Source organism: Mchenga conophoros, linkage group LG23, assembly GCF_057382185.1.
Source record: "Mchenga conophoros isolate Kocher_MC1m ecotype Shallow Benthic linkage group LG23, M_conophoros_male_GT1.1, whole genome shotgun sequence".
Taxonomy (NCBI): Eukaryota; Metazoa; Chordata; class Actinopteri; order Cichliformes; family Cichlidae; genus Mchenga; species Mchenga conophoros.
Window position 1 is genome coordinate 49,323,523 of NC_140547.1, and position 60,948 is coordinate 49,384,470.

Genomic DNA, 60,948 nt, shown 5'->3' on the forward strand with positions numbered 1-60,948 from the left:
GAAGGCGACCGGAGGAGATAGTTTGGTAGACATCGATGTTTTGCCGATGAAGGCTCATGTAGCGGTCCTCTTTGTCCTAAACAACAATTTACACTGTCATTTACATTTAATTAAAGTGCAGCTTAAAACACAGACATAATGCACTGCAGCCTCGGCACAATTAAGTGTAAAACAGAACTATGGAAAACTGACAAACATCTGGCGAGTTTCAGATCCTGTTAAGTTAGTTAGACCTGATCTGTTTTCTCTGTTAGGATAAAAACATCAGAGGTCATGGGGTGAAAAATACCTCAAAAACAAGACTAGCTATGTCTACAACTAATGTGTGGTGTTTTAAAAGAACCTATGAGATACTTTGAACACCACAGTGGCTGCTGTATGCAGTAATGTGCTCAAGTGATTTCAAAGGGTCATTTCATGAGTTTAAGTGCGTCAGTAAAAGTTTTCACCTGCGAGGATTTCTCCTCAGGCTGTAACCACAGGTTATCACAGCCACACTGATGAGTGAAGCAGCAGCAGAAATGATGGGAACTGTAGCCATGAACTTCATGCCAGAAGAATCTCCATCGTCTGTTGAATGTTGCCACACACACAAAAAACTTCATTTTGAAAACATGAAAAGTCACGAAATTTGCATTAACCTGTTATATTAAAGTGGAAAACATGTTTATCTTTTCATTACATTAGAGTTACAATTGCATCATTCAAACATTTCACTGATGAAATAACACCAAAGTTGTGATTGGAGCAGTTTTATAATGAAATTTTAAACAAATTAGCCAGAAGAAGAGCTTAAAAACATTCCAGATGTTCATCTCCTGACTGAAACCTTTCATTAATCCGCTGCAGGCGGGAATGACGACCTCAAACCATGTATGACAGAAAAGAAAGTGTTAACGCAGTTCCAAACATCCACCTTGAATCTGCGGTGTGGGTATAAATAGAAAATGTTTTTACCTCTCACAGTCACACTGAGATGGAGAACATACAATCCACCACGAAATCCACACTCACAGGTGTAGTTCCCACTGTCTTCAGATGTTAAGTTGAGCAGGTGGAGAAACACAGTCTCATTTTCTTTGATCAGTGTGAACCTGGAGTCACAGCCATGAATAAAGCCTCGGTCGTAACGATAGAGCAGACGACGCTGTTCTCCTCGGCTCCTCTCTGTGCTGATCTCACACAGTATCATCACAGTAATATTCAGAGTTGTTTTGCTGCATATTTGAGTGGAATCGGGTTTCTTTCCAATTGTCTTCACAAGAGTCTCTATAAATTGTTCCAGTTAAAATGAAACAAAATCGGGATTATAGTTTCTATATATTTGTTGTTGTGGGAAAATCAATCACATATATTATTTCACTAACCTAACTAAAGCTTTCTTCTTAAACACCTGGCTTTACAGCTTTTCTTTTTTAATTATATATATTTACCTTCACTGCTAAAAACCACAAGCAGAAGCAGGAGAAAGCAGAGTTTCTGTGCAGTCATGCTGGTGAGGAAGTAACTGTGGCTGACAGTGTGAGGTAGACTATAGTGAAAGCAGGAAGACTTGCACCCTCCTTATTTCACCTCTTGTGTCTACACTGAAACTTTTACTATGTCTAAAATAGAAGTGCATAAAAGTGGAAGGACAGTAGAAGGTAAACCACCAACATTGTTTAAGCCAGACTGATCTCTCTGTTTATCTGGATGGACATTGTGTTCAAATTATGATGAGATGTTTGTTCAAAAACAAAACTAGTCTGATACAAAGAGTCATGTTTGCCACAGTTTATTGTGTTTGTATTGTATTAAATCTGAGAGCCTGAGTTGGAGTATTATGACTGAATGGTCTCCATTACTGGGAAACAACTATCCAGTGTGAAAAGATGGACGTTTATTATAATATATGAATATTATTATATTAGTATGTCACCTAAAGTTTTATATACTTTAAAATGTTTCATAGAGCTTTATTATCCACTCCCACAGTTCCTGTGCTTCTTGCTGAGCGTGTCTTGTTGTCGTGTTGATGGTTCACTGAGATGATAGTCTGGTAGGAATCACTCGATGGCTGCTGAAGGTTTGTATAGGGCTGATCTGGCTCATCGTCATCCTTTAGAAAAGTGAAATATTTTAGGTATTAATCAAGTTCAACCCGGTCTACCCACACACTCTATTGATCTTTAAATCTCTCCATCTGTTGCCTGGATTATTTAATGTTTCTGCTCATTTCTGTAAGAGCTTCTTCACAAAATAAAGGACACTGAAGTTGGCACTAATAGTATTATAACACTAATCTGTAATTATCTATATAAGTAACATCCTAAAACATAAATGTACATGTTTTACCAAGTCTGCCAGAGCTCATATTATATTTTTACATGCTGTAGTGCCATTTTTGGGAGCATTTCAAGTTGATATACATCAATACAACCATTATAGCCCAAATTCTAATAATATGTCTGCATTAAGTGCACAGTAATTACATAAATTGCAAAAAAATGCAATAAACTACCAAAAAATTGAAAATCGTTTTTGTTTTTGAACATATATTTCTAGTTAGAGAAATTTAAGAGGCTTATCTCTCAAAACTGTAAATACAAAATAGTTGCACAAAATAGTTTCCCACCACAGGAAATTTATTTTGAGTGTCTTCATAGTTTTATTTCTGAAATACACCAATTTTTATATAATGCAGGAAAAACAAAAATAAATATTATAATGCAAAATTAATCATCAAAATAAACTATTTCCAGCAGTGCAATATGAGTTCTAAGCATCCCAGAAATGACACAGAAAGTCATAAAGTCAAACATAACTTTTAAAAACACCAGTATAGGCTCATAAGGCCCTGATGGTAAAAAACTACATTTCTGCAAACTTTTAACTAGCTGCTGCAGATCGTAGCAATAAATTGCTCACCAAACCGTTGGGATTTTCAGGTACAGACACTCCAGATGTTCCTGACCTTAAGCAGCCACGTTGATAAGAAAGGATGTCAGCATTAGTGTAAGACTATTCACATTCAAACAGAGAAAAATCAAGTAAGAACATCTACATTTATATTATCTTCTCTCTTAATAATGATAATTATTTTTGGAAGGATAAAAAGTGTTCATTCTAGACATGATGTTTAACATACACCGAATTCTCATTTATTGAAATGTGATGTTTCCTTTTACTTTCTCTACATCTATATCATCTTTGAATTACTGCAGCAAAAATAGTCTCACCCATTACTTTTCCTCCAGTAGATAAATCCCACGATAACTCCAGTTATAAAGATGATCACAACACCGGGCAGATAAACGGAAAAAGATTTGTCTGCTGAAGTGTGGGCCTCGTTTGTGTCTAAATCATTGAAAAGATGCATTTGTCAGTAAAATCATTTACTTTCATTTCCTGGAAATCAAAACACAAATCAAACACAGTTTACGTCTACTGAAACTCTGAGTGAAGTAATGAAACCCCAGTTTTATAACCACAGAGCTTTAAATAATGTCACTGTGCTCTTTTCTTTTGTCTTCTTCTTCTTCTTTTGCATCTTTTCTGAATATTACTATGAACTGAAATTGGTCCAACTGCTTATATACATTCACTGGCCACTTTATGAGGTATACTTGTTCAGGGTGTAACACAAATATTTCAGTGTTCATTTCATTTGTCAATCACATGTCAGCTTCATCTTCCTGGTTAAATAAAGGTTAATAAAACAATAAAATGTCAGCAAATCAATGCTCAAACAGAGCAACATGGCACATGTTACTGGTCCCAGTGCTTCACAAACTGCTGATCTGCTGGGATTTTCCCACACAATCATCTCTGTTCACAGACAATGGTCTGAAAAATAGAAAATATCCAGTGAGCTGTGATTCTCTGGGTAAAAATGCTGTTTACACATCAAACCTTGAGGCAGAGCGGACCACACTGGATATCACTGCTGTCCTCTAACAACAGCAAGCTGAGGCTACAGTTTGCAAGTCTGGACAACAGAAGACTAAAAAAACGATGCCTTGCCCGATGAGTTGATTTCTAACAGTTCAGACTGCTGGTGGTGTAATGCTCTGTGAAGGATTTTCTTTGCAAACTTTGGACCCTGTAGTAACCACTGAGCATCATTTAAACACCACAGCCTGCCTGAAGGTTGTTGCTGACCACATTCATGTCTTTATGCCCAAAAAATACCCATCGTCTGATGGCTGCTTCCAGCAGGATACCACACCATGTCACGGCGCTCAAATCATGTACGGCCTGCGCAGTCACCAGATCTCAATCCAGCAGAGCACCTTTGGGATGTGGTGGAACGGAAAGTTTGCTTCAAGTAAGAGCAGCTGACGAATCTGCAGCAACTGTGTGATGATGTAATTTCAATATGTCTTGAGAATCTTTGAGGAATGTTTTTAGCGCCTTGTTGTGCCACAAAAAATGAAGACATGTTTGATGGCTGAAGGTGGTCCAACTCGGTTCAAAGATGTACCTGATAAATGAGTCAGTGAGAGTATTTAAACTGCTGTAAGTGAAAATAAGAAGAAAAGAAATGAACAAATTACAAGAATAAAAAACACATAAGCAGGTCAATACAATGCTAACACAGTGCTGAATAACTGTGTCAGATAAAGAAACCAAAATGCATTTACCTTCCACAGTGACACTGATATGGACAATATATGTCCCTTCAGTGTTTGTACACTCACAGGTGAAGTTCCCACTATCAGCTGGTGTTAAACTGGTCAGCTCCAGAAAGGCAGTCTGATTTTCTTTTGTTATTGAGAACCTGGGGTCACATTCCTGAGTAACGTTCTCTCCGTGTCGATACAGCAGATGACACTCTCCTCCTGTGTCCCTCTGTCTTTTGATCTTACAGATAATCAAAACAATAGTAGTCTGACTTTCCTTGTTGCAAATCCGAGTGACATCGTGTTCTCTCCTGACTGTCTTCACAACAGTCTCTGTAAACAGGGACAGCAAAATACGGTAAATACAAGATTCAGCCTGTGTCAGAGAGGACTTTAGTTTCTATATTTTGTGAATGTTAAACCATCTTTTTAATCCCATAATAATGTGTTTAGTTTAAACTAAAAGCAAGGAGGTTATAAATTTAAAAATATTAATAATGCATAATGAAAATAGTTTCCTTGTATTACCTTCAGCATCATGGGACACAGCTAGTGGTAACAGCAAAATCAAGCAAAGTTTTGATACGTCCATGCTTGTTAACATGTCTATGAGCCACCGACAGTGAAGAGGAAGATGTGCGGAAAGAAACAAGCTGAAGCTTTCCTGGCTAAGCAGACGTCAGACTGTTGCCCTTCACGGGGCAAGTGTGAAATGATGTAAAAAGGAAGTGTACTGACAGGACTTTCATATTAAAAGGCTGTAAAGTTGAAACACTGTGCGAGCTCCCACACAAAAAGAAAACAGGCTAATTTTTCTTTATCACAGAGGAATTATTACACTGCTAACTGTCATGTTCGCTGAAGCTGAAGGATGGATAATATTGTAAAAGTAACAACAAAACTACCATTTATCATAACATTATAAGCATTTTAAACTAAAATAGCGTGTGTTATGGTTCAAAATATTGGGGATGGAGACAAGAGGAAAAACCACAATAATAACACTGGTCCGGTCGGGTTGAGTCAAACGATGATTTTAATGAACACACGCGTGGGAGATGGGCACTGATGCAGACAGCCTCAGATCTCAAAATGGTGGAGCATTGCTCAAACTCTTATAGCCTCTGGTGCCTCCACCTTATCATAAAAAGCCTAAACATTCACATGCTTTCTCTCACACAGCGCCTAAGCTACGACCTTGGCTCCCCGTCTATCTGCTCCTGCTGAGATGGGGCAGAAAACTCCAGTATATTCTGTTCTCTTCTAATCAGACAAATAAGACAATTACTTTCTGCGAACAGTATTTCTTATAACTCAGCAGTATAATGCATCATAAAACAATATCATTCATTCACAACAAGTCAGCAGTTTAATGTAATGCAAATCAGTTTAACTAATGCAATAGTTATCAGCTTCTTCTAATTCAGGAGAATAATGCCAACTAAAACTACATAATAATTCACCATCTTTAATTAGGGGTCTAACATGGCACAAAATAATATTATAATCTAATACGTGTTACGTCATCAAACCGCTTCATCCAATCACTCAGATACTTACAAAGTTTTGACTGCATTACCTTTAAAATTTGTACGAAGATGAGCATAAAATGAATAAAACTGACATGCTTGCATTTGTTGTGTAGTGCAACAGGTGTATGTGGCTGAGGGATTCCCATGATGCAATGCGTATTTCTTCTTCAGTCACCTTTCCTACTCACTGTGTGTTAATGCAGCTCTCTGCATTGAATCATACCTGTTATTAACCTCTGTCTCTCTTCCACAGCGTGTCTTTATCCTGTCTTCCTTCTCTCATCCCAACCAGTCGCAGCAGATGGCCCCGCCCCTCCCTGAGCCTGGTTCTGCTGGAGGTTTCTTCCTGTTAAAAGGGAGTTTTTCCTTCCCACTGTCTCCAGACTGCTCACTCATAGGGAGTCATATGATTGTTGGGCTTTTTCTCTGTATGTATTATTGTAGGGTCTGCCTTATAATATTGTTGTGATTTGTCGCTGAGAAAATAAAATTGAATTGAAAATTGAATTGTGAAGGCCACCCCAGAAGCCACACAATTGGGAAGTCAGTAACGTCAGACACCAGCATCTTTATTTTAATTTTAATGCACATTTCCACAAACATAAATAACGACACATGTCCCATAAACAATTTCTGGTTAAAGTTTTACTGGTGCTGGAGGTCTGTTGGACTGCTGAGGGTAACTGGAGAGAAAATGATGTGTTGTTTTCACTGGACGTTAAGGCGTCTGGGAAGGGATCTCAGACCATTTACATCCTGGGCCATCTGACCTCAGGAAATCACATGATAAGGTGGGGCCAGGTTTCACAATGAGCTCACCCGAAACCCTGGCTGATTAGGACCCACATCCGCTTTCACACCTTGGCTCATGTGATTAGGTAGAGGATCATCAGGGGTCCTTTGTCCCTCTTTGGGGGGAAACTCCCACTGGTTTTAAATCTGGGACTCCCCACCATTGACCCTTAGAACTGAAGAAGCTTCTCGAATGAGAGGTGAAACGTCTTCAAGCAACTCAAGAAGTCCAGACGCTTTTCCTTCCAAGCTCCTTAGACTACGATGACCTGGATGACTGAGAACCTTCACAGACTTAAGTATTAAATTAATAGTTGGTTTTCATTCTTTGTTTTTAGATATTTTATTTTCTATTCTTATCCCCTCGTGTATTTAACTGGCCAGTTCAGTCCAATTTACCGGTATCTGGTATCGGCCTCGATACCGCATTTTCTAAAGTACTCATTAAAAGTTCCCCGATATCGAGGACCGATACCACGGTCTGAGACCTGTCTATGTTTGAGCGGCATGTAAGGGGTTAATCACAGGCGCCGAGTGCCTGCCCCCAGGCCCCGGCTGCATCTCAGAGCGGGGAGAAGGCGAGGCGAGACAAGTCAGCCGTGTGGAACTATTTCAAAGTGAACGAAGACACGAAAACAAAGGCGGACTGCAAATTGTGCTCATCGAAATTGTCCAGAGGAGGCTCTAAAGGTAGCGCATTTAACACAAGTAATTTAATCAAGCACCTAAAATCCCAACACGACAACGAGTACAAAGAGTTTGCCCACGCTTATTTACCCACACTTATTAGCACAGAGGAGCATAGCTGATGCTAAAGCAGTGGGACGGAAAATAGTTGGGCATTTTAAACATTCCGCCTTAGCCTACTCCCGCCTCGAGGACATTCAGGGACAGCTCAACCAGCCAATAAAGAGACTGCAGCAGGACGTACAGACACGCTGGAAGAGCACGTATTACATGACATCAGTCCTATTTTTCCACATATTAATACATTTATGAATTTTGTGCAGGTATAAAGATCACTTCTTCTCCAACACTGCTCCAGAGGCCAAGCTGCACCTGAAGCAGGAGCTTCTAGAGGTGAGGCAGAGGGGAGTCGGGCAGAAGCTGCAGAACCTCCTACTAAACTGTTCCTCAAGGCCCAGGCTGCCGCTGGCAGCAGGTGCTGCCATTGAGCTCGACACATACCTCGGAGAGGCCCCAAGCCCTCGTGAAGACAGTCCTCTGAAGTACTGGGGTGTCAACAAAATCAGGTTCCCCACTTTGGCTAAAATAGCCTGTAAATAGCTCTCAGCCCCATGTAGCAGTGTGGACAGTGAAAGGCTTTTTAGCTCAGTGTCACACATTATAGATGAAAACAGAAACAGTCTGACTGCTGATGATGCAGAAAAGCTACTTTTCTTAAAAAACCCTGCCACTCACTGTTTCTCTCCATTTAGTGAGTCATCTTAGACTTGATGTTAATACCTACCTCAGTTGCACTGACTGCCACAGTTCTATGTCAGTGGATGTTGTTAGTTTATTCACATATTGTGCACTAAATGGCAAAGATGTTTATTAATGCCCCTTGTGTTGTCCAAAGCGGCAGAGTTTACAATAAACTGAAAAATACTTGAGTTGCACTTCACTGTTTAAATTTTTTTATAATTATTTATTCTGTAATATGTTGCATACAACATGCTTTTATTTTAAATAAATGTTCTTAATTCCAAACCAGTCCCTTGTTTTTTTGTTGTTAAATTATAGGACTAAAGCTGTTACCTGTAAATTTAAATCGTGTTTTTATTAAGTACTCGGTATCGGCGAGTACTGAAATGCAAGTACTCGTACTCGTACTCGTTTCCAAAAAAGTGGTATCGGTGCATCCCTTATCTGAGGTAAACATTTTGCTTTTCATTTGACCCCTGACCTGTCTGCTGTAATGCAGGAGGCAGGTTTATGACCTATACTGCAGCCAGACACCACAGGAAGCCTTCCTCCATGTTTTCTTTACAGTAATTGATTCAGCCAGTTTAAGTCTCCTTTGTTTTTGTGCATTAGATCACTGTGTGGGTTGTGTTGAGTGCTTATGTATTTGTAAGTAGCCATTATGACTTGACTAGTGGTGTTTATCTCTTATAAGGGTCTAGTATCATCAGTTAATTAGTTTTTACACTTTGCAGGCACTTTGCTGTAAATACAACAACACTGCTGAAAACTCTAATTTAAATAATTACTACTGATGCACCTATCAAATAAACTAACATTTGCACAGGTGTTGAAATGCTGGACTCTTCCTCTCCTAAATCTGTGGCAGAGAAAAAATGCTGCAGGAGTGGTTTTTTTACATGATATGTAAGAAAAATAAGAAAAAGAAAGAAACCCTGTGATTTTAATGTGAATGCATTACTGACATCTTATCCAAACACACATTGTGCACACCACTTTATCCCCTATTACAACTGCAGCTTTTATTAGTGCATGTTCACGGGACTTCTGATTCTATAGGGTCTTGACAAAAGTCTCTGCAATCAATTGATTACAATCAAGTGATTCAATTGAAACATGGAAATCAGCATTTCACCATTTTATACTATACATACATGTTTTGCTTTCAAGACTGGACAGGAGTGGCATGTGGGCGGCATTGTAGAGTGTGTTGACAGGAGGAAAACTTACACGCTCAGTAAATCACCCCCGTCACTACCTAAACCTCAAAGTCTGTAAACAGGAAGTGCATCTGCATGAAAGCTTCTGTTTTATATGCAGACAGATGACCTTTTGATGTAAAACCTTTCTCTGTATCTAGAGAAACACTTTAACTATATATTCAACTATATAGTTTAACATTTGGTCCGTAACTATCATTTAAAAACAATAAAAAGGTTTAAAAGAATATACATAGGCGGCTATAAAGACTGCAGGTTAAACATCGTGCAGATACAGAAGGACCTCCTGGGGTCCAAAATGTCGCACTATTACAGAGCAATGCTTACAATAGTCTTGCATGGTTAGCCAGTTAGACAGATGCAAATGTTAAAGAGCTAAAACAGACATGTAAATAAAATACAACATCATGTTAGCAGCTTATTGGTATTAATGTCTCTTAAAGCTCTCCATGACCTAGCTGCATCTTAACTCTCTGAGCTGCCACAGTCTTATAAACCCACCCGCTGTCTCAGGTCAGCTGATCAGCTGTTCCTGAATGTTCCCAGGACTGAGCGTAAACTTAGAGGACATCGTGCTTTTGCTGCAGCATCTCTGAAACTGTGACACGATCTGCCTTTAGAGATTAGACAGGCTTCTTCTCTGCCTGTTCTTAAATCACTCCTGAAAACTCATCTCTTCACCCTGACCTTTGACACCTTGTAAGATGTTGGTTTTTAGTTTGAGTTTTTTAGTTTATTTTTGCTGTTTTATCTTGTTTTGAAATATAGGGCTGTTTAAATTTTTTATGTATTATGTGTTTTATTTTTTTACTGTTATGTTTTATTCTATTGTTCTTAACTCATTTACTGTACAGCACTTTGGTTTTGTCCTGGGTTTTTTAAAGTGCTTTCTCAATAAAGATGGATTGGATTGGACTGGAAGATAAACACTTTCGTTTGCAGTACTGTGGTGAGTTCACAGTAAAGCACTGTGTTGGACTGGCGCACAGTGATTGTGGCGTTCATGGTCAGTGTTAGGTTACCTCAAGTACAGTGGATTCATTTGCATTTAAGCTGATGATGCTTCGATTAAGTCATCAAATTTCACCTTTATATCAGCTCTATAAGCCAATTCTCAGGATACTGTTAGTGTAGGAAATGGAAAGACAACCAAGATATCTGTGAAACGTCTGCTTACATCTTGAATTCAGCTCCGGCGTATGTGGTAAGTTGTTAATGAGTGACTTTAATTTATTATTTGTTCACATGTGGCTATACACTCTACTGAGAATAAGCATACTGTCATGATATGAGTGGATCTTCAAAATAGACATCAAAATAGGTCATGGAGAAAATAAGTATAAAAAGTAAAGATCTTATTAGGAATAATACTGTTTGGATAATTATAACCATCATAATCAACCAAATCATCTCAACACGTATTTGCTCAAAAATGTATTTATTACCACAAACATGTATTTAATTATCAACACAAGGAAAATCAACAGTTTCTAGAACTCCAACAGGGGCAGGACTTGGAGGTACTGGGATTTCAGGAGGCAGCAGAATGGTACACTGGTCAGTGTCATTATTATTGACCTGTGATGGTGGATGGCCTTGGAGGGAGCTGAGAGGTAACTCAGACCTCTTGTCTTCAGGACACATAAAGCAAACATACTCCTTCTCAGCAGCTGGAGACTTAGAGACATCCCAACTCATCAGCCTCATGCGTTTGGGCATCAAATGTTCCTCTTCATCATTAACAGAAAAAGCAGTAGAATATCTGCGCTTTCTGCAGAGACCTACCTCTGCAGTGGGTGGAGGTCTCGGAGGCAGAGGAACATCGCTAGGACACATGAAAAATGTCACTTCATCATCCAGGGATGCATGATCATTTTTCAAATCTGGATTAATGATGTTGTCAGTGTACTTTGCATGGAAGCTGGCATCAGCAGGTGGAGGATTTGAAGAAACTGGAACATCAGAACTCATCAGCCTCATGCGTTTGGGCATCAAATGTTCCTCTTCATCCTCCACAGAAAAAGCAGTACAATATCTGCGCTTTCTGCAGAGACCTACCTCTGCAGTGGGTGGAGGCACTGGGATTTCAGGAGGCAGCAGAATGGTACACTGGTCAGTGTCATTATTATTGACCTGTGATGGTGGATGGCCTTGGAGGGAGCAGAGAGGTAACTCAGACCTCTTGTCTTCAGGACACGTAAAGCAAACATACTCCTTCTCAGCAGCTGGAGACTTAGAGACATCCCAACTCATCAGCCTCATGCGTTTGGGCATCAAATGTTCCTCTTCATCATTGACAGAAAAAGCAGTAGAATATCTGCGCTTTCTGCAGAGACCTACCTCTGCAGTGGGTGGAGGTCTCGGAGGCAGAGGAACATCAGTAGGACACATGAAAAACATCACGTCATCATCCAGGGATGAACGATCGTTTTTCAAATCTGGATGCATGATCTTGTCTGTGTCCTGAAAGCTGGCATCAGCAGGTGGTGGACTTAGGAGCTCACATGTAGGTGCGCTGATAGGTCGGAACATGAAAGCGGGAACTTCATTGTCCAGAGCACAACGGTCTGCACTGGATGAGCGTGGGAGCTTCTCCTTTGCCTGTGGAGGAGGCAGACTTTGACTTTGTGTTGCAGAGGAACATTTAAGTCATCTGACGTTTTGCTCTGTTACATATTATTATTGTTGTTGTTGGATTTTTCTTTAAAAATTCACACGATTTAATGTTTAGAAACAGACACAGTGAAGGGTAACTTACCACAGCTCGAGCCATTTTAGGCGTCTGTCAAGGCAAAGACGCAGGATTTGGTTTCTCTGTGTAAGATTACAGGACAGTTGTCAGTTTCATTTTCAAGTCAGTTGGATAAATTCATATCAAACTTCTCAAACTGTATCATTAAAGCATTGTTTAGGTGGACAAATATGAAAGATATGAAGATAAAAACAGTAACAGCTGGCAATCAAGGGAAAACAACCTTACGAAAAAGGTCTTAATCATTATTGTTTAAAAGTAAATCTTTCAGTCCTTACTTCAGTGATTGTTTGAAGTCTCTGTGCTTGTTGTCAGTCGCAGATTTGTGTAAAATATTTGCAGTTTGTGAATAAAGTTTGCAGGAGCTCCAAAGTTTGTCTGTTCAATACCAAAGTAATGAGGAGACTGAGTGCAGGTTTGGAATCCTCAGTGACAGAAGAATGCAGCAATGTTTGAATTTGAATTTGTTATTGTTTTATTAACAACAACTACCAGGATCATACCATAGCAACACAGTGATGCCCAATCAAATGTCAGGTACAAGGGATAGCCCACATACACATCCAACAGCACAGTAAAGCAATGGGCACCAATGCCACCAGTCAGGCCTTAAAAATACTGAGTTATATAACAGCACACTGACAGTGTCTCATCCAAAAATATAAAATGTATAAATACAGTTAATATCATCTTCATTTACATTTTATTTAATTCTCTTCATATAGTGCCAAACAGATGTCTCAAGTCGTCACTGTTACAACATAGATAAACATGAACATGAAATCCATTATTTAATTCTCTTCCATTCACTCCAGTTCAATTCAATAGCTATATAGATGGATAGACAGATACTGTATTATATACTATATTGATTCCAAATGGATAATTAATGTGTTATATCACCAGGATAATGAATTCAAGTAGTACAATCTCCAATAAACAGACAACACAGTTCAAGTTCAAAGTGCAATATGTGCAGGATCCAGGCTTTATATTGTAAGATGCAAAATGTTTATATATACATAATATTGTTGAAAAAATAAAGAAAGTTAAAAATCAAAATAAGTTTATTGTCACTGTGGCTGATGTGATTGCAATATGAACCCGGAAGCAGACAAGGGAGAGATGGAACTGAATCTTAACAAAAAAACAAACCATTTATTAGGTTGAAAAACACGAACACAAAACAAGGCCCAGCAAACAGGGGCGGAAACTAAAACTAAAACCTATACTGGGAATAACTCAGTATGACTATGACAACTATGACAAGAAAAACATGAACATGAATCCGAGGAGGTGCATGCGAGAAACTCTGATGAAAAAACATGAACATGAACATGGACCTAAACAGAATCAGGAGATAACCTGAAACCCGGAATAACGTGAACGGAGGAAAACGCACCAACACTGCCCAGAGGAAGACAGCGGACTTAAATACACAGAAGAGAAAGGAGGGAAGTGGAAACACAGCTGACACAAATGAACCTGACACCACAGGGGAAGCAAAATGAAACACACTGAACATGGAAACACAACCCTTTCATAATAAAAGACGAAACAAGGAGAGACGTGGACGTGTGATGGGCTGAGTTGCCAAATGGCTGGTAGGCTTTTAGCTAGGCTTTAGCTTCAGCCAAGTGGAAGCTAAATTGGCTAGTCATTCATATGTAAATTAGGTTGTTACCTGAGAATTCTGGAGGGGAGTGGGGGTGTGTGAATGATTGCTGATTTCTAACTGCCAACTGCCTCTTTGTTTGTCTGGGGGGGAGCTGCTAAAAGCGGTGAACTTCCTTTTGTGTTCGTCTTGATGCATTCTCAATCATCCAGGAAAATAAATCTCCAAAAGTCACCAACTTGGAGTGGTTAGTTTCCTGAGCCACAAGGAAACTTGTGTTTCAGTTTGCCATCTTAGGGAGAAGGAGGATCATCACAGTTTTGGTGGTTGTATGAACTTAGAATGCATAAACTAATAATTTGTTTTAATTAAAAAACTTTCCCTCTGTCATTTCCTGAGTGTTTCAAAATAAAAGTCCTCTCTTTCATGTTTTGAATGTGAGGCTGTTCCTGTGATGCCTTCAAATCTGTTTCAGTCTGCAGATTTTTACATTTCAGACCCAAAGTGACTCAAACATTTACTTAAAAGAGGTTTTTGTTCGTCTGGGTTTTCCTGCTCAGCAGCTCTAAACAGGCAAAAGCAGAAACACACAAACAGAAAGAAACAGGAAAATATGTGTTTCTGTGAACAATGCAGCAGCAAAATGAAAGACCAGGATTTATTTTTAATGATTGACCAGTGTTGGGTAAGTTACTTTAAATTAGTAACTTAGTTACATTACTAGTTACTTCTATCAAAAGTAACTCAGTTACTTCAAGTTACTCGTTACTTTCAAAGTAACTAGTTACTAGGGAAAGTAACTTTGGTTTTACTCAGAATTCTCTTGTTAATGTGTTGCTTCCATAACTTTGCCAGTCTTCTAGCTTGCTTACCTGCCACAGTGCACTGTGCCACCTACCAATAGAAAGGAAAAGATAATGTGCATATTTCCACGAGAGAAATCCCACGCCTGGACCGCCGTTGACCGCCACCATGATTCTAGCCTACGTCACAGCATCATGTGCGCCTTTTACATCCAACACAAGAACTGCAGTCGTGGTGCTGTCGATTATACTCAGAACTCGGAAATTCTGCCTTCTGAATAGGAAGATGTAGGTAACACCAGACTGCAGATGAGCTGCATACAGGGCTGGACTGGGACAAAAAAATCAGCCTGGGCATTGTGACTAGAGACCGGCCCACCATTATAGCAAAAATCCTAAAGCCTTTGAATGAAAACAAACGCTGTTGTGACAGTGATGCTCACTGTCTTGATGGTGTATATGCATCAATCTATCAATCGTTTGTTGTAAGATTCAGATAATTATTTTTTAAAAGCGAGACATTTTAAATGAGAATAAGAAAGAAAAGTATTTCCTTGTGCCCCCCTCTCCCTGTTAATGCCCTACCTGGCCCCCCTGGCAAAACTTTGCTAGAGCTGCCCCTGCACAGTTACCAGCTGTCAGCTACCTAAAAAAGGATCCTGGTGTTATTTGTCTCTCAGAAACAGTTCATAACTTCCCTTCAACTCATCCATGTCACCTAAAAGGTAAACCTGTTTCTCCATCACAGCTCTGATGATTCAGTAAGGACATCTCCTGGTTTCATCTTCATGTTTCCCTCTCACCACATAACCAAACCGACATCATGACCAGCAGCTTTTTTGCAGCTGTGGCTCCAGCAAACATCAGCTGATACTAGAAATTAATATGAAATAAATTCTAACAACAGCTGATCAAGCTTAAACGTGCTGCTGTTGTTTAACGTGAACTCCGCTGGTTTGCTCTTTCTGATGCAAAGTGGGAGATAAACAAACAAGAGAGACGATCAGCTGATCATTGATCAGTTTTCATGATTGAAGTAGAAACGGGAGAGGGAGGGGGAGAGAATGAGAGAAGAAGAGGCAGCTGTGCAGCAAAGACACAGAATAAATCCAGCTTTGTGCCTTTTTCATTGTAGCTGAATTACGGGACAAACTGTTCCTTTTCACCTCAATAAGAAATGCGTAATATTTTTTCTGAATACCAGATGAGACGGTTGGCAATTCTAATAACTTATGAACAAAATAAAGTTCAACATCATTAACTTCATAGCACCCACCCAGCTGTATAGAAACTCTGTCATGCTAGCTAGTATGCAGTACGGAAAAAGTCAGCATAACGAAAATAAACTCCACCTAAACTTGGTTTATATCTGACCCAGAGAGACTGCAGGTCATAACTTCTTACCTGAAGTTCAGTTCACACTTGGACCGGCGGCCGCCTCGGGTCTCTTTTCCTTCTGAGTCCCCCTTTCCCTCCTCCACCTGCTGGCTTCCACCACTTGCTAATGTTACTGAATCTGTGGAAGCTCCGCGATAGCCACCACACGAAGTAACGAGTAACGACCCTATCTAAATCCCAGTAACGACTAACGCGTTCCTGATTTTAGCATAATAACTAGTTACCGTGCTCGTTACCACAATAATAACGTAGTTACTGTAACACGTTACTTAATAATGCGTTAGTCCCAACACTGTGATTGACAAAAACATTAAATGATCATGTTTATTTTCACATAAATGTTCCATCGGTCCTTCTTTTAGAATAAGTTTAGAAATGAAAAATACTAATAACACACCAGGAAAAAGGCAACAGCACGAGTCCTGAAAGGCTTAAAGAGAAAATAAACGCACAAAGAATGAAACAAAAAGGCACAAAACCTCAAAACAAGAGTGAATTAAATCTGAGCGACACACAAAGATGCTAAAAGCCCCAAACATGAACCTGTGAGGTCATTAATACCTGTGTGTGTGCATGTTTACATGTCTTTGTGGGGACCAAAATGCCCGTCCCCACAAGTTTGAAGACATTTGTGAGACTCAGAATGTGGTTTTAGTGTCAGGGACAGTCAGGTCAGGGTTAGGCATTCAGTCTTAATGGTTAGAGTAAAAGGCTGAGGAGAGCATGATGTCAAATAGATGTCCCCACAAGGATATGAAAACACAACCGTGTGTGTGTGTTACTGTGAATTTGTGAAACAAGTGAAGATTTCAGAATCAGTGAGAAATGTTTCACTTCCTGTTGGTGAAGAAGAGCAGACTCCTCTTCAGCCACAGAAATGAAGAAGCTTTTATTTTTGTCAGCCTGACAAACACGAGCTCAGCCACGAGCAGAGGCGACCCTGCAGAGGTGAAGGTCACAGTCAGAATCAGCGCCAGAGAACCGCACAAGGACGGCCTCATTGGTCACGGCTGAGTTCATTATGTGATGGTAACAAGCTGATTATTACAGAACAGGAAACACACGTCTGCTCATCAAACACCAGCTGCTGCTGCTTTTATCAGTCTGACAACAAAACCTCACAAGAAAGAAGTTTTTGTGAGTTTGCAGCGTTCCTCTAAACTGAAAACTAAAACAGACTGAAAATGGGAACACGCACCCACACGCGAGAGTCAGGCAGCTTAAATGTGTTTGTCTTCATCTGTAGTTACGTTTCATTGGCTGGAAATGTGCTAACTGGAATCATTCATGAGTCCAGATGAACAAAAACAAGTGTTTACTGCTCCACGCTGCACGAATCTGAATCAAAATCACTCAGACGCGCCCACGTAGGCATTCCACTAAAACCATGTGACCACCTTCACCTTTAAACCTGTCGTGAATATAAATTTAGACTTTTCACTTTATTTTGAAAGAACAGATTTGCAGGAAGTGCGGCTGCTGCAGAAACTCTTCACTTTTCACTGGCTTTAATCTTGAAGGTTTCTCCAGATGTGGAACATTCATGCTAAACATTCAACATCTGACGACCGTCTCCGTGTAAAACACTGACAAACTCAAACTTTATACGGTAACTGACAGATTTATTCCTCCATTTTCAGGCATTTCACAATGAACTTGGATTAGTTTGATGATTTTATTCACGTTGGTGAATAAAACCAGCCAAGAGGCTAATTCCTGCAGAGGAGGAGGCAGAGTGGAGGAATCTGCAGGTTCTGTCTCTAACACACAACCAGAGCTTCAATCATAACGAGCACATAATAAAACCATGATCCCCCCTGATCGACTCTTTTAGCCTGTTTCCTCTGGATCGAACAGGATCTAACAAACCCCAGCTTCTGCTGGGACACTGGTCAGCATGGGAGGAAAAAGATGGCTGCCGTGTTGCCGTTTCCTGTCTTACACCAGCGTTATACTTCCTGTATCTGTGGGTCTGAGTTTTTAATCAGAGGATGAACTTAAAGCTTTCAGTCTGCTCTACAACCCACCACCTATCCACACGTCTGCTAAGTGGACTGGAAATCAGTAAAACTTCTACCAGACTTTAGTAAATATTGCATTAAGATGAGCAGACAGATTTTAATCTCAGCATCGTGCACACAGATTTTTCAGGACACTGGAAGAGTTCCTGCCGTGGATTTAGATGTTAGTGTTGTGTGGATGATCCCATTCTGTGATCTTTGTGTTACTAACACTGATGACACCACCGTTATTGGACTCATCTCGGACGGGGATGAGTCTGCCTACAGGAGGGAGGTTGAACGTCTGGTGTCCTGGTGCAGCCACAACAACCTGGTGCTGAATGCCCAGAAGACAGTGGAGATTATTGTGGACTTCAGGACGCACACAGCTCCACTCCCCCCCATCATCCTGTCTGACACCCCCATCACCTCTGTGGACTCATTCCGCTTCCTGGGTACCACCATCACCCAGGACCTGAAGTGGGAGCCCACCATCACCTCCGTCATTAAGAAAGCCCAGCAGAGGATGTACTTCCTGAGGCAGCTGAAGAAATTCAACCTGCCAACACGGACGATGATGCAATTCTACACTGCAATCATCGAGTCCATCCTCACCTCCTCCATCACTGTGTGGTACGCTGGAGCCACTATCAGGGACAAACAGAGACTGCAGCGTGTTGTGCGCTCTGCTGAGAAGGTGATTGGCTGCAGACTCCCATCTCTGCAGGACCTGTACACCTCCAGGACACTGGGGCGTGCAGCTCGGATCTCAGCTGACCCTTCTCACCCTGGACACAGTCTGTTTGACCTGCTCCCCTCAGGCAGGAGGCTCCGGTCCATTCGCACCAGAACCTCTCGCCATAAGAACAGTTTCTTCCCCTCTGCTGTCGGACACATGAACAATAACCGTATGACTGTTCCCACCACTAACACCCTACGCTGTGTTCACTGCATCATTCCATGTTTGGCACTGATCACCACCTGCACTCATGTATATATCATGTATATATCTATCTACTTAGCACTTTTAATTCTTATTCTTATTTTTATTTTCATGTCTATTTAAGCGTAATTTATGACAGTATGTTTGCACTGAAGCACCGCAGCAATTTCCTAATGTTGTAAACCTGCTCAACATTTGGCAATAAAACCCTTTCTGATTCTGATTCTGATGCTTTTACACTTTAGGACCCTCGAGACCTCTGCTGCTCAGCCGTCCTGATCGCTGCCTCCACTTTAACCAGAGGCTGTAACCTCTGATCATTTCACCTGCACCGGCAGTAAAACTCTTCTCCAGAACCAAACGTGCCATAAACCCATCACAGCTTCATCATCAGCTCAGTCGCAGCAACATGCAGACGACCGAGCAGCAGAAACTCTGCAGGGAACGTCTGAAGTCTGTTCTTCAGTTTTCCCAGCTCACTGTTTATTGAACATGAGACAGAAAAATAACTTCACCTTTAATGTGAAACTTTTATCGCCTGTGACATATTTGCAGGAAGTCTTCGTGCTGTGATTTAGTGTCACAGCCATAAATATCACACAAGGTAAAAACTACAAGTCCCAGCATCCTCTGTGTTTAGGGAGGAGCAGTGAAAGTGAAAGTGTTGATCCTCCGTTCAGAGCAGCAGGAGGAGGAAGGTGGAGCTGAGGCAGGCGAGTGTTAACATGAATATGTTTCTTCTTATGACATAAAATAATTCCACGCTGTTCGTGTCTGTGGGTGAAACGTGAGGCCAGTCGGCTCCTCTGAGCGCTGGTTTCCTGTAAGTAGAGAGGAAGTGAGTTTAGCTGAGAGAGCAGGAGGAGAGTGAGAGCTGTGCTGAGGCAGGTGAGTGTTAACACCGCTCTGACATTACTGTGTCTCTGTGGCGGGAACAACAGGCTCCGTCAGTGGAGGCAAAAATAATCAGACTTTGGTTTTTCAAAGGAAACTACTTTATGTTGGGAGAAGCCGCGCGCTCATTGGATAACGGCTTGTCAATCTCAAGTTATTAGCCAATGAGCGCGCAGGTTCACAGTAAGACCCGCCCTTATCACGACAAAAAAATGGCGACAGAAACTCCTTTCAGGCTGACTTTAATTAAACTGTTTGAGCCACTTCCTGTTCTCAGTCCCGGCGTCCTGATCACCGAGGTTTCTGTTGCTCTGATGTCTGATATTGATTATATCGGTAAACAGGCTGTAGGCAGAAACATCAGGTCTGATCTGAAAATCCCTCCAGAAACAAACTTTAAGAGTTTTATGTCCGTGTGAGGCCGCACGCTGATTGGATAACCACCTGTCAGTCTCAGGGTATTAGCCAATGAGCGCGCAGATTCACAGTAAGACCTTCGTCATTCTTGTAAACTAAAACATCGACAGTGTAACTGTAACGTGTCCTGTGATCTATAAACACTCTGTGATGAATAATCTGAAGTCATTTTGAGCCTGACAGTAGTTTCCTGTCACAGAGCAGAAGCTGCAGGCAGTTTTTGGCACCTTTATATTTAATTTATTCCAAAATAAATCAATAAAGGTAGAAAAGAACTCTCAGTGACATTAAAAATCTATTTTTAAAGACAGATGTGACCAAGTGCAACAAATACAAGATGAGATGTTTACAGATATTTGAAGTATTGATCATATGTAGAACACAGAGCAGGTCCAATAACAGAGTCATGCTGCTCACAAACAGCAGTTTGGTTTCATGAGCTCACTTCCTGCAGTGATCCTCAGCTTCTCTCCAAAGGAGCCGTAACATGTGGGCTCCTCACCATGATGATGATCCCAAACACACTGAGTTCCTTCATCCACCTGATCATGTACTTATTAAATAATGTGATGGTTTTGGTGTTTTTTAAAGACTTTGAGCCTCTAAAATAACTGGTTTGGACTTTAGGGCCAAAGCTCCAACATTAGAAAGCCGTCAGAGTGATGCTTCCAGTACAACAGCACCTCTGAGTGTGTGTGTGTTTACCTCTCAGACTAACTCCACCCTGACATCAAGAAGATGGAGGAAGAGGACGGAGCAGCATCTGCAGCATCCAGCTGTGTGTCTGTGAGGAGTGACGGGGTTACACAAACACCTCCACCTTACAGTCATGGACCTGCAGCAACAATGTAAGAACACTACTAACTTTATTAGTCATTTCAACATAACCATGACAGAATCATTGATCTGTGATTGGTTCAAACTGTTTGATCTGAGTTTGATTTTTATTGACTTGTTTTCTTGCTAAGATCTGAACTCTGTAAGTTTAAGTGAAGTCAGTGCAGCAGAATCAGAGAAGAGCTGAGAACAAACTGAGTTCATTCAGAGACAGAAAAAACTGGCTGATGATTGGCTGACCTGTCAGCGTTATGAGGCAGACACAATATCACAGAGGGATCAGCTGATCATATGGCTGTCAGAGAGAACTGATCAGTTATTGATGTTTGTGTTTGCAGAGGTCAGAGGTCACAGTCTCCAGTATCCAGCTGTGTGTCTGTGAGGAGTGACAGGTCCAGAAACAGACCTCCACAATTCAGTGATGAACCTGCAGCAACAGTGAACTTCAATCATGGAGCTCAGCTGACCATGTAAGAGAGCTGCTGACTCAGAGTTCAAAGGTTGTTTCTATAAATGTTCTACCAGTGACATCATAACTTAACCTAACACTGGTCTGTGTATGAAGTATCATTTAGTGGCAGTTGTTAAAGTTGTATAATGATGATGCTAGTTTGGGGTGTATTTTCCTGCTGATGCAAATGCATCTACTTTGCCCTTTGTCTGGTGCTTTGGACAAAGACGTCCAATGAAACTCAGAACAACACAGTTTGCACCACCAGCAGGCAGAGGAAGTGGCTGACATCCAGAAATCCTACCAGTGGCTGAACAAAGCTGGACTGAAAGACAGCACAGAGGCACTAATCATGGCAGCACAGGAACAAGCTCCGAGCACAAGACCCATAGAGCCCGGGGTCTACATGGCTCTTTTTGGGGGGGTTGTGTTGTATTAATAGTGACTTTGTTTCTTTGGACCAAAATCTTTTGTTTTTCAGTTCAGTTGCAACATTGACTAACACTAATGCAGGGGTCGGCAACCTGCGGCTCTTTAGTCCTTACAGTGCGGCTCCTCGTGGTTTGGGAAACTAAATTAGAAGTATTTAGCTGAAGTGTATTTTATTTATGTTCTTTTTTAACTTGTAGTTCTAAATTGGAAGATTATTGTGATATTGAAATATAAAAAGAAAATTATATTTTTTATTTTTTGATTGTTCAAATAAGCGTCACACTCGTGGAAGCCGGTGTACCCGCCGAAACGCCGTGCATTTATCGAGACTTTCAGCCCCAGGTAGGCCAATTATGGATCTTTGGATCCACATTATGTCAGCAGCTGTTCTCCACCGTGAACTATGTTAAAAACAAACACCGCTCACTAGGGATGGGTATCGAAAACCGGTTCTTGTTGAGAACCGGTTCCCACTGTTTCAATTCCTTGGAATCGTTTGCCATTTTTGCAAACGATTCCCTTATCGATTCCAGTCACCCTGAATGACGTCACCACGTTGCGGAGCGTCATTTACCTGGCAGGAAACATGGCGGCTCAAACGCTAAAAAGATTGGTTATACTTTACAAGAACGGATGACAACAGGGCAACTTGCAATACTTGCAAAGTAGATACTTCATTTAAGGGAGGAAACACTACGAATATGCAAAAGCATTTGCTCACAAAACACACGATGACCTTAAATGAATGTCGTGTTTTTAATTCCGCTCCGGACTCGTGAATCTCAACCCAGCAGCAGCGGTAACGTTTGCACGTCCTCTCCCGTTAATGCGGCAGGTAAATAATCAGCTAACAGTGCATATTATGTTAGCGCGATCTGCCTTATCTGCCATTACTGCGCGTTTAGGTGACCATGATGAGAGAGACAGAGTCTGGCTGGCGCTCGCTGGCAGTTCTCGCTGCAGTCTACCGGTAGCGTCTCCTTTCAAGCCAGGATAGACTAATGTTACCGAGCAGTGACTAAGTTTGTGGTCAAAGGCTTGCACCCATTTGCCACAGCAGATGCCCCGATTTTTGGTAAGTGAATGTGTTTAATTGTAGGCAGGGACATTACTGGATATTCTTGTGTAATTGCTACAGAATAATTTATGTTATACTTTGTTATTGCTACAGAAGAATATTTATTTTATTATTTTACATTTACAATTTTTTTCCCCGGGGTCCCTGTGACACCACATTGAAGAGCCGTAGGCTGTGGATCTCTTAAGATCTCACTGTTGGGTTTGTAAGGCCATGTTACTCCTAAATTTCTATCTTGTTCAAAGAGAAGATATAAAACAAAGTTCTAAGCTAATCGACCTTAGTGTTCTCCTTTTTTAAAAAGAATAGATAAAGAATCGAATCGTTAAACAGAATCGAAAATGGAATCAAATCGTGAAAATCTTATCAATACCGATCCCTACCGCTCACGCCTCACAGACGACAGCTTACAGTCCTGTAAAGATGAAAGTGACTTCGTACAGCCCCGACCTGCAGACGCTGTGCGCAGAGGTTCAGGAGCAGAAGTCCCGTTGTAAACATATCACGGCAGACCCGACGATGTTTGCATGAACACGCTTTTCAGCTTCTCTTTATTGACCACTTTTCACACACGGTTGCTGTACGCACACAGCCGGCTGTAGCTTTGCAGCTCACAGCCCGACACACACCAACACAACAGCACAGACGTTAAGGCGGCGAGGCGTGATTGCGGGTGCCGCTCAGGTGCGTCCGCCTCCCCTGCAGCGGCGCTGCAGACCACGCCCCGCCACACACATTAACCAGGTAAAATACATATTTAGGCAGAATTTTGCAAATATCTATTTTTCATCTTTCAGCAGCATAGAGCTTTTTTTCCAATTGTTTTTTAAAAGTCAGCTCAAGGCTCCAAAAGCACAAAGGAGATATAAGGGTGGCGGCTCACAGCAGCTTTTGTTTGCTACATCATTTTAGTTCAGCTGGGTGTCTTTCCTTTGGTTATATTTCTTTAAGAGTTCAAATGTGTTCATTACATAAATAACATGTAATTTTCTCTGTAGCACTTCATGGATTTCATAAGCAACACACCTTAGTTGTTCACACAAAGCATAAAGGTAAAAAACAGTATATACAGTGTTATCTTCATTCTAGATGTCAAAAAGTATTTGTGGCTCCCAGTGTTTTCTTTTGCGTGGAAACTGGCTCCAAATGGCTCTTTGGGTCCTGAAGGTTGCTGACCCCTGACCTAATGGTATATTTTTTTTAGCTGGATCGTTCTATAAAAACATGAATCAAATCTGAGAAAAGTTTCCACCTGACCTGTTGAATGTTATTGAAGCCAGAAGTTTGCCTTCATACTGTGTTTCTTGCATGCCTTTTGTGGTGTACTAATTGATGTGAAATGAATGCAATGTGGTTGTGTTTGCAGAGGTCAGAGGTCACAGTCTCCAGCATCCAGCTGTGTGTCTATGAGGAGTGACTGGTCCAAAAACAAACCTCCAGACTTCAGTCATGAACCTGCAGCAACAATGTTCTTCAATCATGGAGCTCAGCTGACCATGTAAGAGAGCTGCTGACTCATTTACGGGTGTTTGAAATTCTGTGACCACTTTGTAATTTTAGTTTATATTTTAAAGTGTTTTTATTTGTAGTTGCCTGTATTTTTATTACACTGTGTGTAACGTGGTGGTTTGTGCTGTTTGGGATCGTTTTGGTGTATTTGTGTCAGAACATCAGATAAATGATTTCATCACATTTTAAAAGAAAGTATCAGGATAATAATCTGAACTGAGTCATCAGAAATAGAAAGATGGTCTCAACAGGCCACTGAGCTGATCTCCAAAGAAATGCAGAAGATTGAAGAGTCCGAGGCTGTTTATTTGTCACAGGCATCGTCATACACGTACAACACAGTGAAATGTGCTGAGCTGCTCCTGTGACTGGACAAAACATTATAAACAATCATTAAATGAAATAATGAAACATTGTGCAGATGTAATGTTAAAGTGCTTTGTGCCACATTAGCACAGCATGTACTGACAGAGCAGTGCAAGCAGAACAAAGCAAATGAGCAAAGTGATGTAAACAGAGTAACTGAACAGAGTGAGCAGAGTAATATCAGCAGTAATGAAGCAGCAGGATCAGTGTAGCAGCGTGTGACGTCATAATGAATCAGGTATGATCTGAAATATGACAGTGAGACAAGAACATGATGTAAGGTCCTGTTTAAACCCTGATGGTGATGCTATGAGGGGAGCATGTTCTGATTTAGGACTTGGATGGTCTGAGGATAGAAACTCCTCTCTGTTTGTGTCCTGATGGTGCAGAAGCTTCTGCCTGATTGTAGAAGGAGCTGAAGCCAGCATCATCCCAGAGGTGAAGCTCCTCTGTGTGCAGACCTGAGGTCAGATTCCTCCAGGCTGATGTTCAGGATCTACAGAAACGTGTGGTTGTAGTTATTGCTGCACTGTGTGCTGACAGCAGATACTCAGAACAAAGCGCTGCACACGTGTTCTTTACAAACATCTGTACATATAAAATATGGATCATGGCAGTGAATGAACACGTTTCTGTCATTTGTTTCATTGGCTTCTTTTTTCTGCCTGTGTTCATGTGATTAATGTCTAACACATAAACAGGTTTGTAATCAAACATCACATCATCAGGGAGGCATCATGAAACAAAGTTACTGCTGGAGGCTGAACTCAATTTGGTGGCAATGTTCAAAAATATCACTCAGATCATTTCAAAGCTTTTAGTTCTTCTTCTTCACTTCTGTAAAATAATAGAAAGGAAATCAGAACCCAGAAGTTCACTTCCTGATGACTGAACTCTTTCAAAATAAAGCTGAAAGCTCTGAATGTGACACCGCTGCTCCACAACAGTTTTTAGAGGAGGTCAAAGGTCAGTTGAAAGTGATGGATCCCAAACTTCCAGTACATCCAGTGAAGGACATAATCAGCTCTGTGATGAAGGCTTTTACTGTGGAGTTTGTAGGCTGATCACTCTGTGTTTAATAAGACAGGCAGGAACAGCAAAGGAAACTTGGATTCTGAACTCAAACACAAGTTTCTCCACTTTGACTTTTCTCTGTGACCATCAGAGCTTCTGCACAGTGTCATCAAATCTGGATGTTTGTCACTGACAGTCAATGATTTTAGTGATAAAGAAATGTGTTCACAGAGGGAGGAAGAGGAAGAGGAGTGGTGTCTGTGAGGAGGAGCAGCCGTCCTGCTGTGCTTTGTGTCAGGACGTCCTGAAGGATCCAGTCTCTACCAGCTGTGGACACTGGTTCTGCAGACAGTGCATCTCCTCATACTGGGACCAGTCTGCTTCATCAGGAGACTGGTCCTGTCCCCAGTGTGGAGAAAGATCCAGAAGCAGAGCTGGACTGCAGACAGCCAGTCAGAGCAGCTGTGTACAAAGTAAGACTGAACATCTGTCTGCTGATGGACTCATTTCTGAAAACTGGACTTCTTGTTGTTGTTCAGACATTGAAGAGTTTTCTTTCTGTTTTTCTTTCAGCAGATGTTGGTCTGCAGGAGGTTTTAGATGAACATAAGATCAGTCTGAGGAGGAGATGTGAACGTGTGACTGAAGGAAGTGATGAAACAGGAAGTAGAACCCTCCTCAACAGGATCTACACTGAGCTCTACATCACAGAGGGACAGAGTGAAGAGGTTCATAGCCAACATGAGGTGAGGCAGCTGGAGACAGCTTCCAAGATGGACGCCCTCCATGACACTCCAATCAGGTGCCAGGACATCTTTAAAGCCTTACCTGACCAACAGAGACCCATCAGAGTGGTTCTGACCAACGGCGTGGCTGGTGTTGGAAAAACCTTCTCAGTGCAGAAGTTCACTCTGGACTGGGCAGAGGGCTTGGAGAACCAACATGTCAGTGTGGTGGTTCTGCTTTCATTCAGGGAGCTGAACCTGATCAGAGATGAGCAGTACAGTCTTCTGGAGCTGCTCCATGTTTTCCATCCAACACTACAGAAGGTCACAGCAGAGAAGCTGGCTGTCTCTCAGCTTTTGTTCATCTTTGACGGCCTGGATGAAAGCAGACTTTCATTGGATTTCACCAACAGGAAGCTGCTGTCTGATGTCACACAGAAGTCATCAGTCAGCCAGCTGCTGACAAACCTCATCCAGGGGAATCTGCTTCCCTCGGCTCTCGTCTGGATAACTTCCCGACCTGCAGCGGCCAATCAGATCCCTCCTACATGTGTTGACAGGCTAACAGAAGTACGAGGCTTCACTGACGCCCAGAAGGAGGAGTACTTCAGGAGGAGATTCAGTGATGAAGAGCTGTCCAGCAGAATCATCTCCCACATGAAGACATCCAGGAGCCTCCACATCATGTGTAGAATCCCAGTCTTCTGCTGGATCACTGCTACAGTTCTGGAGCACATGTTGACTACAGAGCAGAGAGGAGAGCTGCCCAAGACCCTGACTGACATGTACTCACACTTCCTGCTGGTTCAGACAAAGAGGAAGAAGAACAAGTACCACGAGGGACATGAGACGAGTCCACAGGAGCTGACGGAGGCTGACAGGGAAGTTCTTCTGAAGCTGGGGAGGCTGGCGTTTGAACATCTGGAGAAAGGAAACATCATGTTCTACCAAGAAGACCTGGAGCAGTGTGGTCTGGATGTGACAGAGGCCTCGGTGTACTCAGGAGTTTGTACAGAGATCTTCAAAAGAGAGTGTGTGATCTTCCAGAAACCAGTCTACTGCTTTGTTCATCTGAGCATCCAGGAGTTTCTGGCTGCAGTCTACATGTTCCACTGTTTCACCAACAGGAAGTCAGAGGTGCTGAAGGACTTCCTGGTAATAAAATACAAAGAGTCATCTCTGGACAATTTTTTGATGGAAACACTAATAAAATCCTTCAGGAGTAAAAATGGTCGTCTGGACCTGTTTGTTCGCTTCCTTCATGGCCTCTGTCTGGAGTCCAACCAGAGACTCTTAGGAGGTCTGCTGGGTCAGACAGAGAACAGTCCAGAAACCATCCAGAGAGTCATCAAGAATCTCAAAGAAAGGAAGACAAAATCCTCTCCTGACAGAAGCATCAACATCTTCCACTGTCTGATGGAGATGAACGACATCTTATTATCTCAGGAGATCCAAGAGTTCCTGAAGTCAGAGAACAAATCAAAGGAACTCTCTGAGATCCACTGCTCAGCTCTGGCCTTCATGCTGCAGATGTCAGAGGAGGTTCTGGATGAGTTGGACCTGAAGAAGTACAACACATCAGAGGACGGACGACTGAGACTGATTCCAGCTGTGAGGAACTGCAGAAAGGCTCGGTGAGTCCAGATGTGATCATTAATATTATCAGTTGGTGATAGTTTAGTTACTCAGTCATAAACTGCAATCATTTCTTATTTGAGGTCACACTAGGGCTGCCACAAACGATTATTTTTGTGATTATTTGACTAATCAGATCAAAAATAAAACATACAGCTTATTGCACCAGCATGCATCTGCTGTTATGTAACTATCATTAGCTTACAGCTTAGAGTTTTTAAGGTATGTGCTAACTAAAAATAAAGACCAGATGATAGTTTATTAAACTTTTAATGAAATTTGCAGATTGTAGCAACAAACAGAAAGGCCCCCAAAATGTGTACCGAGTTCGTCAGTGTGATTTCTCCACGGTGAAAGCACACTGTGCTCCACATGGTTATGAAGATCTTGATTAACCACATTAGCTTCACATTAGTAACTTTGTCCTCGACAGCTCGGCCATCTTCAGAACCTGCCCAGGAATTGAACTGCACATGTGCACTGGCTCCAGACGTGGGGTTGTCCTGCATAGTCAGTGGTGTCAGTAGATCATTAAGTAAAATAATATGTAACTAGATTCCTTTGAAAGAGCAACCATGGACGACAAAGCTGGGCGGAGTCTGCTCTAAGACACCAAATGAGCAAATGTTTGCTGACCTGTATCAGTGATCACCTTTTTGTTGGCCTGGTCCCCCAGTCCTCCCACTCCCCCCGGTCCTCGGTGGATGCTGTCACTTCCTCTGACACTGGCTCACCATTTATGTTGTGTCAAGAATCAAACGTGAAGATCTAATTTACTCTAAACTCTCTGACTGTTACTAATATAGTCATAAAATATGCAACAACCACTGGAGATGGAGATGAAGCTTCAACTTGCATAAAATAGTTTATTAAAATCAGTTTGAATAAACCCAAGGCTCAGAGCAAAAGAGACAAAAGCGCCCCCAAGTGGTCAGACAATAGACGAACAGAATAAACCCTATCAAAGACAAACACGCTGGAAGCATCTTTTCTAACACTCCAGTATTTATTAGCATTTAGTATAAATTTATTGTGACTTTGAAGACGTTCAGTGTTTCCTTTGGTATAACGGAGGTCTGACTACAGTCCAGTAAACACACTGATTAGGATTATAGATTAAACTGCAGTAATACTTTCACAGTGTGCAGTGATGCACAGGTCCGAGTGGTTTTACACTGAAATTCTCAACAACAGGAAACTATAAGAATTTGTTACTCTAATAATAAACATAGAAGAAGAAAAACATTTTTCATTTAGAGTTGATGAATATAAATGAATTTGAACTTTACAAACCAATCAAAGACAAACTGATCCACGTGAGTTTATAACAATATTCAAAGGCTGCTGCTGGACACAGACAGGTAACATCATTTTGACTTGCTGTCACCTGGATCTGGAGTCATAAACACTGAAGCGCTGAACATTAATACAAGTCTGTTTCTGCCAACTAGTGATAAACCTGCAGACTAATGGCTCAGAAAGCTAAAAGGAGCCAATCATTTCTGTGTTTAGTTCCCCTGAAATCAGATGTGATATCAGCAGCTCTGAGTTCATTCATCATTATTGTCCAGTGATGACATTTCTGCTCCGTTTGGTGACAGTCAGCAGATTTTTCCTGAGTGTGGACGTGAACAGTCGTACCTGACAGCAGCAGGTAGCAAACAGAGATCGTCTTTCCAGCTGGAACTCTTCACTGAGCTGAGCTCATTCAAAATGTTCTGGATTCAAGACAGGAAACAGTCCACATGTGTGTCTTCACTCTGACTCTGGATCAGATCTCAGTGACAGACTGTGGACGTTATGGAAGCCTAAATGTGACACCATCTTCCTCCTTCATCTGCAGATTAAAGCCAAACAAAGATTCTCATTAAAAGTCTGCAGGTCTGAGAGAGACTGAATCGTTGTGTCATGTCAAACACAGTAAGAGGAGCTGAAGCACAGATGTGAAGAGCAGATGTTCATCAGATTATGACCTCACTTTGTTTTGTCTTCATATACATTCAGTCTGTGTTTATAATGCAGACTTTCTGCTTTTATAATAACATATTTTATATTTTCTGTAATCTCAGACTGGCTGACTGTGGACTCTCAGAGACTCACTGTGAAGTTGTGGCCTCGGCCCTGAAGTCCATCCCCTCCCATCTGACAGAGCTGGACATTAGTAACAACAAGCTGCAGGATTCAGCAGTGAAGCTTCTGTGTGCTGGACTGGAGAGTCCAAACTGTCGACTGGAGACTCTGAGGTGAGTTCACTGACTGCAGCTGTTGTTGTGTTTCTATATTTCAGGCTGCAGAGACTTTGAGCTTGTGTGGAAACAGACAGAGAGAAAAGAAAGACATGAATGTCAAAGCTAATAAAGGTGAAGTTAGGAGCTGTGATGATGTTCATGTATCAGAAGCTGATCGGGCTGCTACAGAGACGACCCACACAGCTGCTGTGGTGAGGTTTGTGTTAAAGCAGAGGAACACAGGCCCACACATGACAGCAAAGCAGGTTTCAGGCTCTGTGAGAGGATTTCAAACAGAAGCTGGAGAAGAGAAAGGACTACAGAAAGAAGGCAGCTGAGACCAGTCCAAGTGTTTCCATGGAGCCCAGTCTAACATTCATTTATACACTAACGTACAGAAGTGAACGGGAACATGAATCCATAGTTTCAAATGTAGAAATAGTTCTCAGTTCATTTACAGAGTTTAATACAGTTCATGAGGAAATGTTCAAAACAGCAGCTGAGAAGAAATCTGCTTCACAAAGTTGGATCCAATTCCAATAGTTTGTGATGCACTTGAACGCAGCGTGAGCAGTTCACTGCCTAACCCCACAGAGACTGTCAGTCTGGACTTTTCTTTATTTCTATTGGCTGTCAGTGAGATTTCAGAGCAATCAGAGACTGTGGGTCTGTGTATGAAGTATAATTCATGTGCAGTTGTTGAAGTTGTAGAATGAGAAATGGCAGTTTGGGGTATTTCCTGCTTTCATTGTCCTGCTTGAAAATGTTTATTGACGTGTGAATTCATTCTTCAACGCTCGATTCTGCCTGAACAACGTGAAAACTTTGCTTTTCTTTGTGTAACACAATTCAACACACTGAAGCATCGACTTCTTTCATTATTACACAACAGCAGACTGGTGGCTAATAAACAGTGAATGATGCAGAAACAGATGTTTGAAGCTGTTCTTGGAGTACACTGAGAGAGAGAGAGCTGTGCAGGCAGGAACAGCCAAAGTCAGAGAGAATTCATGAGCATATTGATCAAACGTGAAGCAGAGTTTGGATCTTCTTTTGCTGCTGCTTCACTCAGTTTTGGTTGGAGACAGATGAAACCTGCAGCTTCAGGATCTGTGAGCTGTCCACTTTCAGCCCCGACGGCGTGTCCATGTACGTGCCGTCGAGTGAACGATCCACGCTCTGTGTTTCCATCTTTGTGTGTTTAGCTGCTCTCATTTACTGTTTTAGCTGTTTGCTGCTTGTTGAAATAGTTTGTGAGCTTTAACCTGAGATTCTGGCAAAATACATTTATATTAAACATCGATTCAGGATTGAATGAATCAACATCGTTTTATTCAAATTAAAACCATTTAAATGGGAACATGAATTTTTTACAGCCGCCTCTAATGCTGGGTAATGTCAGCTGGTCCATGTGCAGCTGGCTGTGAGGCTCAGGGAGCGTCTACAAAGTGCAACACTGAAAGAACATCATCCATAAATATTGAGTAATAACTGGACTCTCATACAGCGAGACTCAAATGCCTTTAAACATCAGCTTATCCTGCTGATCCAAGTCCAACACTGAGTTTGTAAAAACATGTTTGTCAATCATTTTGTTTGGTTTCTGAGGAAAATGATTCAATAAGTTGCTGCTAATACACAACATTTCATCATATTTCCTCATAACCCTCTTTTGTCTGACCATTTGATCCCATTTGAATTTGCAATAAAGGATCCACAGAGTTTGGTGACAATAATGACAGTAGATGTTTGTGTGAAAGTGCTGCAAGCAAATGAGTGTGTGATGTTCTTTCAGTGTTGCACTTTGTAGACGCTCCCTGAGCACTGGTCTCACAGCCAGCTGCACATAGAGACCAGTGTTGTTAGTCCAGGTCAGAAGATGACTTGTTGGAATGAAAATGAGCTTGTAGTTTGTCTGCTTTAATAATGTGACTGGAAAAAGGTGTTGGACTTCAAATATGTCCATTTCTGTCACACTTCACCTTTAAAAGTGAAGCCATGTGGTTCCTGGAAGGAAAAACACGACTTTTTCAAGTCTTTGTCCTGTTTTTATGAGAAATGTACAACTTTAATGTTCATCTTTTTTTTTTTTTAACTCAATTTTTATTATAATTTACAACATTACAACTTGTACTTGTCAATGTTCACAAGTAGGACAGTTACAGGAACCGCAATGCAGAAATGTAGATTAAAATAAGAACTGCAATTAGGAAGCACAAAACAAAACTGGGAAGCAAAACAAAACCCAAGCAAACAAACAAACAAACAGACAACAACAACAAAAACAAAACAAAACAAAAACTGTAATATTAAATAACATGTGACAAACTTAGCCGTAAATGGACAAAACGAAACAGACCTATGCTAAATTATTGAAACAGTAAAGCATGTATGGGTCGCCAACGCTCAGTAAACAATTCTCTCTGAATCCGCAGAGCAGATGTTATTTCCTCCATCTGGTAAATTTCTCTTGCTTTATCAATCCACATATTATATGAAGGTGGGTCAAGATTCAGCCATTTAATAGTGATACACTTTAGTGCTGCTGTAAGATTCTTAAGAGATACGTTTTATTGTTTCCCGCAAAACCCTTTGGTAAGACTCCTAAAATGGCTAACTGTTGGTCTTTTGTTAATGGTTGTTGGAAAACTGTACTGAGAACTTTAAATATGTCATTCCAAAGTGAGCAGATTTTTGGGCATGACCAGAATATATGTGAGTGGGTTCCTAAAGAAGTACCACAATTTCGCCAGCAGGTGTCAGGATTTGTAGGCTTCATTTTGGCCATTATCTCTGGGGTTCTAAAATATCTCATGACCACCTTCCATTTAAATTCTCTCCACAGCCCAGAATCAGTCACCAGATGGGCTTCACCGAACACCTCTTCCCAGGTGTCCTCTGAGATTTGAGTGCCAGTCTCAGCTTCCCACCTTGCCTTAATATCCAAAGTTGCATTTGTATTGAAACTCATAAATGTGTTATAAAAATGACTGATTAATTTTGGGGAGGAATTACTTTGAAATATTTTTAGAAATATTTCCTCAATGGGTGAGGGCTCCAAAACTTGCCTCCATTCTTTATGTTTTGTCAAAAAGCTTCTTAGCTGCAGAAATCTAAAAAAGTCAGAAGAAGGAAGCCGAAACTGACCTCAACTGTTCAAATGAGCTCAGGTGCCCATTCCTCACAACATGACAAAGTTTATGAAACCTACTATGTGACCATGCTCTGAAGCCAGAGTCTTCCACAATAGGAGAAAAACCCTGCAGGGAGGAGAGGCTTGATAACATTGAAATTTCTTTTGGAAGACCAAATGATTGTTTGATTCTACGCCAAATCTTTAGTGTGACCCTCGTCCGTTCCCCCATATGCACATTTTTAATTGAAATGTTAGAACAAAGCAGGGATTCCAATGATCTTTCGCACATTGTCTTCTCAATGTTTAGCCACTGAGTTTCAGACAAATCCCGCACCCATACAGTCAGGGGTCTCATCTGAGCTGCCCAGAAATAATATTTCAGGTTTGGAACAGCCAATCCCCCCTGCAGTTTTGACAGTTTTAATCTTTGGAACTTGATCCTTGGGCGTTTGCCTTGCCATATAAATTTGGAAAAAAGTTTATCTAAATTATCAAATGTAGAGTTGGGAATGTTTATAGGCAGCATTTGAAAAAGGTCTAGAAGTCTTGGCAATACATTCATACGTATACTCTCGATCCGACCCAAGAAAGACTGAGGCAGGACTGTCCATCTCTCTAAATCTTTTTTTATTTTTGCAACTATAACTTCATAATTTACTTTAAACAAGTCTGATAATGAGTGAGGAATTTGAATTCCTAAATACTTGATACCTTCGTCTGGCCATTTAAAGCCACATCGCTCCTTGAATGTTAGTGAAATGTTTCCTCCTATATCCATTGCCAATGTTTTGTCAATATTAACTTTGTAACCAGAGAGGGAACCGTAATAATTTCTCTTAAATGAGGTAAACTGACTGCAGGATTTGAAATGTATAAAAGTACATCGTCTGCATAGATGGACAATTTATGCTGTTCTCCATTAATTGAAAGGCCCTGAATTTCATGTTCTTCTCTAATCAACTGCGCCAGAGGCTCAATACTTATATCGAACAGCAGGGGCAACAATGGGCATCCTTGTCTACGCCCACGTTCCAGTGGAAATCGGGCTGATATTGTTCCATTTACCCGTACAGCCGCCATTGGGTTGGAATAAAGAATCTGTATCCACTTAATTAAGTTTGGCCCAAATTTGAATCTTTCAAGTGTATGGCCCAAGTACTGCCAGGAAACCCTGTCGAATGCTTTTTGCGCATCAAGAGACAGAATCATTGTTTCTTCTTGTTTGGTCTTGTACAAGGACATTAAGTTCAACAATCTACGAACATTGTCCCCATGGTGCCTTCCTGCAATGAACCCCGTTTGATCTGGATTTATAACCTGTGTAATAATCAGGGTTTGATCTGACTTCAACTTTTGGACCATATTACAAGTTTGCTGTTTCCTGAGTCTTATTGCCAGCAATCTACTAGTCCTACTACCCTGTTCATAGTACTTTTGTTTAATGAATCTTAAATTGCCCTCAATTTTCTCATTTATTAAACTATTAAGCTCACTACGTAACATTTTAAGATCGGAAAGCAAATTGGCTGTCTGTGCTTTTTTGTGTTGTTGATCTAGGTGTTTTATTTTGGCCTCCAATTCACACCGCCTAGCCTCTTTTCTTTTCTTCCTGGCACTTGCAAATGATATTATGCGACCTCTAATGTATGTCTTGGTGCAATCCCAGAGGGTTAAAGGCGATATTTTCGGAGTTGTGTTCAACTCCAAGTAAGTATTTAGTTCAGTATGTATGAACTCACAAAACTGGCTGTCATTTAGGAGTGAGGCATTTAATCGCCAGACTTTAATGTTCTTGATGCTCCTGTACCATATCTCTGTCATCCTCCTCGCTCCCTCTTTGCACTCACAGTCTTTGTGCATCATTAACACTCACATGAGGAAAACCAAAGTTTTACTGGGCAGAAGATGATCATCAGTGACGCTGTCTTTAAAACACTCTTGTTAGAAATGTTCGACTTTAATGTGAAACATTCAGAGTTTTTTCTCTTGTTGTGTTTGTTTGAAGCTGCTTCCTGTTGGCTTCAGCTGTTTGGAGTTTCCATTTTCTAAACTTCTACATTCTGAACCTTCTTCAGCTCTGAACAGATGATGAAACACTGGATGATTTCAAGCACTTTGTCTAATAAACTTACATCTTTCATTCTTTATACAGTGTCTGTGGTTTGTCAGATATTGGCCTTGATTATCTGGCAGCAGCACTGAAGTCCAACCCCTCGTATCCCACAGAGGTGGACCTGAGTGGAACCTACAGCAACCTGCAGGATTCAGGAGTGAAGCATCTGTGTGGTTTCCTGGAGAGTCCACGATGTCGATTTGAAACTCTGAGGTCAGTCAGCATGTTTTAGTTGTGCTGAGATGAATATGATGTGAAAGTTGTGCTGACACTAAACTGCAGACATCAGGCTGATATTATACTGATCCACACTGAGGATCTTCATGGTAAAGTCTGTTTTCTTCTTCTCTGGTTTAGTCCATTGACTGCAGCAGAACAATGTTCACATTTCAAACAGTGATACTCAACGTATGGCCCGCGGCCCACACGCGGCCTGCCCACCTTTCCTGATTCAGAGAGAGGGGACCCTGATTAACTGTGTAGCTTCTTCCTCACAGTTCTAAGTATCAGACACAACAATGAATAATCCACAGCTGACTGTCTTTAGCAGGTCAAAGGTCACGGCACACAGCACTCTGTGAAACAGTTTGGAGCAGGAATTCTTGCACATTTACAAACTGACACTGCTGCACGGCATGCTGGGTAATGCTAGCTGCTCAGGTATGGGCGTGCTAATGGCTGTGAGGCTCTGTGGCTGCAGAACACCGAAGAAGAGAAAAGAGAGGTGGAGGATGAAGAAAAGAGGCGGAGATGAAGCAGAAGTTTTGCTCCAGAGAGGAGCTGTGTCTGTGTGGGCGGGGCTCAGGCTGCTCCGCCCACACAGCGACAGTGAAGCAGGTGAAGAGTAATAAATGAAGACAGCAGACAGGATTTGATAAGCTGATGTACAAACATGTAGGTCGTGTCCAAATTCATGGGCTGCATCCTCCTGAGGCCGCATTTGTAGACCGATTACGTCACAGCGACACGTCGAAGGCTGTCCAAATTCGTAGACTCCTCCGAATGCAGCCAACAAATGCGTCCTCCTTTTCCCCGAATTTGAAGGATGGGTCGGGTGTGTCCTTCGTGGCCTACCATATCCCAGAATTCATAGCGCGGCCCAGCCAAACTCCAGTTTCCAACAATGGCGGCCGCTACTAAGTTTTAAAATTACTCATACTAATCTTTTTCGGTCACAAAATAAACTTTTAACATATTTTCAGGCGAGAAAGTAGCTGTGTAAACATCAAATATCTGCTCGGTTTATCAAGATACCGCATATTTGCAAAAGTGCTTCGACGTTTTCGGAGACGTCTGCTACCCACCAGCTCGATAGCTCGCCGGGAGCTCGAGGGTCACTGAAGCCGCCGAGAACGGCACAACTCCCGGCACATCATTTTCAGATCACCGCGGACTTTCGCTACTCAGGTTAAACGTGATATATAAGTCACTTAGACAACCTCAAAATGTTATTGTTTGGCTTTTTTCAGTGTTTTGTTTGTTCGTGAGTAAATCGGTTTGGCTGAGATTAAAGTTATTAGATTAGATTAGATAAAATAAAACTTTATTAATCCCCCAGGTGGGTTCCTCCTTGGTCTTTACAGAGCTGACTAAACGTCAAACAGAAAACTGATTAAACAGAAGTATGAGACGGTCGAGAATTTACGCCAGTGTCCTGTTATATTTTAGATAGCAAGGAGCAGACGGCTGAGTTTATTAAACTCCACCGAGACAGCGGTGACGCTAATCAGAAGGCTAGACCGTCCAATTTCCCCAGCCGTTTATTTCCAGCCTACCCGACCTTCTGAGGACCCAGCCCACGTAGACCGCAAAGGCCGGGTCCTCGGGAGGATGCAGCCCATGAATTTGGACACGACCGTAGAATGATGGTGGCAGCTACAGAAACAGGTCCATACAGACTGAAGCGTTTCTCAGTCTGAATGTACACTGCTGTTATAAGAGCTGTGGAAACTCAGGTCAAAAGGACGTAACCACACTGCTGACAGTTCCAGGACATTCACAGAGTTACAGCATCATTTGTGACCATAAAGACAGAAAGCTCATCCAAATCCTGGGATTAAAAGTCTGTCCTGGTGGTGTCCAGTCAAACACGTCTCTGTGAAAGCTTCAATCCAACAGGCTCCAAAGTCCTTCTGCTCATTTCCTCGCCGGGTTCTTGATGCTCCTGTACCATCTCTCTGTCATCCTCCTCGCTCCCTCTTTGCACACAGTCTTTGTGCATCATTAACACTCACATGTGGAAAACCAAAGTTTTACTGGGCAGAAGATGATCATCAGTGACTCTGTCTTTAAAACACTCTTGTTAGAAATGTTCGACTTTAATGTGAAACATTCAGAGTTTTTTCTCTTGTTGTGTTTGTTTGAAGCTGCTTCCTGTTGGCTTCAGCTGTTTGGAGTTTCCATTTTCTAAACTTCTACATTCTGAACCTTCTTCAGCTCTGAACAGATGATGAAACAATGAATGATTTCAAGCACTTTGTCTAATAAACTTACATCTTTCATTCTCTATACAGATTGGAGCGCTGTGATTTGTCAGAGATCAGCTGTGATTATCTGGAAGCAGTGCTGAAGCTCAACCCTTCGTATCCCAGAGTGGTGGACCTGAGCTACCACAAGCTGCAGGATTCAGGAGTGAAGCATCTGTGTGTTCTTCTGGAGAATCCACAACATCAAATTGAAACTCTGAGGTCAGTCTCCACGTTTTAGTTGTGCTGACACTGTCGATCTGTGGAACTAAAACCTTTATACAGGAAGTCTGGTTCAGCTCTTTGTAGACCTTCTAATCTCTGATGCTCTGAGTCTTACTCAGTAGATGATGCAGAGTTGTGAAGCCGATGTGGGTGAGGACACTCGCCCAGCTCTAACTACTTTGACGTCCAGGCGGCTTCCCTGCTTGTCCTGATACAAACAAACCTGAGTAACCTTGCAGGTCAGATCTCATCAGTCACACCTGTTATGGCAGCTCTCCTCTAGATTGTAGTTCTTGTTAACCTGGGATGGTTTTAGAAGCCTGGACCACAGACTGCAAGGGAAGATATTACTGGGAAAGGCCAAAGCAACCTATTAGACCCATTAAACACTAACATAGATGAATACTCAGATTTAAACCTTTATTGTTTCACAAAGGGTTAAAAAGGGAACGTCCACAGTTTAGACTGCAGCAGATTTTATTAAAGCAGTTTGACAGGAGCAAAGCAAAAACACAAAGAATAAGTGTTTCACATATTAATACATATAACATAATAATAAAAGAAAAGCAAAAGAATGATAAAAAAGAATGAAAAAGTTGTCCAGAGCAGCAGGATGTCTGAGGTCTGCAGAAACACAAAAACACAGCAGCTAAAAATAGTTGTTGAAAGAAAACGAGGTGGGAGCTGCTGATTCCTGAGCTTTGATACTGGATTAGCTTCAGTAGTTATTCCCATCACTGCTGTAGGAGCTACATTTAGTCACAGCTGATTGTCTCCTTTGACCAATCAGAAGACTACTGTTGTAAAAACAAGCAGACAAAGAACCAATGAGAGTGAAGAACAGGATAAAGAGCTCGTGTGATGGAGGCAAAGCAATAATCAGCAGACTGTAGCAGTTTCTATCTGGATGAAAGTAGAAGGAGCTCAGCGGAGCTCAGTCCCATATCTTTGTTTAGAAACAACATCAGTGATTTCCTGCTGCTCGAGATGATTCCAGCAGCTCTCATTACAGCAGCTGATGAGAGAAACAGCTGATGGCTCACAGCTCGTGCACTGTTGGATCTCCAGATGTTCACGTGGCTGAAGTCTGTGAAGAAACTGTGGTCCATGTAGTTCACACGGCCTCAGATTGGACCGAGCTCCCTGGATCACTGCAGCATCCTCAGCTGGTACATGGACGTCTCTGCTCCTCAGTCTTGGAGCCCCTGCAGGTCCGTCCACACCACCAGGGTCTTCTCACTCACCTTTCCTTTGTCCTCGTCCTTCATCGGCCGTGCTGTGTCTTTGTTCCTGCGGTGTTGTTCCCACGATGCAGCGCTGATGTTCCCTCCTTGAATGCACAACAAGTACGGTGCTGGTCTTTCTCGGGTGGAGCAGAGACAGATTGAAGTCTTTCAGGCTTTAGTGCCGACTTCCCTGACAGAGGCTGGACTCCATGGTCTGCACAGGAGGCTTCTACACTGTGTGGAGGTGACTCCTGGACTTGAAGACAGGCTGCAGGTACATGTGTGATGAAGAGGAGCTACAGCAGTGTGATGGAGCTGCAGGTGTGAAGGAAGTCCTGCTGTCCTGTCCCACCCTCATCTTTGCTTCCTCTGTCTTCTCTGGACTTGTCCTCCTGTTTCAGAAACAGCACTGCTTCATGCCGAGGGTGGACGGGAGCGTTGGCTCTGATTCTTTTACCGTCCACCACAAGGAGACACTGATGCTGACCTCCTGATTCATCTGCATGTGTTCTGCTTCACACTGCTCACCTCCACCAAAGACTTCACAAACATCTTCTTTCTTTGAGTCCAGTTTGTCCCACAAACACTTCCAAATCTCCTCCTCTGAGATTCTGCAGCTTCTTGCAGTGTGACTCAGCTGACTTCTGACAGACCACAGACTGGCACAGCATCCACATGTGTCTCCTTTCAAACAGGCTCTTGATGTTTCCTCCCACATCATTCTGGCCTCTCAGTCTCCTTTGTTCTCCAGCTCTGTAGCTCCAGCTGGTGAAGCTTCAGTTTTCCATGTTGGTAACAGTAAACTACAGCCTCTGCTGTCAGCTGGGTAACTAAACAGAGCTGCAGCACGTCTCTGCGGTGGTGCTACATCCAGCCTGCAGACGGCCGTCTACATGTTGTAGTGGTTTACAGTCACCAGGGGGCGCTGTCCCAGCCATGCAGGCAGTGGGCTGCTCTGCTTGTGCTGTTGTTGGTGAAGCTGAAGTGAAAGTGATAGGTTTGTAGTTTGAACCTATCCACTGGAACGTTAAGGACAATCTGCTACGCAGCAAAAAGCAAGACACAAGGCACCAAAGTTCTCTGGTTTACTCATGCATGAGGGAGACCTGGCTGGAGCCAAGCGTCGTTCCACCACTTGACCACCATCAGACTCTCAGCCAGGCTCCCCATAGCACTCCTTTTATTGTGGTTACATGAATATGCATAGGGTCATTAACATATAGCATCTCACATAGGTATACATGTGAACAAAGAATACTGTGTGTGTGTGTGTGTGTGTGTGTGTGTGTGTGTGTGTGTGTGTGTGGTACTGCTGATCAAAGGGTCATATAACATCCTTGGTCAGGAAGAGGGTAGACCCCCCTTCACCCTAGATGGTTCACCCTAGATAACATGGTGAGGAAGTCCAGCAGTTCATCTAAACAAAAAGCACTTAGACTAGAACAGACGTAGCTACGTTAATCCTGCCATAAAACAATAAGAGAAGGTACGACCTCTCTCGTGCTCCCAGGATGTGGGTGTGCATTCTAGTGTGGAATACACACCAAGCCCCTGCAGCCTGCTAAAGATCACACATCCTATCACTACACAATTGATTATACACCTCTAAGAATATATGGTTAAATATTTCCTAATACAAATGACAATAATAAAATCTAAACCTATCAGAAAGCGAGAGTTAAAACCCTGAACAGTGTCCACTGAGCTTCTCATGCTATTCTCATGCTCAAAGAAGTTTAACAGGAAGGACGACTCGTCCATCAGGCGTCCAGCTGTCCGTGACCGTGTCCACAGCAGAGTGTGACCGAGGCTTCATGCTAACACGCACACATGAAGCTAATACCACCACGAGCAGCTGCTCAGTGGATTTGGAGGACAAATGTCTGCAGCTTCTCACAGGCAGTATGCAGAATGTGGATCTCCACAAAGACTGTGGAGAGCTCGTCCCACACTCTAAATCCAAACTTGTCTGCACAAAACTTCTCACACGTTCCCGTCACAAGTGTCTTCTAAGTGAAGCTACCAGGTTCAGGTCCAGCTTGTTTATCTGGAGCTGCAGGAGATGATCCATCCTCACAAAGCAACACAGACAGCAGATATGCAAACACACAACACAACCAAAGGATTCTCTCTGCATGTCTGTGGCTGATGCTGCTGGAACGAAGCTGTTTGAAACCTTGTTGTTCTGCACTTTGGGACCAGAAGAGGAAACTGAAGCTCTGTGCAGAGGGTCCAATGGAAGCAGCCAAGCGCTGTAAGTGTCTGCTGTACAGGGATGCTGGTTCAGCTGTGGCTCAGTTTCACAGTGTGACTCAATAAAAGCAGCAGGAAATCAAAGCTTGATGCTTTCATCAGTGTGGAAATAAGAAAGTTTCCTGTGACAGACGCTGGAGCTCTTTCACTCTCAGCTTCACAGTTTCAGCTTCAAACTTCTTCCAACATGTTTCTAACACGGCCACATTCCACCTTAATGGAGCTGATATCTTGTGCATCAGCACATTTTCTAAAGGCAGCGATCACATCTTTAGTTTTGGATGTTTAACTGCAGATTGTTTATGTGTTTATAGCACATTAATTACAGCAGCAGCGTTGACCACAGTGCTGTACAAGAATCCAAAATAACGATTAAAATAACTCCTAATATTAATATCACACATCAAATATCAAATAACTCTCATGCTGTATTAAAAGCCAGTGAATACAAATGTGTTTTCAGAGCAGATTTACAGAGACTGACAGCAGGAGCTGGGGCTGTTCGATAGAACGATGTATATATGATGACCATATGAAAACATCTATCGTTTCATATCACGCTCTTTGTTTCCTGCTTATGTGTTTGTGTTTTCCAGATAAAGCTTTCAAAATAAATCTGAAGATCCTGTTGAGAGTTTTCAAAATAAACACAATACAGTACTGCGGTCGCTCGTTTATCGAGTTACGTTCTAAAAATAAGTCTCAGAATGAAGTAGCAGCTTTATGTTTTACAAGTATTATAGAAGTTTTAAGGCAGTTAAACCCTCACTGCACACTTTCTACACTTTTCTCAGACAGGCATGAACATTTTCACACTTTTCTCTCTTGTTTAAACAAAGTTCAAACCTTCATAGAAAAATAAGTTCATTATTAAAGAGTGAAAGCAAAGTGTTTCTGAAACGTGTCAAATCAGCCTTTGCTGGCATTAAATGAGCTTCTGTGTGAGGAGCACTCGTCCATGGCCTGGGCTCCTCGCTGTCAGGTAAAGTTTCATAAAGCTTTTGAGTTTTTCTGCAGATAATGTTGGTGTCCAGCACGATGTTCTTTTTCCTGCAGTCACTGAGCCACAAAGCCAAAGCTGACTCCATCCTTACGATGTTCTTGTTGTGGACAGTTACAACCTTTTTGCCTCCTTGTTGAAACTATGATGGTCAGCATCTTCCTCTGCCTTTGGCTGCTACCACAGGTGCAAAACGTCTCGTCATCATTGTTGTTTGTTGGGGACAAAACGTACAAACATACAGTGCAGCACTGCAGAGTCACACTGCTGTAAATTTGAACACATTCTGTACTGTACAGGAGACACGGCACGAGATTGGCTGACGATGGTCTACAGCCAATCAGGACGCAGAACACAACACGCTGTACAAAACAAAAGCATGCAAAATTGCACAAAAAAGATCAGCGAAACAGCGAGGCCGCCAAAGGTGAACTGTGTTACAGCGAGGGACCAGCGTATATTTGGTTGTTGGGACGATAAATGTCTTTGAGCTTGTGTCAGAAGACGAGCTGCAGCTTTCTGGACCAGCTGCAGTCTTGCCAGGCAGGTCCCACTAATTCCAACATATAAGGAGTTACAATAATCCAGCTGGGACGTCATGAAAACGTGGATCGCCCGTTCAAGGTTTTTAAAAGATAGAAATGATCTCACCTTAGATAAAAGCCTCAGTTTGAAGAAAGACCGCTGTACAACTGAGCTCAGCTGTTTTTCAAATTGCCGTCAAATATAAGCCCCAAATGTAATAATGCGATTTAATAAAAGAGCTGAACCAGTCTAATAGAGCGCCCTTGATGCCGCCATGCTCCAATGGTGAGGTCAAGATGCTGTGGTCAAGGCAGCAGTCAGATCCAAAAGCACAGCGGAGTCTCCTGATCAGTGGCTGATAAAAGATCATTAAGAACTTTCCAAAGTGCAGTTTCAGTGCTGTGAAGAGCTTTAAAACCAGACTGAAACCTTTACAACAGATTGCAGCTGAACAAATATAATCTTTTACAAAATCTTCGACAGGAAGGGAAGCTTTGAAATAGGCCTGAAGTTTGAGCGGACAGAGGATCCAGATCAGGTTTTTAGTACAGGCTGTACAACAGCATGTTTAAAACAGGCTGTACAACACCTGAACTAAGACTGCTGTTAAAAATCGCTAAGATGTCGGAACCGACAACCTTTAAAATCTTTTTAAACACGTGTTGGAACAACTTCATTTGGACAAGATGATGTCTTTATAGCATCACATCGTTCCTCCACCTGATCAAACCACACAGGCTCAAACTGATCAAAAACAGCTGAGCAGGTGAATATTTTAGCCCCGGTGCGATCTCGGGCGAGAGTATCGATGATGGCCAAAGGGCAGCGTCCAGCTCTACGGCCGCTGAAGAGCAGACTCAACAGACGCGCGTGATGTGGATCCTACTGCTCTAAAATTGGAGCTTCTTCAATCAATTAAAGAGGACATTCAATTTCAATTCAATTCAATTTTATTTATATAGCGCCAAATCACAACAAAAGTCGCCTCAAGGCGCTTCATAGATACAGAGAAAAACCCAACAATCATATGACCCCCTATGAGCAAGCACTTTGGCGACAGTGGGAAGGAAAAACTCCCTTTTAACAGGAAGAAACCTCCGGCAGAACCAGGCTCAGGGAGGGGCGGGGCCATCTGCTGTGATTGGTTGGGGTGAGAGAAGGAAGACAGGATAAAAGACATGCTGTGGAAGAGAGACAGAGGTTAATAACAGATATGATTCAATGCAGAGAGGTCTGTTAACACATAGTGAGTGAGAAAGGTGACTGGAAAGGAAAAACTCAATGCATCATGGGAATCCCCCGGCAGCCTACGTCTATTGCAGCATAACTAAAGGAGGATTCAGGGTCACCTGGTCCAGCCCTAACTATATGCTTTAGCAAAAAGGAAAGTTTGAAGCCTAATCTTAAAAGTAGAGATAGTGTCTGTCTCCCGAATCCAAACTGGAAGCTGGTTCCACAGAAGAGGGGCCTGAAAACTGAAGGCTCTGCCTCCCATTCTACTTTTAAATACTCTAGGAACAACAAGTAGGCCTGCAGAGCGAGAGCGAAGTGCTCTAATAGGGTGATATGGTACTACAAGGTCATTAAGATAAGATGGGGCCTGATTATTTAAGACCTTGTATGTGAGGAGCAGGATTTTGAATTCAATTCTGGATTTAACAGGAAGCCAATGAAGGGAAGCCAAAACAGGAGAAATATGCTCTCTCTTTCTAGTCCCTGTCAGGACTCTTGCTGCAGCATTTTGGATTAGCTGAAGGCTTTTCAGTGAGTTTTTTGGACTTCCTGATAATAATGAATTACAGTAGTCCAGCCTGGAAGTAATAAATGCATGAACTAGTTTTTCAGCGTCACTCTGAGACAATTCTCAATTCTAAACTACCATTCGCTTTAATTTTCCGCCAAAATCTCCAGGGTCTGACGTCAGCTACAACATTAATCGCTTGCCTCTGTCACTCTGAAGTCACATTGAGTTTTCCTCACTGACTGTTTTAGACAGGATTGTGGGAGCAACACAAAAAGCAGCTTCAGCTGGAAACACACAGTTTAGTGTCTTTGCTGCTCGCTTTAAGTCACAATAAACAGGAAACTCATTGTGTCTCATGTCAGAATCACTCATATACAGGACAGGAAGAGGCGGAGCTTATTTCCTGCAGGGAGCGGTTAGCAGTCTGTGTCTTTCTCATTTCTGACTCCTAAAGAGCTGAAAAACACAGGCTGTTATTGGCTGGCTGACACTGGGATTAATGTCCTTGAAGCCAGCAGTCTTTAATGTCCAGGTTCAGAACGGGCAGGTGAAAAACAGTCCTTTATGTCCTCTGATGTTCAATAAACTGTCCTGATTACTGAGGGAGCAGAGAAAGTGTCTCCATCACTCACCACAGCTGGATGCTCTGAAATCCTGGAATCCAGCTGTGGAGAGGAGCGCCGGCGGCGTGGACGCAGTTTAGTAATCAGGGAACGGGAGAGGAGGGAAACACAGCTGGGACCAATTACACACACGAGACAGGAAACAGTAACACAGGACTGTCAAAGTAAAACAGGAAATATAACACAGAGTCCAAAGTAAGGAGACGTGGGACACAGTGAAGACACAGAAACAGAAACCAGAACTATAATCACAAAACAAACTCAGAAACATAAAGAGTGAATCAGCTGATTCAGTGTTTGTGACAAAAACATGGATCCTGGTTAATAACTTTTATTTGTTATGTCTGCCAGTTCAGTACCTGTGGACTGGCAGACCGGGGTGGTGGTCCCCATCTTTAAGAAGGGGGACCGGAGGGTGTGTTCCAACTACAGGGGGATCACACTCCTCAGCCTCCCTGGGAAAGTCTATGCCAGGGTGCTGGAAAGGAGAGTTCGTCCGCTAGTCGAACCTCGGTACAGGAGGAACAATGCCTTTTTCGTCCTGGTCGCGGAACACTGGACCAGCTCTTTATCCTCTCGAGGATACTTGAGGGTGCATGGGAGTTTGCCCAACCAGTCTACATGTGTTTTGTGGACTTGGAGAAGGCATTCGACCGTGTCCCTCGGGGTGTCCTGTGGGAGGTGTTGCGGGAGTATGGGGTGTCTGGCCCATTGCTACGGGCCATTCGATCCCTATACAACCGTTGCAAGAGCTTGGTTCGCATTGCCGGCAATAAGTCGGACTCGTTCCCGGTGGGTGATGGGCTCCGCCAGGGCTGCCCTTTGTCTCCGGTTCTGTTCATAATTTTTATGGACAGGATTTCTAGGCGCAGCCAAGTGGCGGAGGGCTTTCGCTTTGGTGGCCTCAGAATCTCATCTCTCATTTTTGTGGATGATGTGGTTCTGTTGGCTTCATCGGGTGAGGGCCTCCAGCTCGCACTGGAATGGTTCGCAGCCGAGTGTGAAGCAGCGGGAATGAGGATCAGCACCTCCAAATCTGAGGCCATGGTTCTCAGCCGGAAAAGGGTGGAGTGCCCACTCCGGGTCGGGGATGAGTTCCTGCCCCAAGTGGAGGAGTTCAAGTATCTTGGGGTCTTGTTCGCGAGTGATGGGAGAAGGGAGCCGGAGATCGACAGACGGATTGGGGCTGCAGCTGCAGTAATGCGGACGCTGCACCGGTCCGTCGTAGTGAAGAGGGAGCTGAGTGTAAAAGCGAAGCTCTCAATTTACCGGTCGATCTACGTTCCTACCCTCACCTATGGCCACGAGCTGTGGGTAGTGACCGAAAGAACGAGATCACGGATACAAGCGGCAGAAATGAGCTTCCTCCGAAGGGTGGCTGGCCTCTCCCTTAGAGATAGGGTGAGAAGTTTGGCCATCCGGGAGGGGCTCAGCGTAGAGCAGCTGCTGCTCCACATCGAAAGGAGCCAGCTGAGGTGGTTCGGGCATCTGATAAGGATGCCCCCTGGGCGCCTCCTGGGTGAGTCCACTGTCAGAGGCCATAAGAAGATCATTTGTAACCTTCACTAAAGCTGTTTCTGTGCTGTGCTGAGCTCTGAAACCTGACTGAAACTCTTCAAATAAACCATTCCTCTGCAGATGATCTGTTAGCTGTTTGACAACTACTCTTTCAAGGATTTTTGATATGAAAGGAAGGTTGGAGATTGGCCTATAATTAGCTAAGACTGCTGGGTCTAGAGATGGCTTTTTGAGTAAAGGTTTAACTACAGCCAGCTTGAAGGCCTGTGGTACATAGACGATTATTAGAGATAGGTTGATCATATTTAAGATCGAAGAATTAATTAATGGCAGGACTTCTTTGAGCATGGGAGAATGGGGTCTAAAAGACACGTTGATGGTTTGGAGGAAGTAATTATTGAAGTTAACTCAGAAAGATCAATTGGAGAAAAAGAGTCTAACTTAACATCAATGGTACTAAGAGTAGCTGTAGATAATATTACATCTGTGGGATGATTATTGGTAACTTTTTCTCTAATGATAAAAAATTTTCTTTGTGAAGAAGTTCATGAAGTCATTACTAGTTAACGTTAAAGGGATGGTTGGCTCAAAAGAGCTCTGATTGTTTGTCAGCCTGGCTACAGTGCTGAAGAGAAACCTGGGGTTGTTCTTATTTTCTTCAATCAGTGATGAATAGTAAGATGTTCTGGCTTTGCGGAGGGCTTTCTTATAAATCAGCAAACTATTTCTCCAGGCTAAATGATGATCCTCTAGATTTGTGACACGCCATTTCCTCTCCAGATTACGAGTCATCTGCTGGCATTAGTACGCTGTTAAAAGAAGAACTCAGAAATGCATTGAAAGAAGACAATATAAGGGCTGACGTGCAAGGGCTGAGAAATGAGATCGCTAACAGCATGGCGGCGACGTGCGGCGAAGTTGATGGAGTAAAGGTTACAGTGAAAGAAGCTGAGGATGGGCTGTCAATGTGGAGCGATGAGGTGACCACCCTGCAGTCTACAGTAGAGAGTATGAAGGAGGAGCTGTCTGACCTGAAGGATAAATGTGATGAAGGCAGGAAGCGAAGAGCTAACATCCACATCATAGGGATCCCAGAGGGCCTGGACTCGAGCTCCTCCACGGCCGTATCCGTGCTACTACGTGAAGTGCTGGGTATGGATAAAGACGTTATTGTCGACCGCTCACACAGGAGCCCTATCCTGAGAAAGCCAGCTGGTAACCCGCACGCCGTCATAGCCGAGCGTCACTACTACCAGGATTGTGTGGCTACGCCGTGCCAGGGCCCAAGCCCCGCTTGAGTTTAACGGACAACCTATTGCAATATTACGACTGGGCAATATGACCCAAAGTTCATATCTCGATATTCTTTAGCTGGATGGTGATATACGATATATATCTCGATATTTTTAAAGCCAGAAAGTACGAACAAAAAGAGAGTTCTTAGTCAAAGCTGTGTCCCAAATCTCACACAGGCACATTTATTAACATACAGCGTAGATGTACATGAAACAATTACTCAGGAATAAATGATCAGCATTTATTAAATAATCATGCTCCATAAATAAAAGAAAACAATGTTGTGTTTGTGCATAACAAAAAGCTCACAATCGTGCAGTCAAAATGTAAACAGACGCTGAGCATAATAACAAGCAGCTGCTCTGTTCCCAGGTTCTACTGCGTGACTGACAGCCTGGAGTTTGAAACCCTCTTTGTAACCGTGTCTCTTACAGGTGCCATTTATGGTCCTTATACACACTCAATACAGTAATATTACGTTGAAGCAGAGTACGTATCACTCCGCGAGGCTCCTCGTAGCTGTAATGCTCCAACAATCCATCAAGCGGTGCGGCCTCGTAGCTGAGCAAAGTCGTACCAAAACATCTTTTGAAAGGTTTCTGAGCGCCGTGTAGCACATAAAATCGGTTCGAGGTCAGTAAGCACAACCAGAATTCATCCATAAGGCGCACTGTCGATTTATGAGAAAATTACAGGATTTTAAGTGCAGAAAATATAGTTTATGGTTTTCCTTTGATCTTAGCAAATATCTACGCCTCTAATTGGGACGATCACAGATTTTTCACTAATGTCTTTGCGCGGCTCCCCAATATGTCATCACACAATATCATCTTTGAGGGAGACCTAAACTGCTCATTATCTGCTATGGACCACAGTTCACACAAAAGTACACTTAGTCCAAAGTCAGCATGCGTCATTCAGAGCTTTCTTGATAATTATGGGCTGGCTGATGTATGGAGATTTCATAATCCTGCTTCACATCAATACTCTTTTTTTTCTAATGTCCATAAAACATATATTTGTATAGAAAAACGTCTCCCTTTAGTTACAGAATGTGATTATAAGACTCTGGTGATTTCTCCTCTTGTTTTTTCAATGTGTATTCCTGATGCCTGCTCCAACTATCAGCCATGGAGATTCAACTCAGTGTTGTTAGCAGATGAAGAGTTTGTCAGTTACAAAAGGTCTCAAAGAGATTTTTTTTCTATCAATCAGACCCCAGAGATGTCATCATCAGTCATTTGGGAATCTCTAAAAGCATCTGAGAGGCCAAATAATTTCATTTTGTGCCAAACAAAGTGCAACACTGAAAGAACATCATCCATAAATATTGAGTAAGAACTGGACTCTCATACAGCGAGACTCAAATGCCTTTAAACATCAGCTTATCCTGCTGATCCAAGTCCAACACTGAGTTTGTAAAAACATGTTTGTCAATCATTTTGTTTGGTTTCTGAGGAAAAAGATTCAATAAGTTGCTGCTAATACACAACATTTCATCATATTTCCTCATAACCCTCTTTTGTCTGACCATTTGATCCCATTTGAATTTGCAATAAAGGATCCACAGAGTTTGGTGACAATAATGACAGTAGATGTTTGTGTGAAAGTGCTGGAAGCAAATGAGTGTGTGATGTTCTTTCAGTGTTGCACTTTGTAGACGCTCCCTGAGCACTGGTCTCACAGCCAGCTGCACATAGAGACCAGTGTTGTTAGTCCAGGTCAGAAGATGACTTGTTGGAATGAAAATGAGCTTGTAGTTTGTCTGCTTTAATAATGTGACTGGAAAAAGGTGTTGGACTTCAAATATGTCCATTTCTGTCACACTTCACCTTTAAAAGTGAAGCCATGTGGTTCCTGGAAGGAAAAACACGACTTTTTCAAGTCTTTGTCCTGTTTTTATGAGAAATGTACGACTTTAATGTGAAACATTCAGAGTTTTTTCTCTTGTTGTGTTTGTTTGAAGCTGCTTCCTGTTGGCTTCAGCTGTTTGGAGTTTCCATTTTCTAAACTTCTACATTCTGAACCTTCTTCAGCTCTGAACAGATGATGAAACACTGAATGATTTCAAGCTCTTTGTCTAATAAACTTACATCTTTCATTCTTTATACAGATTGAGGAGCTGTGGTTTGTCAGAGATCAGCTGTGATTATCTGGCAGCAGCACTGAAGTCCAACCCCTCCCATCTGAGAGAGCTGGAGCTGAGTAATGACTCCTCCTCTTCTTCAACTAAGAACAACCTGCAGGATCCAGGAGTGAAGCATCTGTGTGGTTTCCTGGAGAGTCCAGGATGTAAACTTGAAACTCTGAGGTCAGTCAGCATGTTTTAGTTGTGCTGAGATGAATATGATGTGAAAGTTGTGCTGACACTAAACTGCAGACATCAGGCTGATATTATACTGATCCACACTGAGGATCTTCATGGTAAAGTCTGTTTTCTTCTTCTCTGGTTTAGTCCATTGACTGCAGCAGAACAATGTTCACATTTCAAACCTTCAAAGAAGAAGAAAAATCCTCCACTGGAAAATTCACTGTGAAACTCTCAAACTCTTCATTGCACCTTAAAGTCTGTCTGACACTGAAATCCAAAGCAAAATGTGCGTTTGCTTTACAGACAGCAGTCCAACACAAACATACACACATCATCCAAAACACAGTCCAACATCCAAATCTCCTCCACTGCCAGCATGAATGATGGGAAAGAGAAGGAGGAACACTCTGACATTCAGGGTTAGAATGAGTTTCATCAAGCAGACTGTGAAGATCAAAGCTGCATTAGAAAGCTTACATGAATGAATGAGTGGACAGAAGTGGACAGAGATCATCTGAAGCACTTCAAAGGCTTTAAATCAGCACATTTCTCTTTATTCTTTATCAACTCTGTTAGTTTCTCTCAGTTTTCTGTGGAATGAAGCTAACAGCAGGCTAATAAGATGCTGACCAATAGGTTTCTATTAAAGGTTGTAATTTGTATATGAAAAAGTGCTTTGGCTCAGCAGGGATCAGCTTACAGGTAGAATACAGCTGCTGGATGGGATTAGCATGTCATAGCTATCTACCAAACTGCTAACTGGGGGATTTCAGGCCATCTATGGATCATTTTTGCTAACTGTTTATTCAGCTTAGGCTCACAGGGCTGCAGCCTGTGCCCTAGCTGTCATAGGGCAAGAGGCGTGGTCCACCTGCACAGGTGAGCAGTCCATCACAGGGCCAACAGAGAGACAGAGAAGCACTCCCTCACATCCACACCTACAGCCAATTTAGAAGCACCAATGAACCTAAGCAGCATTTCATTGGACTGTGGGAGAACATCCAACCTCCACAGAAAGGCCCAGCTGACCAACAAGCTTCAACCTACAACCTTCTTGCTCTAAGGCACTAGTGCTAACCACTTTTGCCCATTTCAGCCCAAATCCTGCATCTTCCTGTTTCTGACTCCAGGCCAGCTCCACTAACACTTTCTCATCAGACACTGCCACCTAGTGGAGGAAGTCTTAGTTCCATTTGAAGCTTCAGATTACAGTTAGTTCCTTTACAAAGAGGTGGAGGTGGTGGGGCCACAGCACCATCATCACTGAGTGCCATAGGACACTTAACCTTTGTTTCCATATGCTGGGAACTTCCTGTTGTTCCAAGGAGGACTGGAAAATGTGTGAAAATCTCCCAGTCAGTTCCTCACAGCACACTTCAATCATTTCCCTCCCACAGCATCAGGACCAGGGCTTTTTCTCTCTTTGGTCCCACTAAGAGATTTCCACACAAACACCTCATCAGTGGGACTCTCAGAGCTACCAGCCCTTTGCTACAATCACAAAGCTCTTCATTGAAATCAATGATATCAAAGCTGGAATCAAATGAGTCCAAGTCTTCTGCTGATTCAGCATCACATTCATCTTTGCTCCTTGTTCTGCATCCCCACCATGGACTTCATTCCTTTCCAAGCCAGCCTTGAGTGTCCTTTATTCAGCTCATCCTCTGCTTTACTTTTACACCTGATTTTAGCTGCTTTATCTCTCTTTCAACAGGTTTCTGTGCCTCAATCTTTTTCTTCTCTCCCTCATAACAAGACAGCTTCTTCTGCCTGAGAACATGTTGGAGTGATTTACTAATCCAGGGCTGCTTATTGGGGAAAATACTTCCTGTTTCCAAAGTAATCCCCATTTTTCCCAGAAAGAAATGTCAGTAGAAATCGATGATCTAAGTGAGAACATGAGCCTTTAAAAAGTCCCAGTGGGTGCAGTCAAAGCAGTCCCTCAGTCCCAGTATAGAGTCTTTGGTCCAGACTGGAACAACTGTGTGCCCAGTTTGAGCTCTCTTCAGTGCTGTGACCTGACAGACCCAGAGGGGCCATCACATCACATTTAGAAGCTCCCCTGATGGAGCCACAACACATGTCCAATACTTAGTCTGTCTTGTTGGACCAACTGGAAGAAATGATTCAAGGACTTAGTCACAGAACAGAGATTCAAATCTCCAAAATCCAACTGGCTGCATCAGGACATATAGTCTGAAACTCTGCACAGTTTCCTGTTTGAAGCTGCTTCCTGTTGGCTTCAGCTGTTTGGAGTTTCCATTTTCTAAACTTCTACATTCTGAACCTTCTTCAGCTCTGAACAGATGATGAAACACTGAATGATTTCAAGCACTTTGTCTAATAAACTTACATCTTTCATTCTTTATACAGATTGAGGGGCTGTGGTTTGTCAGAGATCAGCTGTGATTATCTGGCAGCAGCACTGAAGTCCAACCCCTCCCATCTGAGAGAGCTGCACCTGAGCGCCAACGTGAAGCTGCAGGATCCAGGAGTGAAGCATCTGTGTGGTTTCCTGGAGAGTCCAGGATGTAAACTTGAAACTCTGAGGTCAGTCAGCATGTTTTAGTTGTGCTGAGATGAATATGATGTGAAAGTTGTGCTGACACTAAACTGCAGACATCAGGCTGATATTATACTGATCCACACTGAGGATCTTCATGGTAAAGTCTGTTTTCTTCTTCTCTGGTTTAGTCCATTGACTGCAGCAGAACAATGTTCACATTTCAAACCTTCAAAGAAGAAGAAAAATCCTCCACTGGAAAATTCACTGTGAAACTCTCAAACTCTTCATTGCACCTTAAAGTCTGTCTGACACTGAAATCCAAAGCAAAATGTGCGTTTGCTTTACAGACAGCAGTCCAACACAAACATACACACATCATCCAAAACACAGTCCAACATCCAAATCTCCTCCACTGCCAGCATGAATGATGGGAAAGAGAAGGAGGAACACTCTGACATTCAGGGTTAGAATGAGTTTCATCAAGCAGACTGTGAAGATCAAAGCTGCATTAGAAAGCTTACATGAATGAATGAGTGGACAGAAGTGGACAGAGATCATCTGAAGCACTTCAAAGGCTTTAAATCAGCACATTTCTCTTTATTCTTTATCAACTCTGTTAGTTTCTCTCAGTTTTCTGTGGAATGAAGCTAACAGCAGGCTAATAAGATGCTGACCAATAGGTTTCTATTAAAGGTTGTAATTTGTATATGAAAAAGTGCTTTGGCTCAGCAGGGATCAGCTTACAGGTAGAATACAGCTGCTGGATGGGATTAGCATGTCATAGCTATCTACCAAACTGCTAACTGGGGGATTTCAGGCCATCTATGGATCATTTTTGCTAACTGTTTATTCAGCTTAGGCTCACAGGGCTGCAGCCTGTGCCCTAGCTGTCATAGGGCAAGAGGCGTGGTCCACCTGCACAGGTGAGCAGTCCATCACAGGGCCAACAGAGAGACAGAGAAGCACTCCCTCACATCCACACCTACAGCCAATGTAGAAGCACCAATGAACCTAAGCAGCATTTCATTGGACTGTGGGAGAACATCCAACCTCCACAGAAAGGCCCAGCTGACCAACAAGCTTCAACCTACAACCTTCTTGCTCTAAGGCACTAGTGCTAACCACTTTTGCCCATTTCAGCCCAAATCCTGCATCTTCCTGTTTCTGACTCCAGGCCAGCTCCACTAACACTTTCTCATCAGACACTGCCACCTAGTGGAGGAAGTCTTAGTTCCATTTGAAGCTTCAGATTACAGTTAGTTCCTTTACAAAGAGGTGGAGGTGGTGGGGCCACAGCACCATCATCACTGAGTGCCATAGGACACTTAACCTTTGTTTCCATATGCTGGGAACTTCCTGTTGTTCCAAGGAGGACTGGAAAATGTGTGAAAATCTCCCAGTCAGTTCCTCACAGCACACTTCAATCATTTCCCTCCCACAGCATCAGGACCAGGGCTTTTTCTCTCTTTGGTCCCACTAAGAGATTTCCACACAAACACCTCATCAGTGGGACTCTCAGAGCTACCAGCCCTTTGCTACAATCACAAAGCTCTTCATTGAAATCAATGATATCAAAGCTGGAATCAAATGAGTCCAAGTCTTCTGCTGATTCAGCATCACATTCATCTTTGCTCCTTGTTCTGCATCCCCACCATGGACTTCATTCCTTTCCAAGCCAGCCTTGAGTGTCCTTTATTCAGCTCATCCTCTGCTTTACTTTTACACCTGATTTTAGCTGCTTTATCTCTCTTTCAACAGGTTTCTGTGCCTCAATCTTTTTCTTCTCTCCCTCATAACAAGACGGCTTCTTCTGCCTGAGAACATGTTGGAGTGATTTACTAATCCAGGGCTGCTTATTGGGGAAAATACTTCCTGTTTGCAAAGTAATCCCCATTTTTCCCAGAAAGAAATGTCAGTAGAAATCGATGATCTAAGTGAGAACATGAGCCTTTAAAAAGTCCCAGTGGGTGCAGTCAAAGCAGTCCCTCAGTCCCAGTATAGAGTCTTTGGTCCAGACTGGAACAACTGTGTGCCCAGTTTGAGCTCTCTTCAGTGCTGTGACCTGACAGACCCAGAGGGGCCATCACATCACATTTAGAAGCTCCCCTGATGGAGCCACAACACATGTCCAATACTTAGTCTGTCTTGTTGGACCAACTGGAAGAAATGATTCAAGGACTTAGTCACAGAACAGAGATTCAAATCTCCAAAATCCAACTGGCTGCATCAGGACATATAGTCTGAAACTCTGCACAGTTTCCTGTTTGAAGCTGCTTCCTGTTGGCTTCAGCTGTTTGGAGTTTCCATTTTCTAAACTTCTACATTCTGAACCTTCTTCAGCTCTAAACAGATGATGAAACACTGAATGATTTCAAGCACTTTGTCTAATAAACTTACATCTTTCATTCTTTATACAGATTGAAGGACTGTGGTTTGTCAAAGATCAGCTGTGATTATCTGGCAGCAGCACTGAAGTCCAACCCCTCCCATCTGAGAGAGCTGCACCTGAGCGACAACGACAACCTGCAGGATCCAGGAGTGAAGCATCTGTGTGGTTTCCTGGAGAGTCCAGGATGTAAACTTGAAACTCTGAGGTCAGTCAGCATGTTTTAGTTGTGTTGAGATGAATATGATGTGAAAGTTGTGCTGACACTAAACTGCAGACATCAGGCTGATATTATACTGATCCACACTGAGGATCTTCATGGTAAAGTCTGTTTTCTTCTTCTCTGGTTTAGTCCATTGACTGCAGCAGAACAATGTTCACATTTCAAACCTTCAAAGAAGAAGAAAAATCCTCCAGTGGAAAATTCACTGTGAAACTCTCAAACTCTTCATTGCACCTTAAAGTCTGTCTGACACTGAAATCCAAAGCAAAATGTGCGTTTGCTTTACAGACAGCAGTCCAACACAAACATACACACATCATCCAAAACACAGTCCAACATCCAAATCTCCTCCACTGCCAGCATGAATGATGGGAAAGAGAAGCAGGAACACTCTGACATTCAGGGTTAGAATGAGTTTCATCAAGCAGACTGTGAAGATCAAAGCTGCATTAGAAAGCTTACATGAATGAATGAGTGGACAGAAGTGGACAGAGATCATCTGAAGCACTTCAAAGGCTTTAAATCAGCACATTTCTCTTTATTCTTTATCAACTCTGTTAGTTTCTCTCAGTTTTCTGTGGAATGAAGCTAACAGCAGGCTAATAAGATGCTGACCAATAGGTTTCTATTAAAGGTTGTAATTTGTATATGAAAAAGTGCTTTGGCTCAGCAGGGATCAGCTTACAGGTAGAATACAGCTGCTGGATGGGATTAGCATGTCATAGCTATCTACCAAACTGCTAACTGGGGGATTTCATGCCATCTATGGATCATTTTTGCTAACTGTTTATTCAGCTTAGGCTCACAGGGCTGCAGCCTGTGCCCTAGCTGTCATAGGGCAAGAGGCGTGGTCCACCTGCACAGGTGAGCAGTCCATCACAGGGCCAACAGAGAGCGACAGAGAAGCACTCCCTCACATCCACACCTACAGCCAATGTAGAAGCACCAATGAACCTAAGCAGCATTTCATTGGACTGTGGGAGAACATCCAACCTCCACAGAAAGGCCCAGCTGACCAACAAGCTTCAACCTACAACCTTCTTGCTCTAAGGCACTAGTGCTAACCACTTTTGCCCATTTCAGCCCAAATCCTGCATCTTCCTGTTTCTGACTCCAGGCCAGCTCCACTAACACTTTCTCATCAGACACTGCCACCTAGTGGAGGAAGTCTTAGTTCCATTTGAAGCTTCAGATTACAGTTAGTTCCTTTACAAAGAGGTGGAGGTGGTGGGGCCACAGCACCATCATCACTGAGTGCCATAGGACACTTAACCTTTGTTTCCATATGCTGGGAACTTCCTGTTGTTCCAAGGAGGACTGGAAAATGTGTGAAAATCTCCCAGTCAGTTCCTCACAGCACACTTCAATCATTTCCCTCCCACAGCATCAGGACCAGGGCTTTTTCTCTCTTTGGTCCCACTAAGAGATTTCCACACAAACACCTCATCAGTGGGACTCTCAGAGCTACCAGCCCTTTGCTACAATCACAAAGCTCTTCATTGAAATCAATGATATCAAAGCTGGAATCAAATGAGTCCAAGTCTTCTGCTGATTCAGCATCACATTCATCTTTGCTCCTTGTTCTGCATCCCCACCATGGACTTCATTCCTTTCCAAGCCAGCCTTGAGTGTCCTTTATTCAGCTCATCCTCTGCTTTACTTTTACACCTGATTTTAGCTGCTTTATCTCTCTTTCAACAGGTTTCTGTGCCTCAATCTTTTTCTTCTCTCCCTCATAACAAGACAGCTTCTTCTGCCTGAGAACATGTTGGAGTGATTTACTAATCCAGGGCTGCTTATTGGGGAAAATACTTCCTGTTTCCAAAGTAATCCCCATTTTTCCCAGAAAGAAATGTCAGTAGAAATCGATGATCTAAGTGAGAACATGAGCCTTTAAAAAGTCCCAGTGGGTGCAGTCAAAGCAGTCCCTCAGTCCCAGTATAGAGTCTTTGGTCCAGACTGGAACAGCTGTGTGCCCAGTTTGAGCTCTCTTCAGTGCTGTGACCTGACAGACCCAGAGGGGCCATCACATCACATTTAGAAGCTCCCCTGATGGAGCCACAACACATGTCCAATACTTAGTCTGTCTTGTTGGACCAACTGGAAGAAATGATTCAAGGACTTAGTCACAGAACAGAGATTCAAATCTCCAAAATCCAACTGGCTGCATCAGGACATATAGTCTGAAACTCTGCACAGTTTCCTGTTTGAAGCTGCTTCCTGTTGGCTTCAGCTGTTTGGAGTTTCCATTTTCTAAACTTCTACATTCTGAACCTTCTTCAGCTCTGAACAGATGATGAAACACTGAATGATTTCAAGCACTTTGTCTAATAAACTTACATCTTTCATTCTTTATACAGATTGCAGAGCTGTGGTTTGTCAGAGATCAGCTGTGATTATCTGGCAGCAGCACTGAAGTCCAACCCCTCCCATCTGAGACAGCTGGACCTGAGCTGGAACAACCTGAAGGATCCAGATGTGAAGCAGCTGTCTGATCTTCAGCAGAGTCCAGACTACAGACTGGAGACTCTGGAGTAAGTAGAGTGATGGAGTGAGTGGGTGGTGCTGTCAGCAGTATTGTACTAAACACAGTCAGTATGAAACAAAGATCCAGTGTTTCCTGTAAAGCTGCAGCTTCTCAGTGAAGCTGTGAGAGGAGAACGGTGACAGGCTTCAGGATTGGACACAAACACTTCCTGTTTCTCACCTTTATGGTCACCATAGTAACGGCTGACACGCTCTGATCAAACACTGTCAACAGCCAATCAGCTCTCTGAACAAAGCAGCACGCAGACCAATGACTGCATTGATTTCCAAGTTTAAAGCAGTGAAGAACACAGTCTGTAGGTGAGGAAGAATTTAGTGAGAGCAGATGTTTGGATGGAATTCCTCCAGTTAACAGCTGGAACCGTCCATCTGGATTGTTGGGCTTGTTGTTGGGGTTCCTACAGAGCTCAGAGTGGACACACCAAGGTTCTTCTAATGAATGAAAGTCCAAACTCAAACTAGGAGGGAAAAACATTTTCAGCAACTTCAATAAAAATCCAAAGATTAGAAAAAGTGAAGCAACAATGAGTCCTAGTACAGTCCCAGCACTGACGTCCCTGCTGCTCTTTATACTGGATGTGCTGCATCACTGACTGACAGCTGATGAAGAGTCTCTGGAAACACTCGTTTATCTCCTCTGCTCTTCCTCCTTCTCTCTGCAGGAACTGGTGATGATGGTAAACAGGACGGTGTGTGTGCTGAGAGAGGAGCAGCTGTGTCCTGATGATCCAGAGAGGTTGAAGCAGCAGCAGCTTGTGTGTAGAGACGCTCTGACTGGGCCATGTTACTGGGAGGTGGAGAGGAGAGCTTCATCCAGCAGTGACTGACAGAGGAATGAAGTGCAGATGACTGTCAGTGCTGCAGAGTGAACTGCTCTGAGAACAGCTCCACTGTCAGACACAATGTAGAGTCCAGCATCAGCCCTGTGTGTCCCTCTGGATCTGACAGAGGATCATCAGTGTATCTGGACTGCTCTGCTGCTGCTCTGTCCTTCTACAGTCTCTGCACAGTCTCTGTCTCACTCTGGAAAGATTTTACAACTTGTTGTAATTACAGAACGTTAATATAATATTCCAACATGTGATCTTCTCTTTATTTCTGACTCTTTACCAAATAAAGAAAAACCAAACTAACAAACAGAAGCTGTCGTGTCCTTTTTCACCACATCTGTGAATCTTTTCTGTGTTTTTCCTCTTTTCCTCCTTCCTGCAGCTCCATCTTCATCATTCTGTGTCCAGTATATGTGAACACGTCCAAAGCATCTGAGCATCATGTTACCCGTTTGTGTGAGTTACGCCTGTCGTTGTGTTGTGGTGTATAAATAAGGGGCAGGAGACAGCGCTGGATCTCTGAGTTCTTTACTCTCAATTTCTGCAACATCTGCAATATCTAGAAATGCAAACCTGTGAGCTGTGTGTGTTGTGCGTCTGCTCGGCCACCTCTCCTCCGGCCGTGCTGGAAGCAGCTGTGCGTTTGACAGTTTTATCGACTCGACAATAATCGAACAAATTAAATGTTCAAAAATATCAACTTAAGCACTTCAAAGTCAACAAAAAGCTTAAAACAATGAAATAATATTTCACTGACAAAACAACAGCTCATAAGAACGATACACAAAATAATACAGAAACAAACAAATAAAAGTTATTAACCAGGATCCATGTTTTTGTCACAAACACTGAATCAGCTGATTCACTCTTTATGTTTCTGAGTTTGTTTTGTGATTATAGTTCTGGTTTCTGTTTCTGTGTCTTCACTGTGTCCCACGTCTCCTTACTTTGGACTCTGTGTTATATTTCCTGTTTTACTTTGACAGTCCTGTGTTACTGTTTCCTGTCTCGTGTGTGTAATTGGTCCCAGCTGTGTTTCCCTCCTGTCTCCCGTTCCCTGATTACTAAACTGCGTCCACGCCGCCGGCGCTCCTCTCCACAGCTGGATTCCAGGATTTCAGAGCATCCAGCTGTGGTGAGTGATGGAGACACTTTCTCTGCTCCCTCAGTAATCAGGACAGTTTATTGAACATCAGAGGACATAAAGGACTGTTTTTCACCTGCCCGTTCTGAACCTGGACATTAAAGACTGCTGGCTTCAAGGACATTAATCCCAGTGTCAGCCAGCCAATAACAGCCTGTGTTTTTCAGCTCTTTAGGAGTCAGAAATGAGAAAGACACAGACTGCTAA

General features: G+C 42.6%; 1 protein-coding gene across 1 annotated transcript; it reads left to right on the plus strand.

Annotated features, from left to right (window-relative positions):
• Positions 1–26,281: 26,281 nt before the first annotated feature.
• On the plus strand, positions 26,282–59,891 carry LOC146548234 (NACHT, LRR and PYD domains-containing protein 12-like). The gene is made up of 7 exons (XM_085263824.1): positions 26,282–26,555; positions 26,656–28,441; positions 30,512–30,685; positions 50,908–51,105; positions 53,479–53,655; positions 58,581–58,754; positions 59,430–59,891. The coding sequence occupies exons 1-7, from the start codon at positions 26,282–26,284 to the stop codon at positions 59,437–59,439; spliced, it is 2,793 nt and encodes a 930-aa protein (XP_085119950.1). The 3' UTR covers positions 59,440–59,891.
• The last annotated feature ends 1,057 nt before the right edge of the window (positions 59,892–60,948 follow it).

Coding starts and splice junctions, on each gene's coding strand:
- LOC146548234 (XM_085263824.1), top strand. CDS start 26,282: ATGATTTTAGTGATAAAGAAATGTGTTCACAGAGGGAGGAAGAGGAAG. Junction 28,442..30,511: donor AGGAACTGCAGAAAGGCTCG/GTGAGTCCAGAT, acceptor CTGTAATCTCAG/ACTGGCTGACTGTGGACTCT. Junction 30,686..50,907: donor TGTCGACTGGAGACTCTGAG/GTGAGTTCACTG, acceptor TTCTTTATACAG/ATTGAGGAGCTGTGGTTTGT.